The sequence below is a fragment of the Mustela lutreola genome, chromosome X, assembly GCF_030435805.1.
Source record: "Mustela lutreola isolate mMusLut2 chromosome X, mMusLut2.pri, whole genome shotgun sequence".
Taxonomy (NCBI): Eukaryota; Metazoa; Chordata; class Mammalia; order Carnivora; family Mustelidae; genus Mustela; species Mustela lutreola.
Genome location: NC_081308.1, coordinates 59,237,107 through 59,309,195, shown reverse-complemented (window position 1 = coordinate 59,309,195; position 72,089 = coordinate 59,237,107). Strand labels below are relative to the sequence as shown.

Genomic DNA, 72,089 nt, shown 5'->3' with positions numbered 1-72,089 from the left:
CTGTGAAACATTTCAACATATGAATTCCCCTGGCAATTGAAGTTCAATATATTCAAAGTCTTCCTGGCCTCTTACATTTTGTCTTTTGCATCCTGGTTCTTCCACTAATTTGTTTCATTCCTTCGCTTGTGTATCAATCTCCTTCACCTGTTAATGTCCTTCCCTGGACATATTTTCTCTCTTATTTTTCCCTTTTCTCTGTTCCCTTGCTAGCCTTCTACCCCCTCATTCAGCATTGTGTACTGTTCTCTATGCCCAGTCTGTCTTATCTCTCCTATTCCTCTGTAGGTTCTTCAGGGTCAGGTATTAGTAACATTCCAGTACTTCTCCACTGCTGACTCTGTGATTACAAACTTCTAAACTCCCAGAATGGCATTGCTGGGAAAAAAAGCCAAACCAAGCTTTGGGAGTCTCAGGGGAGCGGAGAAATAGGCTAGCATAAAAGAAAAGGAGAATGGGTTTAGGCTGTTGTTGCTACACAGGGATGTGAAATGAGCCTGAGGGATTGCAACAGATTTCATCTACTGTGAGTGTGGTATATAGGCTGGGGACTGAGGGGTGGGGGCTTGATGGTATGTCTGGCTTGCACTGAGGTGTGTTTCTCTAGATTCTGTAGCTGAAACAAGATCCATCCATCCATATATTTACAGGGTAAATGAGGAAACACTCCCTGGCCTGTCAAGGCAGCTCAGACCTGTGCGATATAGGGGTGAAAGTTCAGGATCAAGTTAGGGTGACCCTAGTAAGGAGCTACAAAATCAGAATATCTGCAAAGACATTCTGATGGTTTGTCTGCCCATCCATCAGTATCCAGAGAATGCTGTCTAACGTGCTGAGGACCTGAGTTAATACCCCAACGGCTTTGGAGGGCCAGTGTGCCCCTGTGTAGGCTTTTACTGGGCCTGCATGGCCTGTGGGAACATGCCTGGACATATCCAAACACCCTGAGCACCTGGGGCTTAGAGCTAAGGAAAAGAAGAAGACTGTGAGAGAGGGAGGGGTTGGATCAGACATGTGAAGCATCTGGAGAGAAGTTGAGCTGCCAGCTCACACACGTAACTCCTGGGCAAGTCAGGGCTTGTGTAAAGAACTCTCAGGGTCTATTTGGGGGCTTTCAGTCTGCCCCTTTGCCCACTAATTGTGTTTTACTAGATCCCTCACTCCTGGAAGCTGAGCCCCGGGCAGTGATATTTTGATCCTGTTTTACCCCAAACACTAAGGCAGCTGTGCAGCTGGGGGGACAATAAGACATCTGCCAGAAACTGGGAAAACACAGACTGTAAATTCTCATTTGAACTGGCGTTAGCAGTGATGGCCAGTGCCCTGTCATGTAGGGTAGGTAAAGCAAGAAAAATGTGGAGCTTCTTCCCCTACATAACTCTCCTATCCCCTCCTTTACACCTATATATCTTCAATTCAATGTAACAAGCTCACTGAGCAACTACTCTTTGTCACTACTGTGTGATATAGAGAGATACTTAAAATCACTTGAAATGATGACAGTTTCATCATGGGTATAAGAACAAATATATATGACACAGGATAGGCTTTAATGGCTTATTCAAAATCCTTTGAGGTTGTCAAACTTCAAGTTGAGCCAGGGTAATCACAGACATTTCTGACATTTTCACACCTTTTAGGGCTCCAGAGACAGACTACTTGAGTTCAAATCCCAACCCCACCATTTATTAACGTGTGTGACACTGGACAAGTAGAATTACTTACCCCTTTCAGAACTCTGGTTTACTCCAGGCTAAAATGGAGACAATAATAGTGCTTACTACATAGTTTTTGTGAGGATTAAATTAGATAATCCATGTAAAATATTTGTACACACTTAACACAGACTTCACCAAAACAAACTCAATAAAGGTTAACTATTATTATTATTTAAGATGGACCATGGAGCACAGATAGTATTTCAACAGGTGGAGATAGGAGAGAAGGCAAATGAAGCAGGATAAACAACAGAAACAACTGTTTGGAGGCAGGGAAGATCAATACATGTGAAGAGAACGCAGACTAATCTGGATTTTAGAGAACAGTTAGGGAAAAGTGGAAGTTAAGTTTGCTGTGGTAGATTTGGTGGCAAACTGGAAAACTTTTGGAGGCTAGACTTTCTATTTGATTGGACAAACACTGGAAAATCATTAAAAATTTCTGAGCTAAAGAAAAAAAGTCAAATTTATGTTTTGGGGGAAAAAATCTGGTAAATATGAGTCAGCTGGATTGCAGTATAAAAGCATGAGAAGTGAATAAACAAGATGCAGAGAGGGGATGGGACCTGGAGCTGAGGTGGTGGTTTTGGGACTAGAAAGGAGGGTGAGCCTGGTGGTGGGTATTATGGAGGGCACGTAGTGCATGGAGCACTGGGTGTGGGACATAAACAATGAATCTTGGAACACTGAAAAAAATTTAAAAAAGAAAGGAGGGAATAAATTTAATGTGACACACAAATTTAAATCTATGGAATTAAAAGTTGATAGATCATATAAGATTAAAAAAGGAGGAATGAAAAGAATCAGAATCTCTTAGGACTGGCTTAAATTTTAAAAATGTACATTCTAATCCCAGTGCTATGTATTTCTCTGGATGGTTTAATAAAAAGCCTATCCACTTTCTGAGTTAAACAGCTGTGTTCAAGTCCTAAGTCTGCTACTTGTCTGCTGTCTATGATCCTCAATGTATTATTTATCCATCATTCCTAGAAAGAATGTATTTCTATACAGCATTTAGAAATATGTGGGGGGAGCATGATTTTTTTTACTTAAAAAAACGTTTATTTTATTATTTTTTTAAGATTTTATTTATTTGACAGACAGAGATCACAGGTAGGCAAAGAGGCAGGCAGAGAGAGAGAGGAAGGGAAGTAGGCTCCCGGCTGAGCAGAGAGCCCGACGTGGGGCTCGATCCCAGGACCCTGGGATCATGACCTGAGCTGAAGGCAGAGGCTTTAACACACTGAGCCACCCAGGTGCCCCCCAAAACGTTTATTTTTAAAGATTCTATTTATTTGACAGAGAGAGAGAAAGAGCAAAAGTAGGCAAAGTGGCAGGCAGAGGGAGACAGAGAAGCAGGCTCTCCGCTGAGCAGGAAACCCCACGTGGTTCTCAATCCCAGGATCCTGGGATCATGACCTGAGCTGAAGACAGATACTTAACTGACTGAGCCACCCAGGCACCTCAATAATTTATTAATTCTGAAGTTCCCAATATGTGACAGATATTTTCAAACCCAAAAAAATCCAACTAGGAAAGGTAAAGTCTTCTTGTTTTAATTGTACCTGTGGCCGAACAAGCCAAAGGAAATAAAACTTTCTAGAGATTGTTTAGTCAGTGTCTGAGCCATAACTCAAAGTTAAATTTTTCTTACTCCAAGGTTAATGTCATTTTTTTCCATTTTGCAGTTTTTATTTTGTGTTTAAAATATAAGCTGGGAAATTAGGCCAACTTTGACACTAGGGAAAGAGACTAGAGGAGAATGGATTATCTAATTGCTTTATACTAGTTTTTTTTTCTTTGATAGACCTCATTTAGAAAAGCTATTTAAGGGAGAAAAATTCCCTAGTGCCAGAGGAAAGGCAAGCAACGCCTCTACCTGGGAGCACAAGCTAGGCCATAAAACCTTCCTTTAGATGTCTTCTTGATCTGTTCCACTTGAATGGCTTTTGCAGAGTGAAACATTTTTTGGAGATATTCCTCAGAGCTGAATCCGGAGGTTAAAGCAGAAGCTACTTTACTCTTCTTCCTTTCTGGAGACTAGCTCTATCACTTTTCCCATTGGATATGTAACAGAAGGGATGTGAGTCAGCTTCACCATCAGTCTGCAAAACGGAAGGTATTTTTCTGTGTTCATGGGAAATATGAGGATGGCTATAGTTTGTCTTGGATTAAAACTAACGATATATGTTTTCTATCTTCCTCACAAGACTATGATTTCTTAAAGGTAGAGAAGATGTTTTATTCACCTCTGTCTTTTTTTTCCCTCTTGCCACCATGTCCTAACAGTATGCCTAGCATAGAAGGTACTTAAATATTTTTTTGAGAAAATGGAAACCCATCCTTTCCTTCCAGGGTGACTACATTATGATATCCTTTAATTACCCCAAAAGATATCATGACATTCTCAAAAATAAAGAAACTGTCATGTAACATATATGGTGGAATTAAAGACTAAGATGCCTTCACTTACAGGGGATTGTTAGTCACCATGGTAATGTGAGTAAGCCAAAAGGACCACTTCCCTTCCATAGGCCATATCTTCCTGATCCAATTCCTTTCGGAACTTTTTTGTGTTGATAAAATGAACCAAGTTTAGGTGGTGGGACTGTGGGGCAAAAAAGAGAAGCTACAACCTACTTATTCACCTAGTAATTAGTCTTAAACCTGGGCCCACCCCTTCTTTAATTATGGGGAATAAACAAGCCACTGGGCCCTGAATTTGGTTACTTGAATTCTAGTCCTGTCTCTGCTACTGATCAACTATGTGACTTTGGGAAAAATTTGTCCCTTCTCTGGGCCTTAGTTGCCCCATCTAGATCATCAAGGAATGGGGTTAGTTTGCCTTGAAGAATCCTTTTGGGATTCCATGATAATACATTTTCAATTGTCTGGTTCTTTAAAGTTTTAACCAGCTGCCAAAGAGGAAAAAAATAATAATGGAATATGCTGTCATGTGAATAGAAGTACCTATTTCTAAAAATAAATAAAAAAAATAAAATTAAATTAAAATAAATCAAGTAAAGCTAGATGGCATGTCTTTATTGGGCAACAGGCAGTTGTGGCTGTTTTAAACTTTCTTCTAACTCTAAGAAGAGTTTTAAACTTCCTTCTAACTCTAAGATTGTAGGATTCTGAAAATTGTCTTATAGAATGTATGTTTACATATGAGATTATAGGTTTCTTACTATATGTCTCACCTTTCTCCCACTACCCTGCCAAGTCTTATATGTGTCTTCTTTTTATTGGGCACCCTTAAAAAAGGCAAAAAATATTTGGGTATCAATATCTCATATCCTATAAAGGCAGGCATTATTTTATGGACTGGTTCTCCCATTTCTATTGGAAGGATAAGTGGACCTGAGCTATACTCTCAAATGATCATCAGGTTGTATGTCTGCTTCTTTAGGATATTTTATTCTATGGCCAATAAGGAAGGAATGGTATGCTTGATTGGATTTAGATTGCTTCCAGAGATAGGGCACTGTTCTTACAGAACAGTAACTACTGTTAGATGTAACTACTCTATATTGCTTGGTAAATTGGACAGACTGGAGATAATGTGAAGCAAAAATTTAAAAAATGCTAATAGAAATCAGAAATTAATACCCTTGACTGAGTTTTATCCAGTTCCCAACCCTGCAAAGAAATCATACCATGAATCAAGTTTCCAGTTGGGATAACTCAGCCAAAAGCATATCCTCCTTAGGAAGTCAATAAATATTTATCCCCAGTCCTTCTGGCGGGATACTGAACTTTTGATGATCCTGTAATTCATGGTGCCTGTGGTTGTTGGTACATTAATAAGTGACTCACTTTGGCTAAGATCACACTGGACCAAAACAGGGACTTTGCATATTGGCTAAGTGTTTATCTGGCCTGTGGCTTGACCCAGTTCACTTTTCTCCCCCGCACTGGGTAGGATAGTAACAACAATCAAAGGAAATCTCACATGTGTAGCACCAGCCAGAGTTTCCAGAGCACTTTCACATGCATTATCTCATTTTCCCCTTGAACATTATCCAGGGAAGTCTGTGTCTTTGCTCCCACTTGGAAAGACTGTTTCAACAATCATTAAAATGATATTTCCACCCTTATAATCAGCCCACATTTTGCTGGCTTTAATTTCATCCCACTTTTTAAATTAATTATATTGTTATATTCTTAGCTAAGCACTTCTTTTCTCCCCTTCCCTTAACAACTTTTTTTAGCAGTTGCCTAATGAAAAATCATTTATTTATTTTATAGCTTTTTCTCCTCAAATTGCCTTTTAAGTTATGCTTATCTTTTTAAGTTTCTGAATTTTCGTTGTTGTTGTTCTTGTGAATGTATGTGCTCACACATGTTTGAAGGAGAAATAATTTAACTCATATGGCTAACATTTGCTTTTGGCTGAGTGAACATGATGCAGTTCAGTTGGTTATTAATTCTAACTATACAATGATTATATACTTTTAGAAAAATTTTTTTTCTACCCCAGCATCTTTATTCTAACAGATGCATTGCCTGTTCTTCTGTATACTGGAATAAAAGACAAGGTAAATAGGTGAAGCTTCTTTAATTTTGCACAACTCCCTTCATTCTCCTCTGTTTTTTTTCTTAATTATTTTTATTAACATATAATGTATTATTTGCCCCAGGGGTACAGGTCTGTGAATTGTCAAGCTTACACACTTCACAACAACCGTCTCCAATGTTCATAACCCAACATTCTCCTCTGTTGATAATCTTGACATTGCTGGACAAGTTGTTGCTATCATTAATAGTTGAAATTCTTTAGCCACTTTGGAAATGGAAAGAGAAGCCTGTTAAAAACTATAAGTACCACTTGTAGTATCTGAATCACATCTATGAATGCATTATCATCTACTCAAACATTAAAAGACAATTTACTTTTATTGCATGCCCACAAAATAAAATCAAAATATTGCATCCCCAATGTTGATGATCCTCTACCGCCCTGTACCAACAGTTGACACTGCAGTTCACCTCTTACTTCTTAAAACTTTGCCCTGTATCTGAGTTTTATTCTTTCTTCCCTGGCTACTGCTTCTTGGTTGCTGCTGGTTCTTCTTCCTCTTCTAGATTCATATCTGAACTGATATTTTACTTTGTTCATCTAAGCCTCCACTATAATTTACCTACACCAGTGGTTCTCAACCTCTCTCATATGTTTTGATTTAATTAATTTAGGATATAGGTATTTTTTAAAAGTCCTCTTGATGATTTTGGTGTGTATCCATCTTTTATGCATTTGACTTATCTCTAAGCTCAACCTATGTTCTGCGTATTTTGATTGCCTGCTAGGTACCACCACTGACATTTCCTCTGTCCTCTCCATACTTAAAATGATTTGAAAACCCAACTATATTGACTTTTTTTCTAACAAGGAACTCTCCTTTCACACTCTTCATGCCCTAGAGGTTCTTCTAGGAACCTCTTCTCTTACTCATATTTTTCTTTTGACTCTCACATCCATGGAATTGTAAGGTTCTGTTTGTGCTTTTTATGAAGCCTGTTCCCCTTACTTTTTATAAAGTCTGCTCCCCCCATTACTTTCTATTATTGCTACCACCCATGCCCTGGCCCTTATCTCTTAAGGCTTGTGAAGTAACCCTGTCTAACCATTTTTTAAATATAATCAGATTAGCATTTGGGAAATATCTTCTTGCCAAACAAAGATATAACTGATGGAAAATTAAATTTCAGTGATAGCCTGGGAGGACCTCAATTCCCTATTTTAGAGTTCACTGCCTTAGAAAGCATGCCAGATTCATAGATCCTAAATTCCCTGTGGTCTGGTATTGTTTCTTACTATATAAATAAATTCAGAGGAATCATTTTTTCTTTGAGACTTTTTAAAAATTTATTAATTGGTGATGATAATCTCTGGCTTACTCCTGGGGCTATTGTAAGGATCCATTGAGCTGACTAATAGGAAACCATTTAGAAATTGTGAAACTTTTCACTGAGGCAGAAGATTGTGGTCATTATTTCATAGTCCTTAACCACTTATTAATTCAACAAATATTAATTTAGTGTCTATTATGTGCCAGACACTGTTCTAAGTATATGAGATAAAGCAGTGTGATCTCATGGTACTTACATTCTGAATGGAGGAAGAACAGGCCATAACGGTGTACATAAGATATATAGGATGTTAGATGATCATAAGTAATATTGAGAAGAATGAAATAACAAAGGGATATAGGAGATATGGAGGAAGATATAGTTTTAAAGGAATGGCCAGAGAAGCCTCACTAGGAAGATAGTATAATAAGGAACTGAAGAAGATAAGGGTGGGAGTCATATGGATGTTTAGAGGAAAACCTGCCTGGCTGAAGGAGCAGCAGATGTGAAGAACTTAAGTTGGGAATAGTTCTGTTAGTTTGAGCAATAGCAAAGAGGCCAGCGTGGCTGGAGCTAAGAGAATAGGAGGAAGAGTAGTAGATCATAAAGTCAAAGAGGTAATGGTATAAGGGGAAATATGCACATCATCTAAGGCCTCACTGACATTCTAAGGACTTTAATAGTATTGTGTGAGGTGCAGAGCCATCAATAGGTTTTGAGATTGGAAATGACATGATCTAACATGTTTTAAAAACTAACTCTCCACTCTAAACTCCTTGTCTTCATCACCCATTTTTTTTCTAAAACAAAATAAAACAAACAAACAAACAAAAAGAAAACAATAGGTAGACTCCAGTTCACTACCTCACCATGTTTCCTCTGAATGTGGGGGAGACAAAAAACAAACAAACAAACAAAAAAACCCCAACTTTTTCTGACTACACCTTATAGTCAGGCAAAACAGACAAGAACAAGAACAACAACAAAAACAACAACAAAAGCCCTTAAAACAGTGATTTTCAAAGTGGGCTCCACACAAAAATCATCTGATAAACTTTAAAAGTTCCAAATTGAGGCCACACCCCTGACTGGTTACATTGGAATCTCAGGAATGGGATTATCAGTACTTTTTGAAGCTCCCAAGGTACAACCTATACAAAGAACCACTAGTCGAGATCAGCCAAATTCAGTATGAATGGGGACCTTGAGTCTAGCACTGGGGAGGAACATGCTTCTGATGGGAGAGCTGGGCCTGGGATCATTCACTATACTGAGGAAAGTAAAATTAACAGATAGTGGTGCAGGAGGAAGGTAAGATACGTGGTAGTCTGGAAGCAGGTTATAAGAAAGAGAAAGCTGGGATAGGAGTGGTAAGGCCAGGAAATGAAGGGTTGAGAGCCAGCATCAAATGATAAAGCAACAATTGGATTATAGGCCAAATGTCTGGAAATAATGAAGGCACTCATTATTATAATGAGATTAGAAGTTTAATTTTAAAAAAATCAGAGTTCTCAAGGCCAGACTGAGCAACTGCTTTTATTTTTGCCAGTCTTATGCATGTGCGCCACTGAGTAGGCCCACAAGCAGGGAATGTACAGTGCGTGGACCAGCTGCTGTCTTCCTCAATCTCTTTAATACCACAACTCCTGCACTGCTCAGGCAAAGTAAATATGTTCCCTGAAGTTCTGAGTTCTTAATTTAGACCTGTCATCCTGTTCTGCCCACCCATCCTAGATACAAAGAGCATATTTCACCCCACAAGCATGTGCAAATTGAGAAGAGCAGCAGCTGAAAGCTGCGGCCAAAGGCAGCTGCACTAGCAGCAGCCTGAGTACCTTACATCTACCAGAAACTTGGCCAACATTAATTATTCAGGGCACAATGAGCTAATATCAGGATTATTATTAATGTCAGTCTCACTACTTCTCCTCTTCCCTGTCACTTGCATTCTTACTCTCCTAGGTTATTGTCATTATTTATTATTTATTATTATTATTTTGGAATCAGGACAGAGGGATGGTCAGGGAGAGTAGCCACATGACAAAGAAACAAAATAGACTAGTTATTTTGCAACTTGTCAGCAAGTGATATATTGATTGGTTAAACCCAGTCAATATACCCAAACAACACTTTGTTTGGATAAATGTGGGTGAAAAGTTGAGTGAAAAAAAAATCACAGTTAGAGGCACATATAAGCATAATCATAGTAGCTATTTAAAATTTTTAATTTTGAGGCTAACTCAGGTAGGTAAAAACTCCTGGATAATACAGGGTAGTTCATAGTATTAAAGAAAAAGCTAAAGAACCAGCTTTAAAAAAAAAATAAAAAATTGAGGTATCATTTGCATACCATAAAACTCACCTTTGTAAAATGTTCAATTCACTATTTCTTTAACATACTCACAAATTTGTGCAAACATCATGACTGTCTAGATCTAGACCAGTTCATCACCCCAAAGTGAAGCTCACCCATTAAACAGTCATTCCTCATTCTCTCTTTCTCCTAGTCCGTGGCAACTACTAGTCTACTTTCTGTCTCTATGAATTATCTATTCTGGAATTTCAAGTAAATGTAATCATACAATATTTGTCTTTTTTTGTTTAGCTTAGCATAGTGTTTTCACAATTAATCCATGTTGCAACACGTATCAAGTACTGCATTCATTTTTGTGGCTGAATAATATTTCATTGTATGGTTAGAGATGGACATTAAGATTGTTTCTACATTTTGGCTACTGTGAGTAATGATACTAGGAACATTTGTGTACAAATTTTTATGTAGATATATACTTTCAATTATTTGGGGTATATACCTAAGGGTGGAATTGCTGGGTCACATGGTGATTATGCATAACATTTTGAGGAAATGCAAAAACATTTCTCAGAAGGACTGCACCATTTCGTGTTCTTTTTTACATTATATTTTGCATTATATTTAAGTTTCAAATTTTTTAGAAAAAAATTATTCAGTGTTTAAGATTAAAAACTGTAAGATTTTCCTTGCAGCTGATGAGTAAAAAGAAAAAAAAAGTTAAACATGAATTACCAACTGATTAGCTAGTTAAAAATGTTTTGACTCAATGTAAAATTATAATAGATATACCAGTTACTTTATATAGGTCTAAGAGTTCTGGAGCAAAATAGGTCTAAACAAAATATATCATCTGAGAACATAGAGCTAATGGATATTTGAAATACTAAATAAGAGAACTGATAAAGAGAGGTTGTGTCAGACCTTTGATTCTTTAAGGCTTCTAGCACTTGGTTATGACAAGCAAGAATCCAGCAGCCAGTTATTTCACCTTTTTATTTGTCTGAGTTAAAAAAAAAAAAAACTCTAACCCACTAAGCAGGAATAAAGAGACACCTTATAGATCAGCTGGAAAACAAAGCAGTCCCAATTCTCGAGCAATATATGAGAGTTCTAATTTCTGCACATCCTTGCCAACACTCCCTTGTCTTCCCTGTTTTTTATTACAGTCACCCTAGTGGATGTGAAGTGGGATTTCATTGTAATTTTTATTTGCATTCCCCTAATAGCTAATGATGTTGAGCATTTTTTCATATGCTTATTGGCCATTTGTATATCTTCTTTGGGGTAATGTATATTCAGGTACTTTGCCTATTTTTTAAGAAGATCTTATTTATTTATTTGAGAGATAAATAGAGAGAGATTGAGAGTTTGAGCAGGGGAAAGGAGTCGAAGGATTCTCAAGCAGATTCTGTACTGAGCATAGAGCTCCACTCAGGGCTCAATTCCAAGACCCTGAGATCATGTCCTGAGCCAAAACCAAGAGCTGGATGCTCAGCTGACTGAACCACCTGGGCACCCCCACTTTGCCCATTTTTAATTGGGTTGTCTTTTTATTTCTGAGTTGTAAGACATAACTATATATTCGTGTGTTTTATCAGATCTCTAGAATTTTCAGGGTTTTTCTCCCATTATATAGATTGTCTTTTTATTTTTAAGTGTCCTTTGAAGCACAAAAATTTTACATTTTGATTAAATATAATCTATTTTTTCTTTTGTTGCTTGTGCTTTTAGTGTTATATCAAAAATTTTGCCTAATCTGAGGTCACCAATATTTAAATCTATATTTTTATAAGAAACAAATGAGAAATTATTTAAAAATTTTTCTTAAAAAGAAAATTCTTATAAATAAGAGTTTTATAGTTTTGTCCCTTACATTTGGGGCTTTGGTCCATTTTGAGTTAATTTTGCATATAGTGTGAAGGGTTTAATTTGATCAATTTTCATATGACTATCCAATTGTTACAACACCTTTAAAAAACTGTTCTTTTCCCATTAAATAGCCTTAGCACTCTTTTTGATAATTAGTTGACCATAGCATAACAACTTTATTTATAATAGCCACAAACCGAAAAAAGCCCAATGTCTACCAACCCCCCCAAAAAAGTATAAATAAATTATGGCAAAGCCATATAATGAGATGCTAAACAACAATGGTAAGAAAGAAATGTTGCTGAGCACATGATGGATGAATCTCACAGAAATAACATTGAGCTAAGAAAGCCAGAAATAAGAGTATTTTTGTATTAATTCAATTTATATGAAGTTCAAGGACAGATAAAACTAATAACAGTGTTAGAAGCCAAAATATAAATTACTGGGGAGAAGGGGATGGTATTGACTAAGAATGGCCATGAGACAGCTAGTTGAAGCAATGAAAAGATTCTGTATTTTATCTGGATAGTGTTTATATGATTATATACTAATGTAAAAAAAATTATAGACCTGTCTATTTGATTTTGGATGACTCAGCCTCATCCTCTGTGACATTTTAGAAGTATGTCGAGGTGTAGTTACGAGACACCTCAGAGTAGTCCTAATTTTCTCAAAACCTAATTGTTATCTCTCACCTTCTCTTAAAATAAAAAGGCAATTACATCTGCCAGAGGACAATTGATGACCACAGAGAAGAATTTTTCATAACTTCTGAGTTTGTCTTGGATAATAATATTTAACCATTATTAAAGTTTTCCTATATACCCTGACTTCAAAGCACTCCAGAGTCTATGTGATTTTGTTCTCTGTAATAAAGACAGTTTCTTAAGTTTATAATGAAAGACAATTTATTTTATATGCTTTAGATAAGCAGTTTGACCAAAAAAGGGGGGGGGGAGACTGTTCATTCCCTGGATTCTGCTATGTGGATTTAGTAATAAGCCTAAACATAGGTCTTAAAGCCCATGTTAGAGGGATGTGTTAAGATTCATGACAAATGACATTTATTAGAGAAATGAGGCTATGGAATTCAAAAAATTAGAGTGTTTTAGACACCCAGAGGCTAGAAGCAGCTGCTGTGGAGATTTCACATGCCTACGTCAGGAGCTTATCTCAAGGCCAGGGCTGCTCTTTGGCTTCTGCCAACGTTTCTGCTTTTGTGGGTAGGGGAATGATACAGGGTAGTTGTCTGGGCCAGTATACTGGCTATGTGCCCATGACACTTAATTCCCTTTTCATAAGGCCCATGAGATCAGTGATGGTTTTGTTCCTTACTAAGAAGTGTAGGTATGGAGGGGACTATGTTTATTGAGGCTGACAACTACAGGCCTGTAATTAAAACAACACAAGTGGGAACATTTTTTAATTTGTGCAAAAATGAATTTGTAGCCCACTCTCTTTTGAATAAAGGAATGAAAGAATGGTCCAATTGATGGTGGGGAAAGACACATTCAAGCAAGAATGCCAGCCAGGATGACTAAACCTAATACCACTGGGGAATTTTAAGGGGAAGAGTGGTGGCCTCTCAGAGTTCACATTCACTCTCCTCTCTTCCAACATACATACTTGGGATTTTCAGCACTTTGAATAGCCACCTGAAGTTCACCTTGGTATGAGGTTAAGGAACAAGCAAAAGAATCTCCCTCCACCTCTGTCTTTGAACAGTTCAAATTGTCTATATCAATTACTTGAGTTTACCTCATTAAAATTCATCTCTGTAGAAACCTCTCTCTCTGTGTGCTTAATTCTGTCTTGTTTCGTCTATCTTTTTAAAGACTTCACGATGGTCTAATGGGCCTTAGCTCATTTAATCCTCCCAAGATCTATATAAGGTAGGTAAGAAACATATTGTCCATTTTTTTTTTCAGATTAAGTAATTGTGGCCAGAAAACACAAAGTGACTCATCCAAGGGCATAGGTTGAAAGAAAAAGAATTAGGTGAGTTGAACGACCATCCCAGTTTGCCTGAAACTGTCCCAGTTTTAGCACTCAAAACCCCATATGCTGGGGAAGCCTCTTGGTTCTAAGCAAACCTGAATGATTGGTTACCCTATAGACAGGATTAAAATCTGTATCTCCCAGGTCTCAGGCCAATACTAGTAATGCTGTCTTATGCCATCTGTATTCTGAGAACTGTTATCTGAGTAGTGTTTCTCCTTCTCTACACCTTAGTGTACCAGGATATTTCTTCATGATGGGTCACCTCCCATCCCACTCTCCCTAGGACAGAAACAATGACAGCTAGTAGTGGCCCTCAAAGGTATTCAAGACAGTTTTGCCAAAAGAAAACCATATTTCAGTTTTCTTATTCACAAAACAATGACAATAATCCCTATATTGCTTACCTCACATGGTTGTTGTGTGGGTCAAATAATAATGGATGTGAAAATGCTTTCTAATTTGTTAATAGCTGGTCACATGTAAGAAATTGTGGTTATTCTCTACCCACCGAGGTAGATGTTAGCTCCCTGCCTTACTCTCCTTCCGGTCAGCAAGCTGTACAGCAACTAATAGTGTGAACTTTGGAAATATCTTGGCCTCTGTGCCTCAGTTTCCTCATACAGAGATAATAATAATCTCTCATATGGTGAGGTAAAGTATTCAATTAATTATTATTAAATGTAAAGCATTTAAAAGAATTCCTGGCACATGGTCAGAGCTATGTAAGTGTTAGCAGTTTTGGATTGGCTTTCTCACCCCCTGTAACTCAGAGCCAGAGACTATATAAAGTGGACCCATAAACCAAGTGACACATAAAGCAAGCCACCACCTTCCCTTTTCACTAGCTCCCTATTTTTTGTGTTATGTATCCACAGCCTTCCCACCATGGATTGCCAAGAAAATGAGTACTGGGACCAATGGGGACAGTGTGTCACCTGCCAACTGTGTGGAGCTGGACAAGAACTCTCTAAGGTAAGTACCTCTGATCAGGACACTTACTTCTTTCATATTCTAGGACTCAGCCTAACAACTGAGTGGTTCCACTATTAAGAGAGTCATTAGGGGCGCCTGGGTGGCTCAGTGGGTTAAAGCCACTGCCTTCGGCTCAGGTCATGGTCCCAGGGTCCTGGGATCGAGCCCTGCATCGGGCTCTCTGCTCAGCGGGGAGCCTGCTCTCCCCCCCCCCCCGCCGCCTCTCTGCCTTCTTGTGATCTCTCTCTCTTTCTCTGTCAAATAAATAAATAAAAATATTTAAAAAAAAAAAGAGAGTCATTAACCTGTGGCTAATCCAGTTTATCAGACAAAACATGGAATCCAAAGATTATGATAATAGCAGTGACAGTGCCAACAAAAAGTCCACTTGACAGGATCAGGGTCAGGGGAGGATTCCATGAGATAATGGCATATATCAAGAGCAAATATGGAATGCAGAGGCCTAAGAAGACTGTTTAGCATTAGGGAAATCTGTCAACTAAATTAGGGCCCACCCTCTTGGGATTCAGGAGCCAGATTCAGGTCTGATCTGATACAGAAGTACTTCAGATCTGGTAGCAGAGGAAAGCCTCTCTAAGGAGGTATATTCCAGGGACAGAATATAGCTAGTATAGAATCCCAAGGTGGGAATGAACTAGTTATATACAAGGAAAAAGAAGAAGGTTAGTGCAGCTGATGTAAAGTGAAATAGAGTGTGGTACACAATGAGGTTGTAGAAGAAGGTCTGGGCCAAACCATGTGGAGTCTTAAAATCTATGATGAGAAATTTTCATTTTTTCCCTAGCTACACCAGGTACCCTTTGAAGGGTTTTGATTAGAAAAGTGACATGATCCTATAAGTAAAATAAAATACAGTTATTTAGCCCACCTTCCTATCTTTTTATTTCTCATCTTCTTCAAGGTAGAAAAATTAGTCTATCTATCAAACTGCTGTTACCAAACTTTTAAACATGACCCATGATGAAATGTACATTTGTGTATTTTAACACCATTAGAAAGCTCAGAGAAAACAAATGAGATGCAATGTTGTGTTCCTGCAAAAGCTTTATACATAAACAGATTGTACTTGTATAGCAGTCTCTACCTTGTAAAGGACTTTCATGTGCATTGTCTAATTTGGCTCTAAGTCCCACCAAGGAGGTATTAAGAACCCCATTTTAGATTAGGAAAATAAGACTCAGAGGATGCATGACTTTCCCAAAGTCAAAATGGCTCAGTAAAAATAAACATGAGCCAGATAAACAAGGGTTTGAGTCTAAGCTTTTCTATGAGGGAATTAGTTTATCTCTGACTCAATTAGGATGTGCTAAGTTAAAAGTAACATAAAGCAACAGTAACTTGAATGCTAAACACATTTATTTATGTAATAAAGTCTAGAGGTCAGGAGACTGTGTTTGGTTGAGCAGATCAACAATGCTTTCAGGGACCCAGGCTCTCTTTATTCTTCATCTTCGGTATCTTGTTTTGTCTTCATGCTTGTGTCCTCTTTTGCCATAACTCAAAGCATCACATCTTCACAGCATAGTCAAAGTCAGGAAGAAGGGGCAGGGACAAACTAGCTTGACTTTTATTAGGGAAGAGTAGTTTTCTCCTTTTATATTATGGGTGCAAATTCGATGTTGTATCTCTAAACTCCAAGAAAGGCTAGGAAATGAATACCTGGCAAGTGGTAATGGGATTACCAAGATTAACTAAGGCCAACCAAGAATCAGTTCTTGAGACTGGTTACCTTGCAAGTGAGAATGAAATCACTGTGCTATTAATAAATAAGAAAATGGGCAATAACGTTTAGATAAGCAGTTAACATCATCTGACACAGCCTTGTTTTTACAGTTACGTATATTTAGTTTTAAAATTTACTCATATGGATTGTAAACATTATTATAAATAAATCTTTACAGAAAATCAACAATATTACCTCAGGACATATTTCTAAAAGTGTTATTACTATGCAAAGTTATGTACACTGTTTAGAAATTTTTGAAATATATTAGCAGATAACGCTTCTGAATTTTTTTAATAATGTCCATTACAATTATAATTATTTTCAAAAGTGCATGGATTTCTTATATTCCAAAAGCCAAATCACACATGAACAATGCATGTTTCTATCATCTATTAATTTTATACATTCCTTTGTAATTTAAAATTACTAATTTATGAGAACTTTATATTATCTTACCTTTTTTTTCTATTTGATGGGGAAAATTTTTTTGAGTTTATTATCTATTTGCATTTTCAATTCTGTAAACAATTTCAGATTGTTTCACTCTTCATTGTTTATTGTTTCTTCTTTTTTTATTGTGTTATATTAGGCACCATACGATACACCATTAGTTTTTTGTTATATGTAAACAAGATTCATTGTTTATATATAACACCCAATGCTCCATGTAATATGTACCCTCCTTAATGCCCACCACCAGACTCACCCAACCCCCCATCCCTCTCCTCTCTAAAATCCTTAGTTTGTTTCTCAGAGTCCATAGTATCGTGATTCATCTCCCCCTCCAATTTCCACCCCCTTCCCTTTTCCTTTCCTTCTCCAAATGTCCTCCATGTTATTCCTTAAGTTCCACAAGTGAAACCATATGTTAATTGACTTTATCTGTTTATTACTTACGAGTTTAAGGCACATCAGTAGGCAGACAATATGGCAACATATGGAGTGTTTTTAAATCTTTCATATAATATATAAGATTTTTAAAAATCAGAAATGATTACAAATATTGTCACATTTTATTAACATTTGTTGACAATCTCATCTATTCTCCCCTTAACATGTTAATTCGATTGTATATATCAATAAATTCTAAATATTGAAATATCTTATATTTTTAGGATAAGCCCATTATGATTGTGATTTTTGGTTGCATGTCATTTTATGTTTTATTTAATAAGTTATCTATAATAAATAAATACATTTATAACACTATCAGCATCAGAATTTATGTAAGAATTATGCTAGCTGGATTCTCATATCAGATAAATTAGATTTTAAACTAACGACTGTAGTCAGAGATACAGAAGGACACTACATAATTCTCTTTTTTTAAGATTTTATTTATTTACTTGACACAGAGAGAGAGATGACAGGTAGGCAGAGAGGCACACAGAGGGAGAGGGGGAAGTAGGCTCCTCACTGTGCAGAGAGCCCAGTGCGGGGCCTGATCTCAGGACACTGAGATCATGATCTGGGCCGAAGGCAAAGACTTAACCCATTGAGTCACCCAGGCACCCCGACAGTACATAATTCTTAAAGGGATTATCCACCAAGAAAATCTAACAATTTGTAAATTTGTATGCCCCCAATATGGGAGCAGCCAATTACATAGGAAAACTTTTAATGACGATAAATAGTCATATTGATATGAATACATTAATAGTAGGAGATCTCAACACCCCACTCTCAGTAATAGATCATCCAAGCAGAAAATCAATGAAGAAACAAGAGCATTGAGAGACACATAGGACCAGATGGACCTCATAGATATATACAGAACATTCCACCCTAAAACAATAGAATACTCATTCTGCTTGAGTGTGCAAGGAACCTTCTCCAGAATAGACCACATACTGGGTCACCAGTCAGGGATCAACCAATACCAAAAGACAGAGATTATTCCCTGCATATTCTCAGATCACAATGCTTTGAAACTGGAGCTCAACCACAAAGAAAAGTATGGAAGTAATTCAAATACCTGGAAGCTAAAGACCACCTTGCTTAACAATGCTTGCATCAACCAGGAAATCAAAGAAGAACTGAAACAATTCATGGAAACCAATGAGAATGAAGACACTTTAGTTCAAAACCTATGGGATACAGAAAAGGTGGTCTTAAGGGGGAAATACATAACCATCCAAGCCTCCCTCAAAAAAATGAAAAAATCCAGAATACACCAGCTGTCTTTACACCTTAAAGAACTGGAGAATCAAAAACAAATTAATCCAACTCCACACACAAGAAGGGAAATAATCAAGATTAGAGCAGAGATTGATGAGATAGAAATAAGAGATACAGTAGAATGCATCAATGAAACTAGAAGCTGTTTTTTTTAAAGAATCAATAAGATCAATAAACCATTGGCCACACTAATCCAAAAGAAAATTCATAAAATTATGAATGAAAAGGGAGAGATCACAACTAACACCAAGGAAATAGAAGCAATCATCAGAAATTATTATCAACAGTAACATGCCAATAAGTTAAGCAACCTAGATGAAATGGATGCATTCCTGGAAACCTATAAACTTCCAAAATTGAACCAGGAAGAAATTGACAACCTAAATAGACCAATATCTAGTAATGAGATTGAAGCAGTGATCAAAACCTCCCAAAAAACAAGAGCCCAGGACCTGAAGGACTCCCTGGGGAATTCTATCAAACTTTCAAAGAAGAAATAACACCTATTCTCCTGAAGCTGTTTCAAAAAATCGAAGGAGGAGGAAAATTTCCAAACTCTTTTTATGAAGTCAGTATTACCCTGATCTCCAAACTAGGCAAAGATGCCCCCAAAAAGGAGAATTTCAGACGAATATTCATGATGAATATGGATGCTAAGATGCTCAACAGGCTCGTATCTAATAGGATCCAACAGCACATTAAAAAGATTATCCACCATGACCAGGTAGGATTCATCCCTGGGCTGCAAGGATGGTTCAACATTGGCAAATCAAACAATGTGATAGCACAAATCAATAAGAGAAGAGAGAAGAACCACATGGTCCTCTCAATTGATGCAGAAAAAGCATTTAACAAAATCCAGCATCCATTTCTGATTAAAATGCTTCAAAGTTTATGGATAGAGGGATATCATCCTCATCCTCATTATCATCCTCAATGGAAAAAAGCTGACAGCCTTCCCTTTGAGATCAGGAACACAACAAGGATGCCCACTCTCACCACTCTTGTTCAACATAATATTAAAAGTCCTAGCAACAGCAATCAGACAACAAAGAGAAATAAAAGGTATCCAAATTGGAAATGAAGAAGTCTAACTCTCCCTCTTCGCAGATGACATGATACTTTATATGGAAAACATAAAAGACTCCACCCCCAAACCACTAGAACTCATACAGCATTTCAGTAATGTGGCAGGATACAAAGTCAATGTATAGAAATCAGTTGCCTTCTTATACACCAACAATGCAAATACAGAAAGAGAAATTAGAGAATTGATTCCATTTACATAGCACCAAGAACCATAAGATACCTGGGAATAAACCTAACCAAAGAGGTAAAGGAACTGTACTTGAGGAACTACAGAACACTCATAAAAGAAATTGAAGAAGACACAAAAAGATGGAAGATCATTCTATGCTCTTTGATTGGAAGAATAGACATTGTTAAAATGTCTATACTGCTTAGAACAATCTATACTTTTAATGCCATTCCAATAAAAATTCCACCGGTATTTTTCAAAGAGCTGGTGCAAACAATCCTAAAATTTGTATGGAATCAGAAGAGACCCCGAATTGCTAAGGAAATGTTGGAAAACAAAAATAAAACTGGGAGCATCATGTTACCTGATTTCAAGCTTTACTCCAAAGCTGTGATCACCACGACAGCATGGTACTGGCATAAAAACAGACACATAGACCATTGGAACAGAGTAGAGAGCCCGGATATGGACCCTCAATTCTATGGACAAATAATCTTCAACAAAAAAGGAAAAAATATACAGTGGAAAAAAAGACAGTCTCTTCAATAAATGGTGATGGGAAAATTGGACAGTTATATGAAGAAGAATGAAACTTTACTTCTCTTACACCATACACAAACATAAACTTTAAATGGATAAAAGACCTAAATGTGAGGCAGGAATCCATCACAATCACAGAGGAAAACATAGGCAGTAATGTCTTTGATATCGGCCACAGCAACTTCTTCAAGATAGGTCTCCAAAGGCACAGGAAACAAAAGCAAAAATGAATTTTTGGAACTTCATCAAGATCAAAAGCTTCTGCACAGTATAGGAAACAGTTAACAAAACAAAGAGGTAACCCATGGAATGGGAGAAGATACTGGCAAATGACAGTACAGACAAAAGGTTGATATCCAGGATCTATAAAGAACTTCTCAAATGCAACACACACAAAACAGATAATCATGTCAAAAAATGGGCAGAAGACATGAACAGACACTTCTCCAATGAAAACATACATATGGCTAACAGACACATGAAAAAATGTTCATCATCACTAGCCATCAAGGAGATTCAAATTAAAACCACATTGAGATACCGCCTTACACCAGTGAAAATGGCCAAAATTAACAAGACAGTAAACAACGTGTGTTGGAGAGGATGTGAAGAAATGGGAACCCTCTTACACTGTTCATGGGAATGCAAGTTGGTATAGCCTCTTTGGAAAACAGTGTGGAGATTCCTTAAGAAATTAAAAATAGAGCTTCCCTATGACCCTGCAATTGCACTACTGGGTATTTACCCACATGATACAGAGGTAATGAGAGAAGGGCCATCTGTACCCCAATGTTCATAGCAGCAATCTCCATAGTCACCAAACTGTGGAAAGAACCAAGATGTCCTTCAACTGACGAATGGATAAGGAAGATGTGGTCCATATACACTATGGAGTATTATGCCTCCATTAGAAATGATGAATACCCAACTTTTGTATCAACATGGACGGGCCCAGAAGAGATTATGTTGAGTGAAATAAGTCAAGCAGAGAGAGTCAATTATCCTATGGTTTCACTTATTTGTGGAGCATAAGAAATAACATGGAGGAAAGAGATGGAGAGAAGAAGGGAGTTGGGGGACATTGGAGGGGGAGACGAACCATGAGAGACTCGACTCTGAAAAACTATCTGAGGGTTTTGAAGGGGCAGAGGGTGGGAGGTTAGGTGAGCCTGGTGGTGGGTATTATGGAGGTCACATATTGAATGGAACACTGGGTGTGGTACATAAACAATGAATTCTGGTACACTGAAAAGAAAATTAAAAAATAAATAAAAATTAAAAGTAAAATAATTGTGCTAGTTGAGTAAAAATGATTAACAGTATTGATATACTTCTAATTATAAACCTTGTTAGTTTGGGGAGCCACATTGTTTGAGGTAATTACCTTTGCCACGTAATTAGTAAAGAAGATTCTCAATATAATTTTTCATTATACTTATTTTTTTAAATATTCTAGAAAACAGCTCATTCATTTAGTCAAGAAGTGATTATTGAGGATAATTTGATAGTGTTTATTTTTTAATATTTTTAAAAGATTTTACTTATTTATTTCAGAGAGAGAAAGAGAGAATGCCTGGGGGAGGGGCAGAGGTAGAGAAATAAACAGACTCCCTGCTGAGTAAGGATTCCCCATGTAGGGGTGGATCCCAGGACCCTGAGATCATGACCTGAGCCAAATCCAAGAGTCAGATACCTAACTGACTGTGCCACCCAGGCATGCCCCCTAAAAAATAGGAATAAATTTAGGTGAGGAGGGGAAAGTGTTCTGCACTGAAAACTATAGAACACTGATGAAAGAAAGTGAAGAGAACATATACAAATGGGAGGATATTTCACATTCATGGATTGGAAAAATTCATATTGTTAAAATGTCAATACTATTGAAAGTGATCTATAGATTCAATGCAATCTTTATCAATATACCTATGACACTTTTATAAGAGTAGAAAAAAGTACTCATAACATTTATATTGAACCACAAAAGACCCCAACTAGTCAAAGAAATACTGAAAAAGGACAAAGCAGAAGGTATTGTGCTTCCTGATTTCAAGTTATACTATAAAGCTATAGTCATCAAACTGTATTATACTCCTGTATAAATAGACATATAGACCAATGGGACCAAACTGAGAGCCCAGAAACAAACACAAACATATACAGTCAACTAATATTTGACAAGGGAGCCAAAATACTCAATGGAGGAAAGATGGTCTCTTCAATAAATGATGCTGAGATAATTGGATATTCATATGTATGAGAATTAATCTGAACCCATGTCTAAACACCACTCACAAAAATTAACATTAAATGAATAAGAGACTTAAATGTGAGACCTGAAACCATTAAACTTCTAGACAAAAACATAGAAACAAAGTGACTTGATGTGGGTCTTGGCAATGACTTTTTTTTAATGTGATACCTAAAGCACAAACAACAACCACCACCACAGATAAGTTGGACTATATCAAACCAAGAAGCTTCTGCACAGCAAATGAAACCATCAACAAAGTGAAAAGATGACATAAGAATGAGAAAAGTACTTGCAAATCATATGTCACAAGGAGTTAATAACAAAATATATGAAAACCCATAGAATTCAATAGCATAATAATAGCCCAATTAAAAATGAGCAAAGATGCTGAACAGACATTTCTCCAGAAAGATATAGTTTTGAAAGTACAAATCTTTTGCCACTATGGTCAAGTTCCTTCCTACATATCTTACATATCATATCTTTTTATCATATCTTCCTACATATCATATCTTTTTGGTGCAATTGTAAATGGGACCATTTCCTTGATTTCTCTTTCTGCTGCTTCATTATTGGTGAATAAAAGTGAAACAAATTTCAGTACATTGATTTTATATCCCACAACTTTACCCAATTAGTGTATCAATTCTAGTAATTTTTTGGTGGAGTTAGATTTTTTTTTTTTTTTTAGTTAGATTTTAGAATTTGCAAACACCAAACCAGTCTTACAGGAAATATAGAAAGAGTTCCTCTAAGCAAAGGGAGAACCTAAGAGTAGTAGACCAGAAAGGAACAGAGACAATATACAGTAACAGTCACCTTACTGACAATACAATGACACTAAATTCATATCTTTCAATAGTTACCCTGAAGGCGAATGGGCTAAATGTCCCCATTAAAAGACGCAGGGGAAAAAAACAAAAACAAAACAATACCCATCAATATGTTTTCTATAAGAAACTCATTTTAGACCCAAAGACACCTCCAAATTTAAAGTGAGGGGGTATAAAATGCTTTACCATGCTAATGGACAAGTCATCTGCAAATAATGAAAGTGTGACTTCTTCCAAATTTGGATGGCTTTTATTTCTTTTTGTTGTCTGACTGTTGAGACTAGGCATTCTATTACTATGTTAAATAACAGTAGTAAAAGTGAACATCCCTGTCTTATTCCTGACCATATAGGTAAAGCTCTCAGTTTTCCCTTTTGAGGATGTTATTAGCTGTGGTTTTTCCATATATCACCTTTATTGTGTTGAGATATATTCCATCTATCCCTACTTTGTTGAGGGTTTTTATCACAAATGGATGTTATACTTTGTAAAATGCTTTTTCTACATCTATTGAAAGGATCATATGTTTCTTATCTATCACACTGATTGATTTATGGATATTAAACCACTCCTGTAGCCCAGGATAAATCCCTCTTGATCATATTGAATGATTCATTTAATGTACCATTGGATTCAATTCGCTAGTATTTTGTTGTGAATTTTTACATCCATATTCATCAGGGATACTGGCCTGTGTTCATTCCACTTTTGTAGTGGAGTTTTTGTCTGGTTTTGGAATCAAGGTAATGCTGGCATGAATTTGGAAGTTTTCCTTACATTTTGGGGGAGGGTGTAATTTGAGAAAAATAGGTGTTAACTCTTCCATAAATGTTTGGTAGAATTCTCCTGGGAAGTCATCTAACCCTGAACTTCTGTTTGTTAGGAGATTTTTGATTACTGATTCCATCTCTTTGCTGGTGATCAGCCTGTTTAAGTTTTCCATTTCTTCCTGTTTCATGTTTTAGTAGTTTATATGTCCTTAGGAATTTATCCATTTCTTACAATTGTCCAATTTGATGGCATATAATTTTTCATAATATTCTTTTATATTTTTTTTTTTTGCATTTCTGTGGTGTTGGTTGTCATTTCTCCTCTCTCATTTGTGATTTCATTTGGGTCATTTATCTTTCTTTTTTATAAATCTGGCTAGAGGTTAGTCAATCTTACTAATATTTTTAAAGAACCAGCTTCCAGTTTTATTAAACTGTTAAAATGGTTTTTGTTTGTTTTTTTCCCCTCTACATTATTTAATTCTGCTCTAATCTTTTTTTAATTAAATTTATTTATTTTCAGCATAACAGTATTCATTATTTTTGCACCACACCCAGTGCTCCATGCAATCTGTGCCCTCTATAATACCCACCACCTGGTACCCCAACCTCCCACCCTCCCACCACTTCATTCCCCTCAGATTGTTTTTCAGAGTCCATAGGCTCTCATTATTTCCCTTCTTCTGTTGTCATTAGGCTTCATTTTTTCTTTTTCTAGCTCTTTTAAGTGTAAGGTTAAGTTACTACTTGCTTCTTGAGGTAGGCCAGTATGCTATATACTTTCCTCTAAGTACTGTTTTTGCTGCATGCCAATGGTTTTGGACCATCGTGTTTTCATTTTCATTTGTTTCCATGTATTTTTTAATCTCTCCCTTAATTTCCTCATAGACCTGTTCTTTCTTTAGTAGCGTGTTCTTTGACCTCCTTGTATTTGTGGTCTTTTAATTTTTTTTTTCTTGTGGTTGACCTCAAGTTTCTTCACAGCATTGTGGTCATATAGTGTTCATGGTATGATATTAGTCTTCTTGTACTTATTGAGGACTGATTTGTGGCATAGTATGTGATCTAGTCTGCTGTGCACTTGAAAAAAATGTGTATTCTGCTGCTTTAGGATGGAATCTTTGGAATATATCTGTTATGTCCATCTGGTCCAATGTGTCATTCAAAGTCATTGTTTCCTTGTTGATTTTCTTAGATGATCTGTCCATTAATGTAAGTGGGATGTTAAAGTCCCCAATAATATTTTATTAATATCAATGAGTTCATTTATGTTTGTAATTAATTATTTTATATAATAGAGTGCTCCTATGTTGAGGAAAATATTTAAGCTTGTTAGGTCTTCTTATTGGACAGTCCTCTTTATTATGATATAGTGTCCTCCTTCATCTCCTGTTACATTCTTTGTTTTAAAATCTAGTTTACCTGATATAACTATTGCTATTCTGACTTTCTTTTGATGTTCATTTGCATGGTAATTGATTATCCATCCCTTTTCAATCTGCAGTGTCTTTATGTCTAAAATGAGTCTTTTGTAGAGAGCATATACATGGGTCTTGTTATTTTTTTTTTTTCCAATCTGCCACCCTATGCCTTTTAAAAGCAGCATTTAGTCATTTACATTCTGAGTAATTATTGATAAGTATGTATTTAGTGTCATTGTATTACTTGTTGTTTCTGGAGATTTTTCTCTGTTCCTTTCTAGTTTTAGTCACTTTTGGTCTTTCCTTACCACTCAAAGAGGCCCCTTTAATATTTCCTGCAGGCCTGCTTTAGTGGTTAGAAACTCCTTTAGTTTTAATTTGTTTGGGAACGTTTTTATCTCTCTTTCTCTTCTGAATGTTATTCTTATTGTATATGGTATACTTGGCTGCAAATAGTTCCCATTCAGCACATTGAGTATATCATGCCACTCTCATCTGACTTGCTAAGTTTCTGTGGAAAGATCTGCAGCTATCCTTAGGAGTCTCCCCTTGTAAATCAGGGACTTCTTTTGTCTTGATTCTTTTACCACTTTTTCATTATACTGTATTTTTCAAATTTAATTATAATATGTCTTGGTGTTAGCCTGCTTTTGTTGATTTTCATGGGAATTCTCTGGGCCTGCTGGATTTGTATGTATGTTTCCTTCTGCAGATTAGGGAAGTTTTCAGCTATAATTTCTACACCTTTTTCTCTCTTTTATTCTGAGACTCCTAAAATATGGATGTTCATACATTTGATGGAGTCACTGAGCTCCCTAAGTCTGCATTTGTAGTCCAAAATTTGTCTTTCCATTTTTTTGTTCAACTTCATTACTTTATATAATTCTATCTTCTATCACATATATGTTCCTCTGCTTCTTCCATCCTTGTGGTAATTATGTCCAGTGAGTTTCTAAACTTAGTTATTGTATTTTTCATTTTGACCCGATTTTTTTTTACCTCTTTTATCTCTGCAGTAAATGTCTCCCTGATGTCTTCCATGCTTTTCTCAAACCCAGCTAATATCCTTTTGATTGTTGCTTTAAATTCTGGATCAGGCATGTTACTCATATCTGTCTCAATTTGATCCCTGGATGTGATGTCTTCCTGTTTTTTTTTTTTTTTTTCCTGGAATGAATGCTTCCATTTTGGCATTTTATCTAGGTATCTGTGTTCTTCTCTGTGTTAGGAAAACCTGTTACATTTCCTGATCCCAAGACTAATGGCTTTATAAAGAAGAGGCCATATAATATCCAGGGCCTGCCACTTAGTGTCTCTGGTGTATGCTGTGTGCACACTGATGCTGTGTTTTGGTTTCTCTACCCCTCAGGTCAGTCATCTGCAGAGTTTCTCTTTACCTGCTCTGGGGAGTGTGTGACCTTGGCCAGAGAGTGGCAAGTTTTAACTAGGTTTGCTCTCATCTGCTTGTTAAAAGAGAGCTGATGCTATTTCCACTAGAACTGAAATTTTGCAGAACTCTGGTTAGTAGACATAGTGCCTCTGGTGGTTTATTCTGGTCTTCTTGGAAAGGGGCCCTCTGTGCTGGTTACTAGGCACAAATTTGCCCAATAAAAGCAGTAGAAATAGACAACAGGAGTAAAAATTTGGTTTAAGCATGTTAGGCAGCCAATGTTGGCCCCATAGTGTTTACTGAAGTTGGCTTATAATGAGGGGTGAGGGAAATAAATGGCAACAGTCAGCTCCTTTGTCCCTGGACAGGGGAGTCCATGCTTGCTGCTCTCAGGGAGCTACTTTAAGAGGAACCAATAATTTCCCCTTATGTATCATAAGCATTTATCAGATTGCTGACTTCATACTGTCTCTGGGTCACTTGCTTGTCCAGAGTAGAACAGCACAACTTTGTCTCTAACATAAATAGGCCTGCTGGTTTTTAAAATTCTATGAGTGTGAGGACCTAAGCTGGTCCCCTGGAAAGGCTCTTGCCTTACTGAGACTAATGCAGGTTTGACCCGGAAGTGCAGCCATGATAGAGTTCAGAGGCATGGATTTGAAGCAAACATGCCAAATAACCAATGTATGGATGGGTTAGCTGCCCTTAGCAACTGTCTCTGAACCTATGCTGGGTGGGGGTGGGAGATTGTGCCTGCTGTTTCTTTTGTCCCCATAGAAGCAATGCCACCTCTCACAGATGTGCTTCAAAAAGTACGAACAGAGGCACAGAGAACCCTCCTCAAAATCAATAAAAATAGGTCCACAACCCATCATCTAATGTAAAACTTACAACTTTTAGTGACAATAAGAAAATCCTGAAAGCAGCTTGGGACAAGAAGTCTGTAACATACAATGGTAGAAATCTTAGATTGGCAGCAGACTTATTCACAGAGACCTGGCAGACCAGAAAGAACTGGCATGATATATTCAGAGCACTAAATGAGAAAAATAGGCAGCCAAGAAATACTATATCCAGGTAGGCTGCCTTTGAAAATAGAGGGAGAGATAAAAAGCTTCCAGGACAAACAAAAATTGAAAGAATTTGCAAACACCAAACCAGTCTTACAGGAAATATAGAAAGAGTTCCTCTAAGCAAAGAGAGAACCTAAGAGTAGTAGACCAGAAAGGAACAGAGACAATATACAGTAACAGTCACCTTACTGACAATACAATGGCACTAAATTCATATCTTTCAATAGTTACCCTGAAGGCGAATGGGCTAAATGTCCCCATTAAAAGACGCTGGGGAAAAAAACAAAAACAAAACAATACCCATCAATATGTTTTCTATAAGAAACTCATTTTAGACCCAAAGACACCTCCAAATTTAAAGTGAGGGGGTAGAAAATGCTTTACCATGCTAATGGACAGCAAAATAAAGCTGGAGTGGCAATCCTTATATCAGATAAATTAAAGATTTTAAGCCAAAGACTATAATAAGAAATGAGGAAGGACACTATATCATACTAAGGGTCTGTCCAACAAGAAGATCTAACAATTTTAAATATCTATGCTCCTAACATGGGAGCAGTCAAGTATATAAACCAATTAATAACACAATCAAAGAAACACATAGACTATAATACAACAATAGTAGGGAACATTAACACTCCCCTCACTGAAATGGACAGATCATCCAAGCAAAAAACAAAACAAAACAAAGTGAAAATAAACAAACAAAAAACAAAACAAAACAAAACAAAAAAACCCCCCCACACACAAAAGGAAATAAAGGCTTTAAATGGGACACTGGACCAGATGGACACCACAGATATATTCAGAACATTCCATCCCAAATCAACAGAATACACTAGTTCACATGGAGCATTCTCCAGAATAGATCACATCCTGGGTCACAAATCTGGTCTCAACCCATACCAAAAGATTGGGATTATTACCTGCATATTCTCAGACCACAACACTCTGAAGGTAGAACTCAATCACAAGAGGAAAGGTGGAAATAACTTAAATACATGAAAGCTAAAGAGCATCCTACTAAAGAATGAATGGGTCAACCAGGAAAATAAATAATTTTAAAATTCTTGGAAATAAACAAAAAGGAAAACACAACTGTTCAAAATCTCTGGGACACAGAAAAGGCAGTCCTAAGAGGAAGCTATATATTGAAACAAAACTTTCTCAAGAAAAAAGAAAGTCTCAAATACACAACCAAACTCTACACAAAGGAGCTGGAGAAAGAACAGCAAAGAAAGCCTAAACCCAGCAGGAGAAGATAAATAACAAAGATCAGAGCAGAAATCAATGAAATAGAAACAAACAAACAAACAAAACAGTAGAACAAATCAACAAAACTAGAAGCTGGTTCTTTCAAAGAATAAATAAGATTGATAAACCCCTAACCAGACTTATCAAAAAGAAAAGAGGACACAAATAAATAAAATCATGAATGGGAGAGATCACAACCAACACCAAAGAAATACAAACAATTATAAGAACATATAATGAGCAACTCTACACCAACAAATTTGACAATCTAGAAGAAATGGATGCATTCCTATAGACATGTAAACTACCATAACCGAACCAGGAAGAAATAGAAAACCTGAACAGACCCATAACCAGTAAGAAGATGAAACAGTCATCAAAAATCTCCAAACAAACAAAAACCCAGGGCCAGATGGCTTCCCAGGGGAATTCTACCAAACATTTAAAGAAGGATTAATACCTATTCTCCTGAAAATGTTCAAAAAAATAGAAGTGGAAGGAAAACTTCCCATCTCATTATATCAGTCAAGCATTACCTTGATCCCCAAACCAGACAAAGACCCCAACAAAAGTGAGAATTCCAGATCAATATCCTTGATGAACATGGGTGCAGAAATTCTCATCAAAATACTAGCCAATAGGATCCAACAGTACATTAAAAGGATTATTCAGCACAGCCAAGTGGGATTTATTCCTGGGCTGCAAGGTTGGTCGAACATCTGCAAATCAATCAATGTGATACAATACATTAATAGAAGAAAGAACAAGAACCATATGATACTCTCATTCGATGCTGAAAAAGCATTTGACAAAGCACAGAATCCTTTCTTGATCAAAACTCTTCGATGTGTAGGGATAGAAGGTATATGCCACAATATCATCAACACCATCTATGAAAAACCCACAGCAAATATTCTCAATGGGGGAAAAATGAGAGTTTTTCCCCTAAGGTCAGTAATGTGGCAGGGCTGTCCACTATCACCACTGCTATTCAACAAGTACTAGAAGTCCTAGTCTTGGCAATCAGACAACAGAGGCATCCAAATCAGCAAAGAAGAAGTCAAACTCTCACTCATTGCAGATGATATGATACTTTATGTGGAAAACAAAAGACTCCACTACAAAATTTCTAGAACTCACACAGGAATTCAGTAAAATGTCAAGATATAAAATCAATGTGCCAAAATCAGTTGCATTTCTATGCACCAACAGCAAGACAGAAGAAAGAAATTAGTCGATCTCATTTACAATTGCTCTCAAAACCTTAAGATACCTAGGAATAAACCTAACCAAAGAGGCAAAGAATCTGTACTCAGAAAACTCTAAAGTACTCATGAAAGAAATTGAAGAAGGCACAAAGAAACGAGAAAACATTCCATGCTCATGGATTGGAAGAACAAATATTGTGAAAATGTCTAAGCTACCTAAAGTGGTCTACACATTTAATGCAATCACTATCAAAATACCATCTTTTTTTTTTTTTTCAAAGAAATGGAGCAAATAATCCTAAAATTTATGTGGAACCAGAAAAGACCCAAAATAGCCAGGGGAATGTTGAAAAACAAAGCCAAAGTTGCTGGCATCACAATTTCAGACCTCAAGCTCTATTACAAAGCCATAATCAACAAGACGGTATGTTCCTGACACAAAAACAGACACATACATAGATCAATAGAACAGAATAGAGAGCCCAGAAATAGACCCTCACCTCTATGGTCAACTGATCTTCAACAAAGCAGGTAGGCATCAATGTCCAATGGAAAAGAAACAGTCTTTTCAACAAATGGTGTTGGGAAAATTGGAGAGCCACATGCAGAAGAATGAAATTGGACCATTTCCTTACAGTACACACAAAAATAGACTCAAAATGGATGAAAGACCTCAATATGAGACAGGAATCTATCAAAATCCTTTAGCAGAACATAGGCAGCAACCTCTTTGATCAGCCACAGCAACTTCATCTTAGAAACATTGCCAAAGGCAAGGGAAGAAAGGGCAAAAAATGAATTATTTTAATAAACTTTTTAAAAAGGTGTAAACAGGGTTGCCTGGATGGATAGTGAGTTAAGCCTCTGCCTTTGGCTCAAGTCCTGATCTCAGGATACTGGGATTGAGCCCCACATCAGGATCTCTGCTCAGCAGGGAGCCTGCATCACTCTCCCCCTTTTCCTGCCTCTCTATTTGTGATCTCTCTGTGTGTGTGTCAAATAAATAATTAAATCTTAAAAAATGTATTAACTCTGTCCCCATGCCTTTTAGACAATCCTGAGATCACACAGTCTGCCACAGGTTTGTTTTCCTGCTTCTGCCCCAGGAGTAAGGTATTGGCCTCAGATTTCCAACCCAGTCAATCCTGGGGATCTCTAAAACTCCAGCCTGTAAGGCCCATGGGTGAGGAAACCTCATGAAATTCAGCACCTCTTTTTCCCTGCTAAATGCTTTGGGGAAGTGTTTACATTGTGTGTATCCATAAGTGCTATGCTCTCTCACCTTTCTCTGTAACCAGGGCTCCTTCTCCCCCACAGAAACAAAGACCCATTTATCCCCCAAACCATTTCTCTGCACTTCCCACCTTCCTCAAAGTGACCTCTTCTCTCCCTGTATTTGTGCAGATTGTTCTATTAGTCCTCAGGTAGTATTTGTGGGACCACCTTCAAACTCTCCTCTCTCTTTATTTTAGGTTACTTTTTTAACTTAATTTTTTAGGGATTTTTTTCTTAATTTAATTTTGTTTTATAATTATGTAAAAATGCTGTATTCCAAAGTCAAATGTATAAAACAAAGCATATTCTCAAATTCTCACTTCTATCATTGTTCTGTCCCTCCTAATCTTTACTTGCATTTAAAAGTTAATTTCCCTCTTGCCTTTATTTTGTCATTTTTAGTTTTATGGTTTATATTTATTTTGTTTATTTCTGTAATATAAGGAAAAGTCTGTGTGTGTGTGTTTGTGAACTGTTACCAGCCTTACCTTACCCACCTGTTAGATAAATGATATCGTGCTTTTCACTACCTTCATGTTTTTCAATTGATAATATGTTTAGGAGATCAACCATTCCATTATCTAGATAATCTGTATTCTTTTATGCCTGCAAAATATTCCACTGTATATATTTCACAGTTTATGCAAGCAGTCTTCTCTTGATGGACAGTTTTGTTATTAAAAACAGTGCTATGAGTAGAGTTATACACATACCTTTGTATATGGTTGCAGTTGTACCTGTGTGATAGATTTCTAAATGTACAATTGTTGGGTTGAGGAGTAAATGCTTATGCAATTTTGATAGATACTGCCAAATTCCCTTATCAAGAGGCTGTGACATTTTATTTTTTCATTTTTTTATTATAAAAGATTTTGTTACATTTGAATCATATTTATGTTTCCCATAATGCGATTTTTTTTTACTTTTTCTTTTTTTCTTTTTTTTTAAATTAATTTTTTATTTTTTATAAAAATATATTTTTATCCCCAGGGGTACAGGTCTGTGAATCACCAGGTTTACACACTTCACAGCACTCACCAAAGCACATACCCTCCCCAATGTCCATAATCCCACCCCCTTCTCCCAAACCCCCTCCCCCCAACAACCCTCAGTTTGTTTTGTGAGATTAAGAGTCACTTATGGTTTGTATCCCTCCCAATCCCATCTCGTTACATTTATTCTTCTCCTACCCAATTAAGCCCCCATGTTGCATCACCACTTCCTCATATCAGGGAGATCATATGATAGTTGTCTTTCTCTGCTTGACTTATTTCGCTAAGCATGATACGCTCTAGTTCCATCCATGTTGTCGCAAATGGCAAGATTTCATTTCTTTTGATGGCTGCATAGTATTCCATTGTGTATATATACCACATCTTCTAGATCCATTCATCTGTTGATGGACATCTTGGTTCTTTCCATAGTTTGGCTATTGTGGACATTGCTGCTATAAACATTCGGGTGCACGTGCCCCTTTGGATCACTACGTTTGTATCTTTAGGGTAAATACCCAATAGTGCAATTGCTGGGTCATAGGGCAGTTCTATTTTCAACATTTTGAGGAACCTCCATGCTGTTTTCCAGAGTGGCTGCACCAGCTTGCATTCCCACCAACAGTGTAGGAGGGTTCCCCTTTCTCCGCATCCTCGCCAGCATCTGTCATTTCCTGATTTGTTGATTTTAGCCATTCTGACTGGTGTGAGGTGATATCTCATTGTGGTTTTGATTTGTATTTCCCTGATGCCGAGTGATATGGAGCACTTTTTCATGTGTCTGTTGGCCATCTGGATGTCTTCTTTGCAGAAATGTCTGATCATGTCCTCTGCCCATTTCTTGATTGGATTCTTTGTTCTTTGGGTGTTGAGTTTGCTAAGTTCTTTATAGATTCTGGACACTAGTCCTTTATCTGATATGTCGTTTGCAAATATCTTCTCCCATTCTGTCAGTTGTCTTTTGATTTTGTTAACTGTTTCCTTTGCTGTGCAAAAGCTTTTGATCTTGATGAAATCCCAGTAGTTCATTTTTGCCCTTGCTTCCCTTGCCTTTTGCGTTGTTCCTAGGAAGATGTTGCTGTGGCAGAGGTCGAAGAGGTTGCTGCCTGTGTTCTCCTCAAGGATTTTGATGGATTCCTTTCGCACATTGAGGTCCTTCATCCATTTTGAGTCTATTTTTGTGTGTGGTGTAAGGAAATGGTCCAATTTCATTTTTCTGCATGTGGCTGTCCAGTTTTCTCAGCACCATTTATTGAAGAGGCTGTCTTTTTTCCATTGGACATTCTTTCCTGCTTTGTCGAAGATTAGTTGATCATAGAGTTGAGGGTCTATTTCTGGGCTCTCTATTCTGTTCCATTGATCTATGTGTCTGTTTTTGTGCCAGTACCATTCTGTCTTGATGATGACAGCTTTGTAATAGAGCTTGAAGTCCGGAATTGTGATGCCACCAATGTTGACTTTCTTTTTCAATATCCCTTTGGCTATTCGAGGTCTTTTCTGGTTCCATATAAATTTTAGCATTATTTGTTCCATTTCTTTGAAAAAGATGGATGGTACTTTGATAGGAATTGCATTAAATGTGTAGATTGCTTTAGGTAGCATAGACATTTTCACAATATTTATTCTTTCAATCCAGGAGCATGGAACATTTTTCCATTTCTTTGTGTCTTCCTCAATTTCTTTCATGAGTACTTTATAGTTTTCTGAGTATAGATTCTGTGTCTCTTTGGTTAGGTTTATTCCTAGGTATCTTATGGTTTTGGATGCAATTGTAAATGGGATTGACTCCTTAATTTCTCTTTCTTCTGTCTTATTGTTGGTGTAGAGAAATGCAACTGATTTCTGTGCATTGATTTTATATCCTGACACTTTACTGAATTGCTGGACAAGTTCTAGCAGTTTTGGAGTGGAGTCTTTTGGGTTTTCCACATATAGTATCATGTCATCTGCGAAGAGTGATAATTTGACTTCTTCTTTGCCGATTTGGATGCCTTTAATTTCCTTTTGTTGTCTGATTGCTGAGACTAGGACCTCTAGTACTATGTTGAATAGCAGTGGTGATAATGGACATCCCTGACGTGTTCCTGACCTTAGCGGAAAAGCTTTCAGTTTTTCTCCATTGAGAATGATATTTGCAGTGGGTTTTTCATAGATGGCTTTGATAATATTGAGGTATGTGCCCTCTATCCCTACACTTTGAAGAGTTTTGATCAGGAAGGGATGCTGTACTTTGTCAAACGATTTTTATCTTATAGTAAGTTTGCAATCCACAATACATCTTAGTTCCTCTCCTATTTTTTTAATGTTCAGTTAACCAACATCTATCACCACCACAATATGCCTGTTTCCCTATAGCTTTAGCAACAGTGCTGTGAAACATTTTAAATTTTTGTTAATCTAATAGGTTAGAAAAAAGTACTGCAAAATGCTTTTACTTTTTTAATTTTTAAAATTTCATTGAATTTTTTGTATGCTATCATTTATCCTATTAGTTTCAGCTGTAAACCATATTGATTGCATAAATCTATGTATTATGAATTGATCCCCACTAAGTACATTTACCATCTGTCACCATAAAAAGTAATTTCAATATTTTTGACTACATTTTCTATTATGTACAATACATCTCCATGACTTGTTCATTTTATAACTGGAAGTTTGTACTACTTAATCTGCTTCACCTCTTTCCCCCACCCCTAATCCTCCCCCCTCTAGTAACCAACAGTTTGTTTCCTGTATTTATGAATCTGTTTCCATTTTGTTTTGCTTACTTGTTTTGTTTTGTCTTAAATTCCTCATAAAAATGAAATTATGTGGTATTTGGCTTTCTTGTCTGATTTACTTGAGTTAGCATAAGACCCTCTAGGTCCATCCACATTGTTGCAAATGTTAAGATTTCATTACTTTTTATGGCTAATATTCCATACCCACTGCATCTTCTTGTATCCTTCCACCTATAGTTTGCTTCCATAAGCCACATAGCTTGGCAAATGTGAATGATGTTACAACAAACATGGGGTGGTGCATATATCTCTTTATATTGAGGCATTTGTTTTCTTCAGATAACCACACAAAGGTGGAATTGCTGGACTGTATGATCTTTGTATCTATGTTTTTTTTTTTTTTTTGAGGAAATGCCATACTGTTTTGTATAGTAGTTGTGCATATATATATATATATATATATATATATATATATACTCAGAAACAGTGTATGAGGGTTCCCTTTTCTCCACATTCTTGTCAACATTTTTTTTTTTTTTTTTGCCTTTTTGATGACAGCAAATCCAATGGCAATGACATGGTACTTCATTCTGCTTTTGATTTCCATTTCTCTGATGATTAGTGATGTCAAGCATCTTTTTATATGCCTTGTTGTACATCTCTACATCTCTACATCTTCTTTGGAAAAATGTTTCTTCAAGTCTTGTGCCAAATATTGAATCAGACTACTTTATCGTATGGATTTGTGTAAGTTTTTTATATATTTTGGATATTAACTCCTTATCAGATGTATGATTTGCAAATATCTTCTCCCTTTCAGTAGAATACATTTTTGTTTTGTGGATAATTTCCTTTGCTGTGCAAAAGTTTTTGTTGTTGTTGTTGTTGTTGTTGTTGTTTTTTAGTTTGATGTAATTCTATCTGTTTATTTTAGATTTGTTGCTCTTACCTCTGAGAAAACTGGTCCAAAGAACATTGCAAAGAAAATGTCAAATTGCTTATTGTATTTTCTTTTAGGATTTTTATGGATTTAGGTCTTACCTTCAAATCTGCAATTCCTTTTGCATTTATTTTTTTCTGTGGCTTAAGATGGTGGTCCAGATCCATTGTTTTCCATGTAACTCTCTGTTTGTTTTTTTTTTTTAAATCATTTATTTAAGAGACTCTCTTTTCACCATAGTATTATACAGTTATTTCTTTCATCATAAATTAATTATATATATATATATATATATATATATATATATATATATATATATCATGCCAGTGCCATATTATTTTGATTACTATAGTTCATAGTATAGTTTGAAATCAGGGATTGTAATGCTTCCAGCTTTGTCATTTCTCAAGAATGCTTTTACTATTTGGTGTCTTTTGTGGTTCCATGCAAACTGTAGGATTCTTCTACTTCTTATAGAATGCCACTGTTATTTTGACAAGGATTGCATTAACTCTGTAAATTGCTTGGTTAGTATACATGTTTTAACAATATTAATTCTTCCAATCCATGAGAACAGAGTATCTTTCCAATTACCTGTGTCTTCTTCAATTTTTCTGGTCAGTGTCTCATAGGTTTCATTGTATAGGTCTTTTATCTCTTTGCTTAAATTTATTCCTAAGTATTTTATTCTTTTTCAAGCAATTGTAAATAAGATTATAATATTATTTTTTCTCAATTTCTCTTTCTGATAGCTCATTATTAGTGTATAGAAGCAAAACTGATACCAATACAAATTTTGTATTTTGTGATTTTACGGAATTCATTTATTAGTGCTAATAGTTTTGTAGTGGAGTCTAGGTTTTCCTATACTTGTATTTTTGTATATCATGTCAACTGCAAATAGTGATACTTTCACTTCATCCTTTCCAATTTGGATGGTTTTTATTTCTTTGTCTTCCCTACTTGGGCTGATTAGGACTTCCAATAGTATGTTGAATAAAAATTAGAGTAGACATGTTTGCCTTGTTCTTGACCTTATAGGAAAAGTTTTTTCACCATTCAATAAAAGGTGAGATGTTGGTTTGTCCTATATGTCCTATTATACTGAAGTACTGTCCTTATGTACACATTTTATTAAGAATTTTTATAATAAATGTTTGCTGAGTTTTTTTCCAAATTTTTTTCTGTCTTTATTGAGACAACCATATGATTTTTATCCATCGTTTTGTTAATGTGGTATATCATGTTTGTTGGTTGGTATGTAGATGTTGTACCATCCTTGCATTCCTGTAATAAATCCCACCTGGTTGTAGTGTATGATACTTTTATTTATTTTTTTATTTTAAGAAAGGAAGAGGAACTCTTTTTTGTTATTTTGCTTGTTTTTTATTTTCAGGTTTTTTTTCCTTTCTTTCTTTATTATTATTATTTTTTTTTGATAGAAGGAAACAGAGAGAGAGAGAGAGCACAAGCAGTGGGTAGGGGCAGAAGGAGACAAGTAGGGAGAATCCTAAGGAGGCTCCACACCCTAACATGGGGCTCGACCTAACAACCCTGAGATCATGACCTGAGCCAAAATTAAGAGTCAGATGCTTAGGGGAGCCTGGATGGCTCAGTGGGTTAAGCCTCTGACTTTGGCTCAGGTCATGATCCCAGGGTCCTAGGATCAAGCCCCGCATTGGGCTCTCTGCTCAGCAAGGGACCTGCAACCTCCTCTCTCTCTGGCTGACTCTCTGCCTACTTGTGATCTCTGTCTGTCAAATAAATAAATAAATAACCTAAAAAAAAAAGAGTCATATGCTTAACCAACCAAGCCACCCAGGTGCCCCCTGATCCTTTTAATGTATTATAGGATGGGTTTTTTAATATTTTTTGAGGATTTTTCATCTATGTTCTTCAGGAATATTAGCCCTTATTATTATTTTTTTTATGGTGTCTTTGTCTGGTTTTGGTAGCCTTTTAATTCTGGCTTTGTAAAATGACCTTAGAAGTATTCCTTTGTATTAAGTTTTTTGGTATAATTTAAGAAAGTTAAGTATTAACTCTTTTTTTAAATATGTAGTGGAATTCACCTGTGAAGCCATCTGGTCACTGGATTTGTCTTGGGGGAGTTTTTATATTAATGATTCAATTTTATTGTGTGTAGTCAGTCTATTCACATTTTCTTTCTTTATGATTCAGTCTTGGAAGGTTGTATATTTAAAGAAGTTTATCCATTTCTTCTAGGTTTTCAACTTTGTTGCTATATAATTATTCATAGTAATCTACTATGACCATTTGTATATTTATGGTGTCTATTGTAACTTTCCCTTTTACATTTTTGATTATTTATTTCGGCACTTTGTACTTAATGAATTGGGCTACAGTTTTAGCCATTCTGACAGGTGCAAGGTGGTATCTCATTGCAATTTTGATTTGTATTTCCTTGATGAGTGATGTTGAGCATCTTTTCATGTGTATCTTAGCCATTTGTATGTTTATGGGAAAAAATGTAAATTTATGTCTTCTGCCCATTTTTTTTAATTGGACTTTCTGTTTTTGTTTTTTGGGGTGTTGAGTTTCATAAGTTCTTTATATTTTTTGGATACTAATCTTTATCAAATATGTCTTTTGAAAATATCTTCTCCCATTCCTTAAATTACCTTTTAGTTTTGTTGATTCTTCACTCTGCAAAACATTTTTATTTTGAAGAAGTCCCAATACTTTTTTTAAAGATCTTATTTATTTATTTGACAGATAGAGATCACAAGTAGGCAGAAAAGCAGGCAGAGAAAGAGAGAGAGGAGGAAGCAGGCTCCCTGCTTAGCAGAGAGCCCAATGTGCGGCTCGATCCCAGGACCCTGGGATCATGACCCGAGCTGAAGGCAGAGGCTTTAACCCACTGAGCCACCCAGGGCCCCCCCAATACTTTTTAAATTATTTTTCTTTCCCTTGTGTCAGGAGAGATATCCACAAAGAAGTTGCTACAGCCAATGCCAAAGAGGTTATTCCCTCTGTTTTCCTCTAGGACTTTTATGGTTTCAAGTCTTACATTTATGTCTTTCTAGCTCTGTGAAAAATGTTATTGTTTGGATAGCATTGCGCTGAATGTGCAGATTGTTTTGGGTAGTATAGACATTTTAACAATATTTGTTCTTCAAATCCATGTACATGGAATGTTTTTCAATTTCCTTGTTTCATTTTCTATTTCTTTCTTCTGTGTTTTATAGTTTTCAAAATTCAGGTCTTTTACCACTTTGGTTAGGTTTATTCCTAGATATCTCATGGGTTTTGGTGTGATTGGAAATTGGATTGATTCCTTGCTTTCTCTTTCTGCTGCTTCATTGTTGGTATATAGAGATGCAACAGGTTTCTGTACATAGATTTTATTGAATTCTTGCATCAGTTATAGCAATGTGGGGGAGGGACTTTTCAGGATTTCTATATAGAGTATCATGTTGTCTGCAAATCATGAAAGTTTAACTTTTTCCTTGCTCATTTGGATACCTTTTATTTCTTTTTTCTGTCTGTTTGCTTTGGCTAGGACTTCCAGTACTATGTTAAACAATACTGGTGAAAGGGAACATTCCTTTCTTGTTCCTCATTGTAGAAGAAAAAAGGAATAAAGACCATATATGAAAAGCTGTTTTTCCCCATTATGTAATAGATTAGGTGTAGAATTGTATAAGTTCTTTTTTATATTTTAGGTAGTAACCCTTTATCAAATATGTCATTCATAAATATCTTCTCCCATTCAGTATGTTGCCTTGTAGTTTCTTGTGATATAATTTTAGTCTGGTGTTTGATTAGCCTACCTCATTGGATGTTAAGTTATATTCCCTCTTCTTTAATTTTTTGGAAGATTTTAAGTAATACTAGTATTAATTATTTAAAATCTTGGTAGAATTCACCAGTATAGCCATCTTATGCTGGACTTCACTTTTTTGAGAGGTTTATGATGATTCAATTAAGCTCTTTGTAATAGGTCTGTTGATACTATTTCTTCTTGAGTCAATTTAGGTAATTTATGGATTTCTAGGAATTTGTCATTTCATCTAGATTATATAGTTTGTTGGTATGTAATTGTTCATATTATTCTTCAATAATCCTTTTTACTTCTGAAATGCCCACTTTCATTTTGAATTTTAGTTATTCTTATCTTCTCTCTTATTTTTATAGCATATCTAAAGGTTTATCAATTTTTTTTAAGTTTTTTATTTTTTATAAACATATATTTTTATCCCCAGGGGTACAGGTCTGTGAATCACCAGGTTTACACACTTCACAGCACTCACCAAAGCACATGCCCTCCCCAATGTCCATAATTCCACCCCCTTCTCCCAAACCCCCTCCCCCCGGCAACCCTCAGTTTGTTTTGTGAGATTAAGAGTCACTTACGGTTTGTCTCCCTCCCAATCCATTCTTGTTTCATTTATTCTTCTCCTATCCACTTAACCCCCCGTGTTGCATCTCTACTTCCTCATATCAGTGTGATCATATGATAGTTGTCTTTCTCTGATTGACTTATTTTGCTAAGCATGATACGCTCTAGTTCCATCCACATCATCGCAAATGGCAAGATTTCATTTCTTTTGATGGCTGCATAGTATACCACATCTTCTTGATCCATTCATCTGTTGATGGACATCTAGGTTCTTTCCATAGTTTGGCTATTGTGTACATATATTTTAATATATTATTTATTTATTTAACAGACAGAGATCACAAGTAGGCAGAGAGGCAGGCAGAGAGAGAGAGGTAGGGAAGCAGGGTGCCTGCTGAGCAGAGACCCTGATGCAGGGCTCGATCCCAGAGCCCTGGGACCATGACCTGAGCCAAAGGCAGAGGCTTTAACCAACTGAGCCACCCAGGTACCCCACAAATAGCAAGATTTCATTCTTACCGATGACTGAGTAATATTCCATTATATTTATACATATATGTATATTATATAAATAAATATAAATATATATCATACATAATTTTCATGCATTTAATATTTATTAATGTATACTTATAATACATATTAATAATTAAAATTATCAATTAATAATTATTAATAATTAATAATAGGTATAATGATACCTATTATATATTAATATATTATATAATATATCATATAATTATATATATAAACATATAATATATAAATATATTATTTATATTTTTATATTTATTTTTATATATATAAATATTTTTATATTTTACATATATTTTTATATACATTCTTATATATATTTTTATATTTTTATATATAAAATATATTTATATAAACTTTATATTTATATTTATATGTATATAAATATACATATAACATATACATATATTTATATATGTTTATATTTATATACATATAAGTATATGTATAAGTATATATATTTATATTTATATACATATACTTATATGTATATAAATATAAATATATATAATCTCATAATACAGTATATATTTATATACATATAAGTATATGTATAAGTATATATATTTATATTTATATATATATATTTATATTTATATACATATAAGTATATGTATAAGTATATATATTTATATTTATATACATATACTTATATGTATATAAATATAAATATATATAATCTCATAATACAGTACCTCTTCTTTATCCATTCATCAATGGATGGACATCTAAGCTCTTTCCATATTTTGGCTATTGTGGATAATGTCTATAAACACTGGGATGCATATATCCCTTTGAATCACTCTCTTTTTATCCTTTGGGTAAATACCTATTAGTACAATTCCTGGGTTGTAGGGTAGCTCTATTTTTAACTTTTGAAGGAACCTCCATACTGTTTTCCAGAGTGACTGTACCAATTTGCTTTCCCAGTAACACCATAAGATGTTTCACCTTTCTCTGCACCCTCACCAATATTTGTTGTTTCCTGAGTTATTAGTTTTAGCCATTTTGGCTGGTGTGAGGTGGTATCTCATTGTGGTTTTGATTTGTATTTCCCTCATGATGAGTGACATTGACCTTTTTTTCATGTGTCTGTTAGCCATTTTTGTGTCTTCTTTGGAGAAATGCCTGTTCATGGCCCCTGCCCATTTCTTAACTAGATTTTTTGGGAGGTGGAGTGTTGAGTTTGGTATGTTTTTTATCTATTTGGGCACTAGCCCTTTATCTGATTTTTTTTTCATTTGAAAATATCTTCTCCCATTCCACTTGTTGCCTTTTAATTCTATTGACTGTTTCCCTTGCTGTGTATAAGATTTTTATCTTAATGAAGTCCCAACAGTTCATTTTCACTTCTATTTCCTTTGCCTCCAGAGATGTGTCTAGTAAGAAGTTGCTGCAGCTGAGGTCAAAGATATTGCCACCTGTATTCTCTGGGATATCGATGGCTAATTCTCTCAGATTTAAGTCATTCATCAATTTTGGTTTTATTTTTGTGTATGGTATAGGAGAGTGGTACAGTTTCATTCTTCTGCATGTTGCTGTCCAATTTTTCCAACACCATTTGTTGAAGAGACTGTCTTTTTTTTCCATTGGATATTCTTTCCTGCTTTGTCAAAAATTAGTTGACAATAGAGTTTTAGGTCCATTTCTCGATTCTCTATTCTGTTCCATTGATCCATGTGTCTGTTTCTGTGCTAGTAACATACTCTCTTGGTTGGTTGTTTTCCATTTCTGGTGATGTTAGCATTGATCATTTTTTTCTTCTTTTTTTAAAAAAAATATATTTTTTTAATTTCTCTTAAGTATTCCAGAATTTGTTTATGTACCATACCCAGTGCTCCATGCAATATGAGCCCTCCACCAGGCTCACCCAGCCTCCCACCACCAGCCCCTTATTGAGACTATTCCCTGAATATTCTCAGATCACAATGCTTTGAAACTGGAACTCAAAGAAAGATTCAGAAGGAATTCAAACACCTGGAAGCTAAAGACCACTTCGCTTAAGAATGTTTGGATCAACCAAAAAATCAAAGAAGAACTTAAACAATTCATGGAAAACAAAGAGAATGAAGACACTTCCGTCCAAAACCTATGGGATACAGCAAAGGCAGTCCTAAGGGTGAAATACATAGCCATCCAAGCCTCCCTCAAAAAAAAAAAAAAAAAAAAAGGAAAAATCCAGAATACACCAGCTGTCTTTACACCTTAAACTACTGGAGAATTAACAACAAATTAAGCCAACTCCACACACAAGAAGGGAAATAATCAAGATTAGAGCAGAGATTGATGAGATAGAAACAAGAGATACAGTAGAATGCATCAATGAAACTAAAAGCTGGTTTTTTTGAAAGAATCAATAAGATCGATAAACTATTGACCAAATTAATCCAAAAGAAAAGAAAGAAGATCCAAATTAATAAAATTATGAATGAAAAGCGGGAGATCACAACTAACACTCAGGAAACAGAACCAATCATCAGAAATTATTATCAACAGTTACATGCCAATAAGTTAAGCAATTGAGAAGAAATGGATACATTTTTGGAAAAGTATAAACTTCCAAAACTGAACCAGGAAGAAATTGACAACCTCAATAGATCAATATCTAGTAACTAGATTGAAGCAGTGATCAAAAAACCTCCCAAAAAACAGAAGCCTGAGACCTGACAGATTCCCTGGGGAATTCTACCAAACTTTAAAAGAAGAAATAATACCTATTCTCCTGAAACTCTTTCAAAAAATTGAAGCAGAAGGAAATCTTCCAGACTCTTTTTATGAAGACAGCATTACCCTGATCCCCAAACCAGGTAAAGACCCCACCAGAAAAGGAGAATTTCAGACCAATATCCCTGATGAATATGGATGGTAAGATTCTCAACAAGATCGTAGCTTATAGGATCCAAAAGTACATTAAAACGATTATCCACCATGACCAGGTGGGATTTATCCATGGATTGCAAGTGTGGTTCAACATTTGCATAACAATCAATGTGATAGAACAAATCAATAAGAAAAGAGAGAAGAATCACATGGTCCTCTTAATTGATGTAAAAAAAGCATTTGACAAAATCCAGCATCCGTTCCTGATTAAAATGCTTCAAAGTATAGGGATAGAGGGAGCATTCTTCAACTTCATGAGATCTTTCTATGAAAAATCTACAGCAAATATCATCCTCAATGGGAAAAAAAGCTTGCAGCCTTCCCGTTGAGATCAGGAACATGACAATGATGCCCACTCTCACCACCCTTGTTCAACATTGTATTAGAAGTCCTAGCAACAGCAATCAGACAACAAATGGAAATAAAAGGTATCCAAATTGGCAATGAAGAAGTCAAAGTCTCTCTCTTCGCAGATGACATGATTCTTTATATGAAAAACCCAAAAGTCTTTACCCCCAAACTACTAGAACTCACATAGCAATTCAGTAACGTGGCAGGATACAACGTCAATGTATAGAAATCAGTGGCTTTCTTATACACTAACAATGAAAATACAGAAAGGGAAATTAGAGAATTGATTCCATTTACTATAGCACTAAGAACCATAAGATGACTGGGAATAAACCTAACCAAAGAGGTAAAGGATTTGTACTCAAGGAACTACAGGACACTCATGAAAGAAATTGAAGACACAAAAAGTTGGGAGACCATTCCATGCTCTTGGATTGGAAGAATAAACATTGTTAAAATGTCTATACTGCCTAGAGCAATCTATACTTTTAATGCCATTCCAGTCAAAATTCCACCAGTATTTTTCAAAGAGCTGGAGCAAACAATCTTAAAATTTGAATGGAATCAGAAGAGACCCTGAATTGCTAAGGAAATGTTGAAAAATAAAAACAAAACTGGGGGCATCACATTACCTGATTTCAAGCTTTACTCCAAAGCTGTGATCACTAAGACAGCATGGTACTGGCATAAAAACAGACACATAGACCAGTGAACAGAGCAGACAGCCCAGATATAGACCTTCAACTCTATAGTCAAATAATCTTTGATAAAGAAGAAAAAAATATAGTGGAAAAAAGTCTCTTCAATAAATGGTGCTGGGAAAATTGGACAACTATGTGTAGAGAATGAAACTGGACCATTCTCTTACACCATACACAAAGATGAACTCAAAATGGATAGAAGACCTCAACGTGAGGCAGGAATCCATCAGAATCCTAGAGGAGGCCACAACAACGTCTTTCAAGATATGTCTCCAAAGACAAAGGAAACATACTCTCTTATTAATTATAGTTTTGTAATACAGCTTGAAGTCAAGAATTGTAATGTCTCCCACATTGGTTTTCTTTTTTTTAAAGATTATTTTGACTATTCAGGATCCTTTCGGGTTCTATACAAATTTTAGGATTCATTATTTTAGCTCTGTGAAAAATGCTAATGTTATTTTTTTTTAATTTTTTTTAATTTTTTATTTTTTATAAACATATATTTTTATCCCCAGGGGTACAGGTCTGTGAACCGCCAGGGGTACAGGTCTGTGAATCGCCAGGTTTACACACTTCACAGCACTCACCAAAGCACATACCCTCCCCAATGTCCATAATCCCACCTCCCTTCTCCCAACCCCCCTCCGCCCAGCAACCCTCAGTTTGTTTTGTGAGATTAAGAGTCACTTATGGTTTGTCTCCCTCCCAATCCCATCTTGTTGCTAATGTTATTCTGATAGGTATTGCATAGAATTTGTAGATTGCTTTGGGGAGTATGGACATTTTAAGAATATTTATTCTTCCAATCCATGGTCATAGAATGCTTTCCATTTCTTTGTTTCTACCTCATTTTTTTCATATGTGTTCTATAGTTTTAAGACTACAGTCTTTTACCTCTTTGGCTAGGTTTATCCCTAGGTATCCTATGGTTTTTGATACAATTGTAAATGGGATCAATTCCTTGATTTCTCTTACTGTTGCTTCATTATTGGTATATAGAAATGCAACACACCTCTGTGCATTGATTTTATATCTGGCAAATCTGCTAACTTCCTGTATCAGTTCTAGCAACATTTTGGTGGAGTCTTTTGGGTTTTCTACATAGAATATCTTGTCATCTTTGAAGAGTGCAATTTTGGCGGCTTTGATGATTTAGATGCATTTTATTCATTTTAGTTGCTGATTGCAGAGGCTAGGACTTCCAGTACTATGTCAAACAGCAGTGGTGGGATAGGATGTCCCTGTATTGTTCCTGACCTTATGGGAAAAGCTCTCAGTTTTTCCTTTTGTGTATGGCTTTTATGATGTTGAGCTATGTGGCCTCCACCCCTACTTTATGGAGGGTTTTTATCAAGAAAGGATGCTGTATTTTGTCAAATACATGTTCTACATCTATTGAGAGGATCATTTGGTTGCTATTCTTTCTTATATTGATGTGGTTTATCACTTTGATTTTTAGGTGATATTGAATAACCCTGTCATTCTGAAATATAGACCATCTATCCTTTTTATTATCATTATGTTATGTTAGTCACCATACAGTTTGTCATTAGTTTCTGATGTAGTGTTCCAAGATTCATTGTTTATGTATAACACCCAGTGCTCCATGCAATAGGTGCCCTCCTTAATACCCATCACTGGGCCAACATACCCCCACCCCACCCTCTCCTCTGAAACCCTGTTTGTTCCATGGAAACCACAGTCTCTCATGGTCTGTCTCCCCCTCCGATTCTAGCCCCCCTTCATTTTTCCCTTCCTTCTCATAATGTCTTCCATACTATTCTTTATGCTCCTTAAGTAAGGAAAGCTTATAATAATTGACTTTCTCTGCTTGGCTTATTTCACTTAGCATAATCTCCTCCAGTCCCATCCATGTTCATGCAAAAATTGGGTATTCATCATTTCTGATCATTGAGTAATGTTCCACTGTATATATAGACCACATCTTCTTCATTCATCTGTTGAAGGGCATCTTGGAGCTTTCCACAGTTTGGCTATTATGGATATTGCTGCTATAAGTATCTGGGTACATGTGGCCCTTCTTTTCACTAGACCTGTATCTGTGGGGTAAATACCCAGTAGTTCAATTGCTGCATCATAGGGTAGCTCTATTTGCAATTTTTGAGGAATCTCCACACTGTTTCCCAAAGTGGCTGCACCAACTTTCATTCCCACCAGTAGTGTAAAAGAGGGTTCCCCTTTCTCCACAGCCTCTCCAATATTTGTTATTTCCTGCCTTGTTAATCTTTGCCATTCTAACTAGCATAAGGTGTTATTGCAATGTAGTTTTGACTTGAATTTCCTTGGTGGCCAATGATGAAGAACATTTCTTCATGTGTCTGTTATCCATTAGTATGTCTTCATTGGAGAAGTGTCTGCTCATGTCTTCCGCCCATATTTTGACTTACTTGTTTTATGGGTGTTGAGTTTAAGAAGTTCTTTATAGATCTTGGATATCGGACCTTTGTGTGTAGTTTCATTTGCAAATATCTTCTCCTATTCCATAAGGTGCTTCTTTGTTTTGATAACTGTTTCCTTTGCTGTGTAGAAGCTTTTGATCTTGATGAAGTCCCAGAAGTTCATTTTCACTTTTTTTTTTCTTTTGTCTTTGGAGATGTGTCTTGAAAGAAGTTGCTGTGGCTGATGTCGAAGAGATTACTGCCTATGTTCTCCTCTAGGATTTTGATGGATTCCTGTCTCACACTGAGGTCTTTCATCCATTTTGAGTTTATCTTTGTGTATGGTGTAAGAGAATGGTCAAGTTTCATTCTTCTGTACATAGCCGTCCAGTTTACCAGCACCATTTATTGAAGAGACTGTCTTTTTTTCCACGGGATTTTTTTTCTGCTTTGTTGAATATTATTTGACCATAGAGTTGAGGGTCCATATATGTGCTCTATACTCTGTTCCATTAGTTTATGTGTCTGTTTTTGTGCCAGTACCATGCTACCTTGGTGATCACAACATTGTAATTAAGCTTGAAAACAGGCAATATGATGCCACCAGCTTTGTTTTTCTTTCTCAACATTTCCTTGGTGATTCAGGGTCATTTCTGGTTCCATAGAAATTTTGGATTTTTTTTCCAGCACTTTGAAAAATGTCATTTGGTATTTTGATTGGGATGATGTTGAAAGTATATATTGCTCTGGGCAGCATAGACATTTTAACAATGTTTTTTTTCTTCTGATCTATGATCATGGAATGTTTCCCCATCTTTTTGTGTCTTCTTCAATTTCTTTCATGAGTGTTCTATACTTCCTCGAGTATAGATCATTTACCTCTTCGTTTGGGTTTATTCTAAGCTGTCTTATACCTTTTGGTGCTGTTGTCAATGGAATCAATTCTCTAATTTCCCTTTCTACAGTTTCATTGTTAGTGTATAAGAAAGCAAATGATTTCTGTGCATTGATTTTGTATCCTGCCACATTACTGAATGACTATATGAGGTCTAGTAATTTGGGGATGGAGTGTTTTGGGTTTTCCAGATAAAGTATCATGTCACCTGTGAAGAGAGAGAGTTTGAATTCTTTTTTACCAATTTGAATACCTTCTGTTTCTTTCTGTTGTCTGAATGTTGCTAGGACTTCTTGTACTATGTTGAACAATAGGGACAAGGGTAAATACCTTTTGTCTTTGTGAATATTCCTTTTAATATACTCTTGGATTCCATTAGCTAGGATCTCATTGAGAATTTTTGCATCAAGTTTTATCAGGGATATTGGTCTATAATTCTTCTTTTAAGTGGAGCCTTTGGTTTGGGGATCAAGGTAATGCAGGCTTCATAGAATAAGTTTGGAAGTTTTCCTTCCATTTTGATTTTTTGGGACAAGTTGAGAATAATAGATATTAACTCTTCTTTAAGGGTTTGTTAGGGTTCCCCCTTGAAAGTCATCAGGCTCTGGACTCTCCTTTGTTGGAAGATTTTTTTTTTTTAATTCAATTTCTGTTATGTGTTTGTTCAGATTTTCTATTTCTTCCTGATTCAGTTTTTGTAGTTTATATGTTTCTAGGAATTTATTGATTTCTTCCAGATTGTGTAATTTGTTCACAAACAACTGCTAATAATATTCTCTTATAATTATATTTTTGTGGCATTGTTTGTGATGTCTCCTCTTTCGTTCATGCTTTTATTTATTTCAATACTTTGTCTTTTCATTTTGATAAGCCTAGCTAGAGGTTTATCAGTCTTGTTAATTCTTTCAAAGAACCAGCTCCTAGTTTTCTTGGTATGCTCTACTGTTTTATTGATTTGTGTATCATTGATTTCTGTTCTAATCTTTATTATTTCCCTTCTCCTGCTGACATTAGGCTTTATTTGCTATTCTTTTTCAAACTCCTTTAGGTGTAATGTTACATTGCATATTTGAGACTTTTCTTGCTTCTTGAGAAGGGCCTGTATTGCCATATACTCCCCAATTAAGAGTGCCTTTGCTGCATCCCTGAGGTTCTGAAATGTCGTGTTTTCATTTTCAGTTTCTTCCATTTTTTTTTTTTTTTATTCTTCCTTAATTTCCTTGTTAACCCACTTGTTCTTTAGCAGGGTGATCTTTAACCTCCATGTATTTGTGGTTGTTCCAAACATTTTCTTGTGGTTGACTTCAAATTTCATAGCACTCTGGTCTGAAAATATGTGTAGTATGATCTCAGTCTTTTTGTAGAGGTTGAAGCCTAATTTGTGACCTTGTAGTTGATCTATTCTGGAGAATATTCCTTGCGCACTCGAAAAGAGTGTATATCCTGCTGCTTTTGGATGAAATGCTCTGAATCTGTTAAGTCCATCTGGTTCAGTGTATCATTCAAGCTTGTTTCCTTGTTGATCTTCTGCATAGATGATCTGTCCATTGATGTGAGTAGGGTGCTAAAGTCCCTTACTATTACTGTATCATTATCAATCAGTTTCTTCAAGTTATTTTTTTATTAATTGATTTATATATTTGGCTGCTCCCAAGTTAGCAGCATAAATATTTAAAACTGTTGGATATTCTTGCTGAGTGGACCCCTTTACTATTATATAGTGCCCTTTTTCATCTCTCATTATGGTGTTTGTTTGAAAATCTAGTTTGTCTGGTATAAGTATGGCTACTCCAGCTTTCTTTTGGTGTTCATTAGCATGATAAATGATTCTCTACCCCCTCACTTTCAAACTGGAGGTGTCTTTGTGTCTAAAATGAGTCTCTGGTAAGTGGCATATCAATGGGTCTTGAAGATTTTGTTTTTGTTTTTGTTTTAATTCATTCTGATACCTTATGCCCTTTGGAGCATTTATTCCACTTGCATTCAGAATAATTATTGACATATATGAGCTTAGTGCCAGTATATTACCTGTAAAGTCTCTGTTTCTGTCTAGACTGTGTTGCTTTTGGTCTCTGTTTCTCAGTCAAATGGTCCCCTTTAATTTTATTGCAGAACTGGTTTAGTGTTCATGAACTTATTTAGTATTTACTTATCTGAGAAACTATATCTCTTCTTCTATATTGAATGACAGACTTGCTGGATAAATAATTCTTTGCTGCATATTTTTCCTTGTAGCATGTTGAATATTTCCTTCCACTCCCTTCTGGACTGCCAAGTTTCAAGGGACAGGTCTGCTGCTACCTTATGTGTCTACACTTGTAGGTTAAGGACTTTTTTTTTCTCTCATGACATCAAATAATAAAGATGTAATATATGTTAGCTAACACAACAAATAATTTTAAAAAAATCTTTTCCCTAGCTGCTTTCAGAATTTACTTTTACCCTCATATTTTACAAGTTTCACTGTGTTATGTCTTGGTGTTGACTTGTTTTTATTGATTTTGAGGTAAGTTCTCTATGCTTCTTGGATTTGAATGCATATTTCCTTCCCCAGATTTGGGAAGTTCTCAGTTATAATTTGTGTCAAATAAACCTTATGCCCATTTTTCTCCTCTCTTCTTCTTCTGGGGCTCCTATGATATGGATATTATGTTCCTTTATGGACTCACTGAGTTCCCTAAGGCCACATGCATGATCTAGTAATTTTCTTTCCCTCTTATTTTCAGCTTCATTATTTTCCATAATTTCATCTAGCTATTTATTTATCTATGTATATCACCAAATATCCCTTCTGTTTCTTCAGTTCTTGTTGTGATTGTATCCAGTTTTTCATCTCAGTTGTAGCAATTTTTATGGCAAACTGACTAATTTTAATTCTTTTATATCTGTAGCAAGGGTTTCTCTGGTGTCTTCTGTGCTTTTTCAAGTTCAGCTAGTAGTCTTATGACTGCTGCTTTAAATTATTTTTCAGATATATTGCTTTTATCTGCTTTGAGAAAGTCCTTAGCTGTGATTTCTTCCCAACCTTTCTTTTAGGGAGAATTTCCTCCATCTTTTCATTTTGGGTAAGCTTCTGTCTTTTGCATGTTTTATAAGTGTGTTATCTTTCCTACACCTGAGAGTAATGCCATATTTAAAAAGGGTCATGCACTGTCCAGGGCCTGACACTTTAGGAAGTGTTTTTCATGTCTGCTATATGTACTTTGTTGTTGAGTTTTGTCTGCTCTTTCCCACTGGTCCAACCCTGTAGAGTTCCTCCTTACTTGTGGTGGGGAGTGTTTGGACCTTTAACTAGGAAAAAGGGGGGGGGGAATCTGATTTAAAAAAGAAAAAAATAATAACAGGAATAAGAACAAATAAAAACAATCAGAAACCTATAAGCCTGATTCTTAAGGAAGGAAAGAAAGAAAGAAGAGAAAAGCAATTCTGATCCCATGCCCCCCCAAAGAGAAAAGGAAGGAAAACGAAACAAACAAAAAAAAAAACCAAAAAAACAAAACAAAACAAAACAACAACAACAACAAAAACTATGAGCCTGATTCTAAAGAATAGAAAAAAAACTAAGAAGTAAACCCTGGTCCTATGATCACCAGAATTGCTGCTAACACTTTGAAGCACCCTATGATCAGTAGACCTTGTGCATGTGGGGTGCTGCCTATGCTGGTCTTCTAGAGGAAAGGCTCCATGCACTGGCTCAGAATCAAACATGTCCCAGTACATATGCAGTCGCTAGGCACAGGGGGGCAGGTTTTGGTATGAGAAGGTCTCACCTCCTCTTAGGGACACTGTGTTGCACTCTGAAGTCTGACTCTATTTTTTGTTTGTTTGTTTGTTTTTGTTTTTTAAGATTTTATTTATTTATTTGACAGAGAGAGATCGCAGGTAGGCAGAGAGAGAGAGAGGAGGAAGCAGGCTCCCTGTGGAGCAGAGAGCCAGATGCAGGGCTTGATCCCAGGACCCTGGGATCATGACCTGAGCTGAAGGCAGAGGCTTTAACCCACTGAGCCACCCAGGTACCCCTGAATCTATTGTTTTTGAGAGGAAAAATGGCTCCACCCCACTCTTTTGTCCCTATCAGGAAGACCTTACAAAGTAGCAGGGACCCTCAGCCCACCCAACACCACAGTTCTTCATTTTATCTTTGCTGTTTGATGAATTCAAAATTTCAAATCTTAGAGAACCTGGCACTGCTTGGGCCTATCCCCATCCTTTAGCATGGAGCCTCACCCTGCTGTATCTGGTGTCCTTTATCCCAGAAAAACAGTCCCTTGCCTGTGCAGTGCATGGAATCTATACTGTAGCACAATGAAATGCAGCAACCAGGTTAGCCACCCTCTGAATGTGCCTTCCCCTACTGATGAAAGGCCCTTTGCTGGCACCTGAAGTATCTTTTGTCCTTAGAGAGGCAAAATACCCTCTTCCAAATGTACTCCAAGAAGGGGAACATTCTCTCCCAGTGTGACCCAGGATATTCCTACACCACATTATATGCTCCTAGGCTAGCTCCCTTCTCCCCAGGAGTGCATGTCATAGTTGCACTCTGGTGAAAGTCATGTTTTTCCAAAACCTCAGAGTTTGAGTTCCATACACTATTTGAAAAATCCTGCAACACTCACTACCCCTCACTCTCCAGTCCTTGGTCCAAAGAGGTTTTCTTCTTGTGTGAACCTGATGCTACATTCTTTCAACCCTCTCTCTTTCTCTCTTTTTTCTCTCTCCATGGAAATTATTCCCTCCTTTCTACAGCACCACAGTTTTTCTCTCCTCAAATTTACTTCCATGCACTTGGCACTTGCCAGGTTATCTCTCTCCAAACATGGGTATCCTCTCCCATTCATCAGGCTAATTTCATGGATGTTATAAGTGATATGACCTCAGTACAGCTGTCTTCAAGGAATGAGGAAAAGCCCAGTGTCCCCTTACTTCTCTGCCATGTTAACTGCTCTCCCCTCTTCTTTGTTTCTTATAGATTTCTTGCTGTTGTTGTTGTTGTTCATGGTCTATTTTATATGGCATCAATACAGACACCCCAGGGCTCTTTTTGTTACTATTTGCAAGGAATATGTTTTTCATCCTTTTACTTTCAATCATTTGTGTCTTTGAATCTTGTACGCAGCATATGGGTGGGTCATGCATGTATATTTTTGTTGTTATTTATCCAGTCTGCCAATCTCTACCTTTGGAGCCTTTAGAACATTGACATTAAGAGAAATACTTAAAAGAGAGAGAGAGAGACAGAGAAAGAGAGAGAGATTGTTAAGGGAGTACTTCTTACATCTTGTTATTTGTCTTATGTATGGTTTATACCATTTTTGTCCCTCATTTCCTACATTATTACCATTTTTTCTAGTTGATTTTCTTTGCAGTGAGTTTTATTAATTTCCTTTTCATTCCTTTTATATATATTTTAGTTGTTTTCTTTGTGTTACCATGCAGATTCCCTTTAATATCCTAAATTTCAACAATGTAGTTTGAATTGAGATCAAGCTAACTTTAATAGCATACAAAACCTCTAATTTATACAGCTTTGTCTCATTTCTCTTTATGTTATTATTTTCACTTTTTTATATTTTATTTATTTATTTGGCAGAGAGAGAAGTAGATCACAAGTGGGCAGAGAGGCAAGCAGGGGGTGGGGAGCAGGCTCCCCACTGAGCAGAGAGCCCAATGCCAGCCTTGATCCCAGGACCCTGAGATCATGACCTGAGCCAAAGGCAGAGGCTTAACCCATTGAGCTACCCAGGTGCCCTTCACTTTTGTCTTAACTATGTGCCAATATCATATATTTATAACTATTGCATTTTCTTTTAAATAGTATGGGAAATAAAAGGTGGAGTGGAAAACTTAAAATGCAGTAATTATGCCTTTTATATTTGTTCATGTATTTACGTTTACCAAAGATATTTATCACTCTGTATGGCTTTAAGTGACTATCCAACATCCTTTCATTTTTTTTCTTAAAGATTTTATTTATTTATTTGACAGAGAGAAAGAGAGATCTCAAGTAGGCAGAGAGGCAGGCATAGAGAGAGAGGGAAGCAGGCTCCCCACTGAGCAGAGAGCCCAATGCGGGGCTTGATCCCAAGACCCTGAGATCCTAAGTGGAAGACAGAGGCTTAATCCACTGAGTCACCCAGGAGCCCCCAGCACCCTTTAATTCTAACCTAAAGAATTACCTTTAGCATTTCTTGCAGTACAGGTCTGTTAATATTAAACTGCCTCAGCTTTTGCTTATCTAGATATGTTTTAATTTCTCCTTCATTTTTGAAGAATTTTTTTTTTCCTGAATAAAGAATAATATGTTAGCAGTCTTTTTCTTTCGATACTTAAATATGTCATCTTATTGCCTTCCAGGCTCCATATTTTTTTTTAGGAAAAATATGATCTCTTGTACTTGACAAGTTGTTTCTCTATTATTATGTCAAGGTTTATTCTTTGTCTTTGGCAATGTATATCTTATTTTTAATATGTCTTATTATGGGTCTCTGAATTTTCCTATTAAAGTTCATTGAGAATTATGGATGTGTTTATTAATGTCTTTATTAATGTCTTTCATCACATTTTGTAAAATTTTAGCCATTATTTCTTCAAATATGGTTTCTGCTTGTTTATTTCTCTCCTTTCCTTCTGGGAATCCCCATTGTTTGTTACTCCCCTTTTTGGTGTCTCTTAGTTTTTGTTTACTCTTTTCAGTCATTTTTTTTTTCTGTTCCTCAGACTTCATAATTTCAACTGTCCTCAAGTTTGCTTATTCATTTTTCTACCTGCTGAGAGATGCTGTTGAACACTTATAATGAATCCTTATTCCAATTGGTTTATTTTCAGATCCAGGATTTCTGTTTGGTTTCTTTTTTATAATTTTTATGTTACCATTTTCTTTAAACACTTATTTCTAATTTCCTTATTTCATGGTTTTTTAATATATTTAAGATATTAGTCTTCTAGTCTTTGTCTAATAAGTCCAATGTCTGGACTTCCTCAGAAACACTTTCTATCAATTTTATTTCTTTAAATGAGCCATACATCCCTATTTCTTTATATGCTTTGTCACCTTTTTGTTCAAAACTAACCATTTTTTTTATTATAATGTGGTGTTAATCAGTTTTTTTTCCTTCTTCACATTTAGTTTATTTTTTTTAATGAATTTATTGAAAGTTTATTGGGTCACTTATTTAGGTGTTTTTCCAAACTTTTTTCAGACACTGTATTCGTTGCCATATGTTGTCATGTAACCTGTGTTCATTTAGATCATGGTTAGTCAATATTCGTATTTTATTTATTTATTTATTTATTTATTTATTTATTTAAGAAGGAGTGCATACAGGGAGGAGGGGCAGGGGGAGAGGGAGAAGCAGACTCCCTGCTGAGCATGGATTCCTATGTAGGGCTGGATCCCAGGAGTCCAAGATCATGACCTGAGCTGAAGGCAGAAACTTAGCCGACTTAGCCACCCAGATGCCCCAATAATATTATGATAGTGATTTCCTTGAGCATTAGAAGTTAATCAAAATAAACAAAAAAATAAACAAAAACACACTTTTCCCAGTCTTTGCAGATTGGGTTTGTGCTGAAGCATTCCTTAAGCCAAAATTGCACTTAGCCTGTGGATCAGCCCGATGTGGAAGCTTTGGGTCTTCTCCTTTTATAAGCATTTCTCATGCCCTAGGAATGCATGTGCCTTTCTAAATTCCCCCATATATATGGGTGCTTCTAAATGTTTTCTTTTCTTTTTTTTGAGTTTACAGAATAACTTTATTTATTTTTTTTTTATTTTCAGCATAACGGTATTCATTATTTTTACACCACACCCAGTGCTCCATGCAATCCGTGCCCTCTCTAATACCCATCACCTGGTTCCCCCAATCTCCCACCCGCTGCCACTTCAAACCCCTCAGATTGTTTATCAGAGTCCATAGTCTCTCATGGTTGACCTCCCCTTCCAATTTCCCCCAACTCCCTTCTCCTCTCTAACTCCCCTTGTCCTCCATGCTACTTGTTTTATCCACAAATAAGTGAATGTTTTCATTCACTTATTAATTTGTCCCACATTTATTTCATCTTTCTAAGCCTTCCAAGGTTAGGATGTCTATTGTGTTTATTTGCTTATAATTTCTTGCCCCAGGTATCTGTTGTTTGTTAGTTTGCTTTGCAAACTTTTTCTTTAAAAAATGCCTACCCCTTTCCCAGTTTGAATTCTGAATTGAATGAAACAGAGGTGAACACTTTGTACCAGTCTTTCAGGTAGCCAACATACAGGTTAGAACAGTCATACACAATAATTTTGAATAAGTTTTGCTCAATTCACTCTGGAACTAGGGATGAAGTCCTCCCACTAGGAACACAGGCTGTTGCCACTTTAAGATTGCCTCCACTTTAGGACTGGTGCTGCTCAGGAGAGGGGTGTAGTAAAGGCAAACAAAAATGGCATAAAATTTTCCTTTCATTTTCAAGTCGTCTTTTACTTGGTTCAGCATTTGCTTAATTGCTGTAAGCCTTTGTTTCCCAGAGTCCTGAAATATGATTGCGACAATTTCTGCATACTTTTTGTAAAGAATTATTCATTTATTTGAGAGAGAGAGAGAGAGGGAGAGAGAGAGAGAACACGGGCCAGGGGAGGGGCAGAGGGAGAGGGAGAGGAACCCTCAGGCAGACACTCTGCTGAGCATGGAGCCAGAAGTGGGGCTCAGTTCTGGGACCTTGAGATCATGACCTGAACTGAAATAAGGAGCTGAATTCTCAACTGACTGAGCCACCCAAGTGTCCCTCTGCCTGTTTTTCTGTGTTACTATGAGGAAATGAAAGCTTGGAGCTGCCACCTTTTCCATTTTCCTGATGTCCTTCCATTTTTAATATATTGAATTCAGCATTTCTCTGGGTGTTCCTGTGTTCCAGAAAATCACAGTATAAATAAAATTAAAGCATTTTTAAATACAAAATAAGTATAAAGAAAAAAACCAGGTAGTTTTCTTGGAGGCAGGCCTAAGGGAGGCAAACCTCACTTTATCCATATTCCATTAGCTAGAAATTAGGTACATGGATCCACCTAACTACAGTGGGGTTAGAGCATGTTGGCTAGTGGTATTCTCAGGAAGAAAGGAGACTTAGTTTGGCAATCACCCTACTTCTGCCATAATTAGCAAATAGTTAATATCCCTTAATAATTAGAGTTGTATTTTTGAAAGAGCTATGATATATCAGGCAGGTACCTTACACCTAAGTTAGAATGTCAGAGCTGGATGAGTATTTAGAGACTATCTACTTCAGCCTCTTCAAATGTTGGGGCTTCTGATCTTTAGAAACAGAGAGGGACTGGCTAGAGTCACACTGAGTCAATATTAGACCCAAGGCAAGAACCAGCTAGATCAATCATCTCTCCTCTATATCATTGGCATTCCAACATTTTTTAACCATTACCAAGAGTAAGGAATACATTTTTTGTCACATTCTAACACATACTTGCATATATTTTATATAAAAGTTTTGTAAGATGATATTGAGGTATTGGTAGTGATTACAGCTGTTTGTCAAATATTTCCACCTCCTTACCCTCTAGAACATTGTGGAATTGCACTTTCTTTTACTTGTGTAGTTACTAATGGTCAGATGGTATGTGTGGTCAAAGACATGCAAGCAAAGTGAAATGGATCATTTCTGGAAGAAAATAAGAGCCAGTGGCAATTCACAATGTTCTCTTTTCCCTGATGTTCCAATCATGGCAATACAAAGATAAACCTCTGTTACCTTGTGTAGCCCAATAAGAATAATGTAAAGCATAGCTCCTACTACACCTCTGGTAGGCTAATAGGGTGATTGAGAAATAAACTTTGGTTCTTTCAAGGCATTGAGATTTGGAATTTGCTTTTTGCCAATGTCAGGTTTGTCCATCAAACCCAGAGAATGGCGAATGAAAAGATTTCTCCAGACACCTTAGTAGGAGAAAGAAGAGGCCTGAGGACAAGACTCTCTAGTGGCAAAAGACCTTGTGCCAAGCTTTGTCCTCACTTTTATTGGGATCTTAGCAATATATGAGGTGCAAGTGCAAAGTGAGGAAGAAAGTTGTAACTTTAATGGTCAGGATATTAATATATGGGGCAGTGTGTGATAAGCGCAAGAAGGCAAGGAGTCTGTGAAGTATGTGACAACAACAGGTGCCTTTTTTTTTTTTTCTTCAGAACTTAAACATTTACTCCCTAGATTAGAATCTTGAGCCTCAGTAAGAATTTGGCCATTTTCAGCCAAGAAACTTCAAAGGATGCCGGTGTTCTGGGCACTCCTCCTTTGCTTTTCAATTAGTCTCATCCAGGGAGGCATATACAAGTCAGATTTTATCTATACAGGCACTGTAAATTCCCACATGCCATATTATAACCTAGCCTATGTTGACTGATATTTAGCATTAGCATATGTACACTGATATTTTTATCATTATTTTGTTTTGTTTTTCAATTTTAATGCTGATCTCAAACTAGTAAACTGATTTTGTGATTCATAAACGTATTTCAACTTGCAGTCTGTAAAGCACGACTGTATACGATGTCCATTTGTCCCATAGCTGATCCTCTCTCTAAGTTTCTATAGAGCTGTGTTAGTGATTCCCATCTCTCTGCAGGATTGTGGCTATGGAGGCGGTGGAGATGCATACTGCACAGCTTGCCCTTCCCGCAGATTCAAAAACAGCTGGGGCCACCATAGATGTCAGACTTGCATCACCTGTGCTGTCATTAATCGCATCCAGAAGGCCAACTGCACAGCTACCTCTAATGCTGTCTGTGGAGACTGTCTGCCTAGGTGAGCCTGCTCTGGAGACCAAAATTTTTATGGACCTTTTATATTCCTTGGAGGTCTTTTTAATCCTTACCTTTCAAAGTCTAGTTGAAATATTCTAACTCATCATATCATAATGAGCTCAAAGTCCCATGAGAGAGAAGCAGTGTCTTCCCATGACACCCTTACAATGTGCCTAGCACATGGTCAGCCACAGATGAATACTTAACAATTTTTTCATCATGCTGGCATGCTTAAGCCAAGGCCCAAGATTCAAGGTAAATCTCACTGTAGACCTAAAAGAGATCACAAAGCAGTTGATTCCAAAGCAGTGTTACCCTCTCTTATAAGATTAATTCTGCTTCTTAGCTATTGGTTCTGGTGAATGAGGGAGGAGGTAGAACATGTGGGACTCTGATTCAGAATCAGATATTGAGGCAGAGCATTCATAAGGGTTGGAGGTGGGTACCAGCTTCCAGGAGGGCAAGACTTTTAGAAGTTGCTTATGGTCTCAGTAAGGACCAGCCTACATGCATTGTTTATTTTATTACTTTGCCATTCCTTATTGCTCTGACCATAAGTTCTACTGAAAGACATGCATTGGAGGACTGCAGGACCAAGAGTGCATTCCATGCACAAAGCAGACACCCACCTCTGAGGTTCAGTGTGTGTATCAGTTCTCTTCTCCTGTTTTCCTCCAACCCATTGGGGTGGTAGTAACATAGGGTAGTAAGGACTTCCCTACCCCTTTGTACTCCTTCCTGTAGAGCAGATTGGCAAGGGAAGCAGTTAGATTTGAATTCTTATTTTATAATGCAGTGTCTGCATAACCCTCTTTACATCTTCTGAAAAGAATGTAAGTCATGATAATCACCATTCTTCATACCTTATGGGATGGCTGTCTAGGTCTAATGAATTAATAAATTTAGAAAGCACTTTATAAATTATACTATTTGTACACTTACAGATGATAATGATGATGTAATATGAGGTTTAAAAGAGTCTCTATTGCTTAGGAATAGAAAAGCCTGAATGAAGTACTACAATCTAGTCTATGCCCATACCACCATCCATTTTTCTATCTATAATTTTTCTCTATTTATCATATATATATAGATAGATAAATAGATAGATAGATATACTCACTCCTTACAATTATTGATATGTTTATATTATGAAATATTTCAAATATGTAGATGCTGCCCAGAGCAATCTATACTTTCAATGCTATCTTGATCAAAATACCACTGGCATTTTTCAAAATGCTGGAACAAACAATTCTAAAATTTGTATATAGAAATATTTAAAATGAAAAAATATATATAAAATATATATATATAAATATATATATATAAATATATATATATACTTATATATATATTTATATATATATATATTTATATATATATTTATATATATATATATATATAAATATAAATTTATATATATATAAATCATTAGTTGCTGGTACCTGGGTGGCTCAGTTGGTTAAACAGGTCACGATCCCGGAGTCCTGGGATAGAGTCCCATGTCAGGCTCCCTGCTCAGCAGGGAGTCTGCTTCTCCCTCTGCAACTACCTTCTGCTCATGCTTTCTCTCTCTCTCTCTCCCAAAAATAAGTAAATAAAATATTAAAAAAGGTTAATTGCACAATATCAAAAATTAATAACTTTTAACATTTTGTGTATTTATTTTAGGTTTTCTTAAAAAGAACAAAGATTCCACAGATTTAATAGAATTTTTTTTTCTAAAGATTTTATTTTTTTATCTGAGAGAGAGAGAGAGAGAGCATTAAGGAGGGGCAGAGGGAGAGGGAGAAGCAGACTCCCCTCTGAGAAGGGAGCCTGATGCAGGGCTCAATCCCAAGATTGAATCTTGGATTCAATTGAATCTGCTGAAGGCAGATACTTAACTGACTGAGCCACCCAGGCATCCCTATAGAATTTCCTTTTAGATCCTCTCTGAATTTCATTCTCTCCCTATTTCCCCAGAGGCAACCTCTGTCATAAAATTGTATGCATCCTTTTGGTAGGCTATGCAACAGTAACAAACCCCTAACTTAATACAAAAGTTTATTTTTCACTATATAAAGACATTCCTCCATCTTGTGACTATACCATCTAGACCCCGTGGCTCCTAAGTTGATGGAACAGGGAAGATATGGAAGAAACATAGTGGTTCTTAATTACTTCAATCTGCAAGGGACACACATTGCTTTCACTCATGGTCTATTGGCCAGAAGTACTCTGATGGCCTAACTACAAAGTCTCTAGGAAATACAGGGAAGCATGTGGATAATTGGTGAGCACTATGATTCTGCCAAACCCTCCACCCATGTTTTAATACTTGTATTTTTGTTACATAATTTCATATTTGATATTTTATATAAATTATTTCAAGTTATATCCTCACTTTCCCCAATTTTCTTTTTCCCTTCTGGATTATTTATATTGATCCATACAGGTCTTTTATTTTAAATTATATAATAATATTATGTCATTACATGATTTATTTATCCTGTACTCTACTGATGAACATTTTAATTTGTTTCTAGTTTTCTAGGTTATATAACTAGATATGACATGGAAAGACCATAAATATGTTTGTGTTTAAATAATTGTATTAACTTATACTTTACCAACAGTATGTGCAAGTTCTTCTATTTCATTCTTTATATTTTTGCCTTCTCTATGAATAATTAAAACCAGCTTAGCAGCCCTAACTGGGGGAGGTCCTAGGAAGAGGACAATAGCTTACAGAAGTTCAGGCCCAATGTCAGGGTGACTATTAACTGCCCATAGTGACTGACTTCCCCCATTTTCTTATCTCACATTTTCTTATCCTTCCAGTTGAGCTTAGTGAAAGCAGATATACCCACAGTGCCCCCTCAGGAGGCCACACTTGTTGCATTGATGAGCAGTCTGCTTGTGGTGTTTTCCCTGGCCTTCCTGGGGCTCTTCTTCTTCTACTGCAAGCAGTTCTTCAACAGACATTGCCAGCATGGTAAGGGTAGCTACTTCACATATCACATGAATCAGGAGCAAGGTTCTGATTAGCAGAAGAAAGGAATTTTCTGGGGTTGAGAGTTAATGGGCCTTCTCTACAGTGCTGAAAACCTCAGGGGTGGACTATCTGTGGGTGGCAATAGAAAGCATGGGACTTCAGAAACTACTGAGACCAACCCTGCAAGTTTATGGAACTTAATTCATTAAGGTAAAGGGATTCATAAAGGAACACAGCATCATGAGAAAACCCTCGGGGGAGTATTGTGGATATCTAGGTTCTAAATCAACCTATGCATTACTATGCAACTTTGGGCACATTGTCTAGCTTCTTTGGGCCTTTTCATCCCTAATCTTTAAAATGAGAGTTGGTGTTGCATTAGTTGGTTTCTAAGTTCTTTTCCAATTCTTCATTCCTACTTATAGGTATAGATTCTGGAGCTTATCAGGAATAGAGGATGAATGGCTGGTTTTGAGACATGACTGTAATAAAAGTGGGTGAGGTCTTGGGCAACTGTTAACAGAAGAGTTGTATCTCAAATGTGGTAACTGAGAATCCAGTTTCCAGAGGAGCTGGTGGACACAGACATTTACTCCCAGACAATACTGACACCCAAAGAGGTCTGGCCCAGCCCATAGGAGATTTCCATGGAAATTGCCAATGGAAGGTCATAAAGTCAGGAGTACCATTGTGATCTGCTCTAAGCACAGCTCTAGCCATTATCCAAAAATGTAGGACAGAAAGTCCAGGTCAATGAAGGCAAAGATAGGAAGAGATGGGATGATGGGCTGGCCAGGAATAGGCAAAGGGTTAGAACAAGAGCCCAGAGTATTAAGGTTCTGTGCAGCTTTTGTGTCATTGAGAGGACTGAGAGCTAGGCAGAGACACCTAAACAGGAATCCAGGCTAATGAATAGAGTTTGTTTAGTAAGAAATGAGGAGAATAAACTTTCTTAGTTATACTGGTGCTTAGATTCCTCCTCAGCCCACCAGATACTGGGCCCAAAACAGTATCACTTTTTTAACTTCTCTCTATGTGGGAAGATCTCTTTATATAGATCTCCTTGGGTAAGTTTGGTTTTAGGACATGCCAGATAATCTATAGAAGGCCTAGCATATAGGTTTGGCTTAAGCAATGGTGAATCTAGCATTTCTTGGACTGCAAGGATGCAAAGGGAACACTGTTACCCCTTTATCACCCCTCTCAAACTCTGTTTCTTTCTCCTCTACTATTTGGTGGATCTTGGAACATTGTGGTTCAGGGTGGACCTTTCTGACTTTGGAGACAGTTTCCCAAATAAGAGATCTGTTGCCCAGTCCCTGGGCATGGGCCTGAAACATAGGCAGTGAAGAGTTTGGGCTCCACACCCCAGAAAGATGAAGATGAGGCAACATCTGAGAGTTGCTTTTGTCCCTCCTTTTGCCTCAGGAAAGGAGAAGTGTGTAACCCTTTTCTGTTCCTCCCCTGTCTTCAGGATAATAATTAAATAGCCTTCTCTGAGGATATGAGGGCAAGTATTTCCCTCAGAGTCTCCACAGGAGAAAGATAAAACTTTATTTATTTATTTATTTATTTATTTTCATTTGGAGAGGGTGTTTATCAGGAGTCACTGACTAATATGCATACTGGAGTCATATAGGAGAAATCATTGTGTGAATTAGATTCTATGTATTACATAACAGAGAGGAGTAGGGACTATGGCAAACTAAAGAGTTAGTTCATTTTTTTGCCTAAAGGCGAATCCGCTACTCAACTCCAAGTGGTTCCTTCGTTCGTTCTTTCTTTCTTTGTCTCTTTCTTCCTTTCTTCCTTTCTTCTTTCTCTTTGTTTTACCATGGAGGAATGTTCAATGTTTTAATATTTTCTGCATTTTCAGAGGAATACATAAATCCAAATTTCTGTATGTTAGTTTTAAGCTCTGATGATGAATTCCAGTAATAAAATACATGTGTACATACTGAATGACTAAATGAATGAATAAATAGATAAACAAACAAACAAATAAAACAACCACAATGCAGAGAGTCAAACAAATACACACCCCATGGACTCTCAGTTCATAACCTAATGCTGTATTAGACTTATACGTGAAGCATGTACTCCTTTTCTGTCGTTGCCATAACAAATTAACATGAATTTAATGGCTTAAAACACTTATTTATTATCTCACCATTTCCATGGATCAGAAGTTTTGTGGACTTAGCTGGATCTCTACTTAGAGTCTTACAAGGCCAAAATAAATCTGTTCACAGGACTGTGTTCCTTTCAGGAAACTGGAGGAGAGAATCCATTTCCTTGTTCATTCAGAAAAATGGAATAATTCAGTTACATGCATTTATATGAATGAGGTCCCATTTCCATGCTGTCTGTCCATTGAGGGCCATTTCTAGTTTCTAGAGACCACCTGCATTCTTTGGCTTATGACCCTTATTCATTTTCAAAACTAGTAATGATGGGTCAAGTCCTTTTCATGTCTCATCTCTCTGATGCTCTCTCTGATTCTCCTGCTTTTAAGAGCACATAAAATGACATTGGGGCCACCTGTGTAATACAAGACAATATCACTATTTTAAGATCCATAATCTTAGTTACATCTGAAGTATGCCTCTTGACATATGACACAACATAACACATAGGCATAACACTAAGGGATGAAGGTCATGGGAAAAGAGGGTTAAAGTCCTGCTTCCCACAAAGGGTTTCTCATTCTCTGGAGAAATTGACTCTTTTTCCTGATCCACCACTAGGTAGCCTCAATTTGATACCCCAGTGTAAATGTTTTTTCCAAATTGTATTACCTCAGCCTAGTGCTAGGTACTTTGATCTCCAGGGAGGGGAAGGGGAGCACTACTTCCCAGGCCCTGCCCATCTTGTACTCCGGACAAGGTCCTCCACTGAAAGGATCTCGTACCTTTGTGTGATGCAGTGGCTTTCTGCTTCAAGTTGCAGGAGGTTTGCTGCAGTTTGAGGCTGTTGAGGCAGCAGAAGAGGAATCTCTCTTCACCATGCCACCTGGCCAGGAGACCAGTCCTGAGTCTCCCCTGAGTGAAAGCATCTGTGAGACCCAGCCACTTAACCCTATCCTGGATGACGACTGCAGCCCAACTTGTGGCTTCCCCACACAGGAGTCTTTTACCATGGCCTCCTGTGCCTCAGAGAGCCACTCCCACTGGGTCCACACCCCGATCAAATGCACAGAGCTTGATCTACAAAAGTTTTCTAGTTCATCCTCCTATACTGGAGCTGAGACCTTGTGGGGGAACAGAGCTGAAAACTCTGAAGACAGACTGAAATTCAAGATGCCATTTGAAGTCTCTAGCCCTTAGCTCTAGTGAGGTGAGCTGGAAAGGTGGGACAGAAAGACCAGAAACTGGGGACCACCCCCAAGGAATTTTTCTCCGGAATATTGTTGTTCGGTAGGGCTAGGGGTAGAGGAAAAACAAGCTAGAAACACTGGAGGGGCAAAAGTGTCTACACTAATCTTTGGAGTCTGTCAGCTAAACATTACATTTCTGGGCCTACAATGGTCAAGGAAGTAGCCAGGTTGACATGGTGCTGGTCTTTCTATCCTGGTTTTTCACAAGCCCTCTTGACCTCACTGTCTAATATTCATATTCAGTTATCTCCATTCATGTGTAGAAGCACCATGACACAATGGAAAAATAAGTAAGCCTTGCCATCTGGCATCCCTATATTTGAAATCTACCTCTATTCCTTAATAGCTCCGTGAGCCATGTGTATATCTCTTTACCTCTCTGTAAACTATAAAAAGTAGAGAGCACTACTTACTCCATAAGATCATGTGGGAGGTTGAGTAAGAAATGTATGTGCAAGCATCTTTTATAGTGTCTAAGGCATTCAAAATGTTTAAATCTTGTTAATTTTCATTCCTTCTCCAACCCTAGTTCAATTTGTATACCCTTCCAGATTGGCTACACTTATCTGATCTAACACAATTTTGTGGTAAGCAGGTCAGAGTTTGTTAACCTCATTTTATAGAGATAGAAATTGAGACAGAGAGGGAAAGTGATTTGCTCAATGTCACGGAGCAAATCAGTGCTTGAATTAAGCTAGAGCCCAGCTGGGGACTCCATTCCAGAGTTTGTCTAACCATATCAATGTGAATATTCCATAGCAAGTGTTACTTTCTCAGAGGCTTAAGTAATATGAGGTAATATGAAGCAGGAGAGCAGGTAGATTCCTACTTTTCAACTAACCAACTACATTTAAAAACACTTTTTCCATATTTCTGCAGGTAAGATATTGTCTAGGCCCTCTAATGTCTCCCCCTCCCCTATATCTACTTAAGAAAATGTGAACAAAATATAGGTGAAATCTAACACTGCTACCAAACAAGTCAGCTTATTTATCTTCAGGGTTATCTAGTCCAACTTCCCTTCCAAGTCTTCCAATCCATGTTTGAGTTCATTTTGTAATGTCCCCAACAAATGTTTGTATCCCATTTGCTCACATACTTACAGTGTCAGAGAGCTTACTACTGCCCCATGTGTACTGCAACTATAACTGGTAGATTGGAGCTCAATGTAAAGAAAAATCTTCTGTATCCCTATAATATCTACTCATGGGTCCTGGATCTGTTCCTTGGGCCACACAGACCTCATCTGCTTTCTTTGCCTTGTGAAATCCCTGAAGAGGTCTAAAGATAGCCTTTCCTTTCTGGGAGGTACCACTTTGTTTTTCTATGGAGAATGTGGAGCTTAAAACTGAACCCAGTTTCATGAGGAATGGTATCACCTAGATAGAACAGGGTAGAACTATCATCAACCTAGCTAAGTGATATATTTCTACTGTTGAATCTTCAACCATTGACCTAAACTATAAGTGATTTTTGTTTTTTGTTTTGTTTTGTTCTGTTTTGTTTTGTTGGAGACATAAGGAGAGCAGGAGAATAATGAGATTGCTCCACAGATTTTTAAGTTGCTCTGCTCCCTCCCTAGGTCTCTTGGGCTTCAGCAACCTTGCCCAGTCATTCTTTCTGGAATCTCCTGCTTTTTTTCCTATATACAACAGTATCAGGGGCCTGGGATGTGGTATCCACAACAGCCATTACTCTATGAATGGGGATATCCTATCCCATTCCACCAAAGGATTGATTCTTTACCATTTTCCCAAGATTGACCTGCAGCATTTCTTGCTTCCCTATTATAGCTAGCCCAGAGAGCAATATTCTTTGCCATGGAACTACCAGATATGTTCCTAGCTTAGCTTAATTATAGAGAAAAAAAGGAGGGGATGCCAATGAATGAGGTAGAGTTTTAATGTTTGGATGTTTGTCAGGTAGACTTTGAGGAGAGACCTCTCAGGATAATACAGATACTGATATTTCTACCTAGCACTTCAGGGACAAAATCAAACCCTTCCCCCCTTTAACTCCTTCACACTGCCCCCTCTATAACACACACACACACACACACACACACCTTTACACACATCTTGGGGGATGCCTGACACCTTGATTCCCCACTCATCTCCTAGACTTCTGTGGTTGGGACAGGTCTGGAGCTAGCCCATTTGCCAGGGTCTTCCTCCCCACACATAGGTCATTTACCCCTCTTTAGTGAAGACTGAACTCAATATTTTTTGATCTTTTAAATGATATTTCCTAAAGTTCCTTTTATTTGTTTTTATCTTCCTACTTTTGCCTCTGTAGTCCCTTCCTGGTACCTGGTCTAAAATAAGGCCCAAGGCTAAATCTCTAGATCCCAATGACCAAACTCACTTCAGAGCTTTGATCTTTGAAGTGACAGTGAAGCTACTGAGGTCTACAGTGGGGGCACTGTGGACAGAAGGTTCTCACTGAGGCCTGATTTTAGGGGAGCTCAAAGGCTATTGGTGCTTTCTTGGTTTAGAGTAGAACAAAATCGGCTTCTGACCCCTCACCACCAGCTTCACATGCTTCTCATAATAAAGTGGAACTTCAGTCTCCAAGGCTGATGACACAGGACATACGAGAAACTCAGTGTAGAGATCTGAGCGTTGCAGAATGCTTTTAAGTCCCTCTTAGGTCTATAATGGGTCACTTGAGCTGATGCCCACTCCCTCACAGTGGATCAGATTTAAAGAAAAACAGTTCTCAGATGAGTGGAGCAATTATCTTCTTTCTCTGGGAACAGTATATATAGTCCAGAATGTTGGGTGTAACTTAATTTATAAAAACTCAGGTTAGAGATAGGGCAGAGTTATCCTAGGGTGGAAGTGTTGAAATTTACTGCATATACAGGTGCTGTACTTTACAGTTTGCGGTATGTGTTACAACCATTATGTCATAGGATCTCAGATTTTATTTATTGTTTTGACAGAGAGAGCACAAGCAGGGGGAGCAGCAGACTTCCCGCTGAGCAGGGAGGCTGATGCAGGGCTTGATCACAGGACCCTGGTATCTTGACCTGAGCTGAAGGCAGCCACTTAACTGACAGCAACACAGCCACCCCTCATTGGACCTTTATAGAAACCCTGAGATGGGCGATGCAAGGATTATTATCCTCAGTTTGCAGATAAGAAAACTGAGGCCCATAGATGGAAAATGACTAACCTTAAGTTACTTGGTGATGTAGGGGTAAATAGCAAGTCCTCTCCAGTATCTTAAAATTTTAATTTTCTGAAAGACAGTGTTATGGAATAAGGAGATACTGATTTTCTGGCATATCTGTTCCAGAAAACAACGATCTTTGGTAGGAAAAAGGGTAGAGATACAAATAGGGCTTTTATGTGAATGAGGTAATGTTTTTGCCCACATGCCAAACCTATTCTCACCCCTTCCCTACAACTCCACTATACCTACCCTGCAGCCACCCTTGATGTACATTTTCTGCCAGGTCTGATCCTAGTGTAAATTTAAGAGATTTCCCTTTTAGTACTGTCCCTCAAGAGGTCAAAAAGTGAGAAGGGCTGCAAGGTCAGACAAGACACTTTTTACCTGTATTATTTTATTTTGCCTCTGGAATATGAAAAGATTGGCTAAAGGCTGGAGGTAGTAAGAACATCCATTCTATTGCCCCCTCCCCACATTCCACTGTCCAGTTTAAGAGTCTCTGATCTTAGCTTGGACAAATATTTGAGACTTTTCTTTATTCAGAGGTGGGAGGAGTACAATTATTTCATCTTTAAAAGCCTCTTCCAGGTAGATTGCAGATATTGGAGTAAATATGTCAACTATAACTTGATTACTTTATAGTCTATAAAAGTTTATTTTTAAAAAGGTTTATTCACACATTTTGCCCATTTTAAAGGAGGAAATCGAGGCCTAGAAAGACTAATATATTATCCAAAGCAATGCATATTTGGGAAATACAACCTTCCCCACATACCCACTCCCACTCCCAGACCCAAGTGTTGATCCCAAGGCTTAGTGTTTAGTCCAGGGAAGAACAAGTATAGCAGAAACTGTTTTTGGCTATGAAAGGACAGGGAAGGGCACTAGTTCTTTCTCTCCATTAGATACTGCCTAAATAACCCCAAAGGATCACTAAGGAACTTAGGGAAGAGACTTAGGAGATGGATTAAAGCAGCTCATCCCTACTACCAGGAAAAACATCTGACCTAATATTCAGTAAATTGTTGCTGAGTTAACAGTGATATTCCATCGAAAAACAGCACATGACTTCATCTGCATCCAAGATATAGAGGTCTTTTCTTTCTTTTTTTTTTTTCCCCTTTCCTTTCCTTTCCTTTCTTTTTCTTTTTCTTTTTTCTCTATAGTTCTTACCTCCTATGGCCTATAAAGTTTCTTCTGCTTTCCTCTTCTGTCAGGTTTCTCCAGACTCATTGCACTCCCTGGGTCAGCTGGAAGCTCTTAAGACATGATTGAAGAGCAATGTTTCTGCATTGCAGCAGAGAGCAAAGAAAGTGATTTCCCAGGGGATCGATTATCTGGGTCTCACTCTTTATTTGAGGTGGTATAACTCTCCAACTCCAGGAGGGAACAAAGCTAGGTCTTACTGTCTTTGAAACTTACAGAAAATTTCTAAGCCATGTTGACCTTCCTTCTGGGGCCTGACTTTCCTTTTTTTTTTTTTTTTTTTTTAGCTATCAAATTTTTAAAGATTTTATTTTTATTTATATGAGAGAAAGAGAGGGTGCACAAGCAGAGGGAATATCAGGCAGAGGGAGAGGGAGAAGCAGACTCCCTGCTGAGCAAGGAGCCCCATGTGGGGGGTCGCAATCCCAGGACACAGTGATTTTTACCTGAACGGAAGTCAGATGCTTAACTTACTGAGCCACTGAGGCATCCCTGGGGTCTGATTTTTCCAAACTTTCCCCCAGAAAGATACTCTAATTAGCCTGGGGGCAGCTGAGTGGGAGAGGGAAAGGAACCCCATTGTGTTTTTGCTTTAGGTCCTACTTATAAATCCCATGACCAGAGAGGAATAAGCTCCTTGGAGACCGTATTCTTCTTTATTGTCTGGTTATTTTTCTGAATCCTGTAAAGCCAGTTCCCATCCCATAAGTACTTGGTGGTTAATGAAATGAGTTAAGCACCATGAGCACTTCATCACCAGGTTTTAACCCTGGAAAAGGACTGTTCTCTACAGCAAGACCTCTGCTTTCAGGATTTTATTAAAAGCATCTTTGGGGATATTCTATCTATAATCACTGATTAAAGGCTCCTGGGTCAACCCATTGATGAGAGTGCTAAAAGCACCTGAGAAAAAGTAAAATGGCCCATTCTACTGGACTGGGAACCAGAAGCAATTGATTTACAAGGCTGCAAGGCTGCACCACACAGTCTGACATCGCACAGGTATTAGCAAATATGTATGAGCCAAGGTTTTCAGCCATGGCATTTAGATTCTCTGTTCTTTTATTTCTGGGATGGTTTATTTTTCTCACTGGCTTTAATTAGTCTTGTCTACACCTTCTGGTAGGGTAAGAACTAGTACCCAAACAGAAGATGATTCAGCTTGAGCAGGCCTTAGGTGTGTTCAAAGGTCACCATGCACCTGACAGTGGCTCAAGTCCAACACTACTGTTCTATGGGAAAGGTGGTGATTGTAACACAGCAATAATAGCAACAATACAATCATGAAAATGACACAGCCTTTTTCACTATGCCTTCTCTAGACTTTAGAATTTATGAAGCACATTTACACCCATTTCATCCTCTTAAGACCCTGGATTGGGTGTTATTTTATCCCTTTTTAAAGAAGAGGGCGTCATCTCAGATTAGATATATGGTTTGTTAGGCCAGAGGTCAGTCGCCCAAGTATTCTAATCCCCAGAGCAAGGCTTTCTCCTCTGCTTCAAGGCTTCCCCCTAACAACTGATTTAGGACAGTACATAGTACAAGTACCATAGTGGAAACAGGCCAACATTGCAGAAAACAAGACAAAACAAACAACATGCAGGTATCAACATCTTCCATTGGTGTGTCTATAAACACAGTAACTACAAAGCTCAATGTGAGCTCCACCCCAGACAACAAACTTCCTGAATGGAATACCTAGCCTAGAATAACTTCTTGGCACTGAGTTTTTTTCTGTAGCAATGTAGATACTAGCCTTGGTTGCCAAGGCTACCTCAGTGCACAGGTGTGCCAGACAAGAGCAAAGTCCTCATGAAATGAACATTGTGTGACCATCCCAAGCCATACAAAGAA

At 36.9% G+C, this 72,089-nt stretch overlaps 1 protein-coding gene across 1 annotated transcript; it reads left to right on the top strand.

The window, feature by feature from the left end:
- Nucleotides 1–14,640: 14,640 nt before the first annotated feature.
- EDA2R (ectodysplasin A2 receptor) lies at nucleotides 14,641–65,799 on the top strand. Its single transcript, XM_059157894.1, is given in 8 exon segments — nucleotides 14,641–14,727; nucleotides 59,316–59,494; nucleotide 59,924; nucleotides 60,052–60,139; nucleotides 62,312–62,473; nucleotides 63,092–63,093; nucleotides 65,190–65,244; nucleotides 65,417–65,799. Coding segments are annotated over 8 exon segments (957 nt in total).
- Nucleotides 65,800–72,089: the final 6,290 nt, after the last annotated feature.